The sequence below is a fragment of the Dama dama genome, chromosome 22 (genome assembly GCF_033118175.1).
Source record: "Dama dama isolate Ldn47 chromosome 22, ASM3311817v1, whole genome shotgun sequence".
NCBI lineage: Eukaryota > Metazoa > Chordata > Mammalia > Artiodactyla > Cervidae > Dama > Dama dama.
Genome location: NC_083702.1, coordinates 43,536,229 through 43,607,786, shown reverse-complemented (window position 1 = coordinate 43,607,786; position 71,558 = coordinate 43,536,229). Strand labels below are relative to the sequence as shown.

Sequence of the window (71,558 nt, the reverse complement as noted above, 5' to 3'; positions counted from 1 at the left end):
ATTACATTTCATTGGCCAAGGCTAGTCATGTGGCCCCATGTGACAGAAGGCTGTTCTCAGGAAGAGGGAATTCCTTAAACCTTTCCCCTCTCCCAGCAGGTGCTCATGCCTCATGGACAAGATGGTCAACAGCTCTACCACTAGATTAGCCCTGGTATAGTGAAAAAGATACTACTCCATGCATCTCATTTTACAGAGAGAAAATCAAGACTAATAAGCAAAGTGACTTCCTTAGACCTCCAAGATTGATCAATTTTTGTTTAAAAGATTTAATATATATGAGATAATGCTAGTCTAGCAAAATGGTAAGAGTAATTCTCTGCAGTGGGGACATGGTGTTCAGTAGAATTCCTTCAATTTTTCTGTACATTTGACATTTTCTATAATGCTGGAAATTTAAATTTACTTTTAAAATAGTTAACATTAATACATTTACATTATTCAAAATTCAGAAAGTATCAAAAGTTAAATATTATCAAGTCTTCCTTCTACCCTGTCCCAGGTTCCCAGGTTCTTTCCCAAAGGCAACCAATGTTATCAGCTTCTTATGATTCCTTCAAGAGATAATCTGTGTCTGGGCAACCACAATTACAAACAGATGCAGGCTTCTCCATTTTTTTTTTTTTTTTATCATTAGGTAGCAGAGTTTTGCCAAAAGAACACACTGGTCATAGCAAACACTCTCTTCCAACAACACAAGAGATGACTCTACCCATGGACATCACCAGATGGTCAATACCAATATCAGACAGATTATAGTCTTTGCAGCCGAAGATGGAAAACCTCTATACAGTCAGCAAAAACAAAACCGGGAGCTGACTGTGGCTCAGATCATGAATTCCTTATTGCCAAATTCAGACTTAAATTGAAGAAAGTAGGGAAAACCACTAGACCATTCAGGTATGACCTAAATTAAATCCCTTATGATTATACAGTGAAAGTGACAAATAGATTCAAGGGATTAGATCTGATAGACAGAGTACCTGAAGAACTATGGACAGAAGTTCATGACGTTGTACAGGAAGTGGTGATCAAGGCCATCCCCAAGAAAAAGAAATGCATATGACCCAGCAATCCCATTTCTGGGCATACACACCAAGGAAACCAGATCTGAAAGAGACACGTGTATCCCAATGTTCCTTGCAGCACTGTTTATAATAGCCAGGACATGGAAGCTACCTAAGTGCCCATCAGCAGACGAATGGATGAGGAAACTGTGGTACCTATGCACCATGGACTATTACTCAGCCATTAAAAAGAATTCATTTGAATCAGTTCTAATCAGATGGATGAAACTGGAGCCCATTATACAGAGTGAAGTAAGCCAGAAAGACAGACCAATACAGTATACTAACACATATATATGGAACTTAGAAAGATGGTAACAACAACCCTATATGCAAAACAGAAAAAGAGACACAGATGTACAGAACAGACTTTTGGACTCTGTGGGAGAAGGCGAGGGTGGGATGTTTCGAGAGAACAGCATCGAAACATGTATATTATCAAGGGTGAAACAGATCACCAACCCAGGTTGGATGCATGAGACAAGTGCTCGGGGCTGGTGCACCGGGAAGACCCAGAGGGATGGGGTGCAGAGGGAGGTGGGAGGGCAGATCGGGATGGGGAATACATGTAAATCCATGGCTGATTCATGTCAATGTATGGCAAAAACCACTACAATATTGTAAATTAATTAGCCTCCAACTAATAAAAATACATGGGAAAAAAAAGAAAAGAAAAAAAAGAAATGCAAAAAGGCAAAATGGTTGTCTGAGGAGGCCTTACAAATAGCTAAGAAAAGAAGAGAAGCTAAAGACAAAGAAGAAAAGGAAAGATATATCCATCTGAATGCAGAGTTCCAAAGAATAGCAAAGAGAGATAAGAAAGCCTTACTAAGTGATCAGCGTAAAGAAACAGAGGAAAACAATACAGTGGGAGACTAGAGATCTCTTCAAAAAAATTAGAGATACCAAGGGAACATTTCATGCAAAGATGGGCACAATAAAGGACAGAAATGGTATGGACCTAACAGAAGCAGAAGATATTAAGAAGAGGTGGTAAGAATACACAGCAGAACTATACAAAGAAGATCTTCATGACCCAGATAACCACGATGGTGTGATCCCTCACCTTGAGCCAGACATCCTGGAATGCAAAGTCAAGTGGGCCTTAGGAAGCATCACTATGAATAAAGCTAGTGGAGGTGATAGAATTCTAGCTGAGCTATTTCATGTCCTAAAAGATGATGCTGTGAAAGTGCTGCACTCATTATGCCAACAAATTTGGAAAACTCAGCAGTGGCCACAGGACTGGAAAAGGTCAGTTTTCATTCCAATCCCAATGAAAGGCAATGCCAAAGAATGCTCAAACTACCACACAATTACACTCACCTCACAAGCCAGCAAAGTAATGCTCAAAATTCTGCAAGTGAATCTTCAACAGTATGTGAACTATGAGCTTCCAGATGTTCAAGCTGGATTTAAAAAAGGCAGAGGAACCAGAAATAAAATTTCCAACATCTGTTGGATCATTGAAATAGCAAGAGAGTTCCAGAAAAATATCTACTTCTGCTTTATTGAATATGCCAAAGCCTTTGACTGTGTGGATCACAGCAAACTGGAAAATTCTTAAAGAGGTGGGAATATCAGACCACCTGACCTGCCTCCTGAGAAATCTGTATGAAGGTCAGGATGCAACAGTTAGAACCAGACATGGAACAATGGACTGGTTCCAAATTGGGAAAGGAGTACGTCAAGGCTGTATATTGTCATGCTGCTTATTTAACTTATATGCAGAGTACATCATGAGAAATGCTGGGCTGGATGAAGCACAAGATGGAATCAAGATTGCTGGGAGAAATATCAATAACCTCAGATATGCAGATGGTACCACTCTTATGGCAGAAAGTGAAGAGGAACTGAAGAGTCTCTTGATGCAAGTGAAAGAGGAGAGTGCAAAAAGTGGCTTAAAACTCAACATTCAAAAAGTGAAGATCACGACATCTGGTTCCATTACTTCATAGCAAATAGATGGGGAAACAATGGAAACAGTGAGGGATTTTATTTTGTTGGGCTCCAGAATCACTGCAGATGGTGACTGTAACCATGAAGTTAAAAAACAGTTGCTCCTTGGAAGAAAAGTTATGACCATATTAGAAAGCAGAGACATTACTTTGCTGACGAAGTTCTGTCTAGTCAAAGCTATGGTTTTTCCAGTAGTCGTGTACGGATGTTAGAGTTGGACCATAAAGAAAGCTGAGTGCTGAGGAATCGATGCTTTTGAACTGTGATGTTAAAGAAAACTCTTGTGAGTCTCTTGGACTGCAAGGAGATCAAACCAGTCAATCCCAAAGGAAATCAGTCCTGAATATTCATTGGAAGGACTGATGTTGAAACTGAAACTCCAATACTTTGGCCACCTCATGCGAAGAGCTGACTCATTGGAAAAGACCCTGATGCTGGGAAAGACTGAGGGCAGGAGTAGAAGGGGATGACAGAGGATGAGATGGTTGGATGGCATCACTGACTCGATGGACATGAGTTTGAGCAGGCTCCAGGAATTGGTGATGGACAGGGAAACCTGGTGTGCTGCAGTCCATGGGGTCGCAGAGTTGGACATAACTGAGTGACTGAACTGAACCCTCTACACACACAGCTATGCATTGAGAATGTCCCTTGCACTAGCTAAATGATTTGTACCCAGTATCTCTTTAATCCTCATAGCAACTCTGTGAGGGAATCTTGATGTTCCCATTTCATGGGTGAGAAAACTGAACTACAGAGAGATTAAGTGCATTGTTCTAGATCCCATGAATAATAAGTGGCAGTATTAAGATGTTAATCTAGGTTTTCTGCCACCTTGCAGCACAGGCATGGAGGATCAGGGGGACTTTCTGGTGTTTTGAACACAGGGATGGCATTGAAACACACTCCTGATGGGACTCAAACCCAGCCATACCCCAGACTGGGACTTGAACCACAGTTCTTGGCTTAGAGGGGAAGCAAACCCACTGTCTTTTAATTGAAACATCTCATCTGGTCTCAGGACTTACTGGAGCTCAGGTTCTTTTGTCTTGATGCAGAAAGGATTCAGCGTGAGGCAAAGTGATGGGCAGAGAGTGAATGTATCAGCGTAAGATGCTTGTGAGAGATACAAGTAGGCAGGCAAGGAAGTGTAGCCCTGAGGACAAAGAGGGCTGCATTTTTATAATTAAAGAAAAAGTGGGGAGTGAAGAAGACCATCTTCTTTCCCCAAAGAGTAGACATCAAGGCTTACATCATTAGTTTCTCCTTTGATCCTGTATGGTCTAACTGGGGCTGTTGTGGTGCTATTTAAATAACTAGTATGTTGGCGCAGGGTGGTAACATATGCTAACATATGGTGATTCAACTCAGGTTTCAATGCAATATCCTTCTTCCCCTAGTTTTTTCACCTTTCACCTATATTCCTGTATTAACTACATGCAGAAATGCTACTCTTCAAGGCTCATTAACACTTTGACTTCATGTAACAAGATTGAGACTCCATAGCTATTGTCTTGTGTTTTAACAATCAGGATTGGTGGCTTGAGTGTGCCTGGTGCTTGAATATGCCTGGTCTTCCTTCAAGGCAAAGTAGATTGTTGCCAGGTTACTGGATTCTTCTCTTCCATGGTCATTAGCTTACAATAGTCTCCCTAGCATGGTATGTGGCTGCTGCTGCTAAGTCGCTTCAGCCGTGTCCGACTCTGTGCGACCCTATAGACGGCAGCCCACCAGGCTCCCCCGTCCCTGGGATTCTCCAGGCAAGAACACTGGGGTGGGTTGCCATTGCCTTCTCCGCTAACATGCCATAGGATTTTCTAAATGAAGCTAGAAATGAGAACAGGTACATCACTGTGTGAACTAAGTCCCATTCAAGTGTTAATGAGGCTCCGGTGCATCCTGCTAACTTTCACCAGTGTCTCCTGGGATGGAAATAGATTTACAACTGTCACAGTGACTAAGCAGGTATAACCAGAAGCAATTTTGTCTCTTCTGTCCCACTCCAGTGCTATGGGGCTGGTTCCTGCTCTGATTCTGTAAGCAATTATCTCACTCTTTAGGTAATTAAAAGTGCTTTCATGCTGGTAGACACCCCAGGTATATCAGTTCAGTAACTAGCATGTCAAGTTTTATTTAATGGTTGTAATTCCAAATTTTATTCAGAGATAAAGCTTCACCCCTCCTCTGGCTGCCAGAGAAGGAGCCTGCAATGGGAAAAGGGGATGGGCCCAGATTTCTTGATTCTCTGTATTTCACTCTAACAGATCCAACCAGTCCATCCTAAAGGAGAGCTGTCCTGGGTGTTCATTGGAAGGACTGATGTTGAAGCTGAAACTCCAATACTTTGACCACCTGATGCAAAGAGCTGACTCATTTGAAAAGACCTTGATGCTGGGAAAGATTGAAGGCAGGAGGAGAAGGGGACGACAGAGGATGAGATGGTTGGATGGCATCACCGACTCAATGGACATGGGTTTGGGTGGACTCTGGGAGTTGGTGATGGACAGGGAGGTCTGGCATGCTGCAGTTCATGGGATTGCAAAGAGTTGGACATGACTGACCAACTGAACTGAACTGCACTCATCCTCTAGCTTGCTAAGAATTGATGTTAAGAGGCAAGGGAGGTTCTTGCCTCTGTGGCACTCTTGGGAAGGGGTATAGGCTCTTTCTGGGTTTGAAAGTGAAAGTGTTAGTCACTTTGTCATGTCCCACTCTCTGCAACCCCAGAGAAGCCCACCAGGCTTCTCTGTCCATAGAATTCTCCAGGCAAGATTACTGGAGTGAGTGACCATATCCTTCTCCAGGGGATCTTTCCAACCCAGGAATCGAACCTGGGTCTCCCATATTGCAGGCAGATTATTTACCGTCTGAGCCACCAGGGATCAGATCTTTAAAGTTGAGTGTTTTAGGAGGCCACTTATGTGGATTCTTTGGAGATTCTCATTGCTAAGAACTTTTCCTTCTTTTGTGGGTGACATTTCTCAGAAAGGACACTGAAGACTCCTCTCTTGGTCCCTGGGCATCCACCTCCAGCCCTCCAGCAGTTTTCTACTGAGGTCTCTTCATTCCTCTAGGCAGCGGTCAAGGGCAGGATCTGAGACCATCTTTTGCTAGCTTGTTCTCTTCTGTGATCATGTTTACAGAAGACTGTTAGGAAAAACGCCGCGGGAGGAAAAAAGCCGCCTCTAAGGACCGGTGGTAAAGGCCTTTTATTAAGCGTCGCTCTCGGGCAGAACTCCCGGGGGCTGGTGAGTGAGGAGACAAAGGGAGTCTGCAAAGTATGAGGGGTGGGGAGGGGTTTTATAGTCCGTGCAGGCATCCAGGCCAGGTCTTTTCATATAAGGAAGAAAGCGCGGGCTACAGCGGTGGTCAGTGTCCGAGGGCTTTATGTTGGTACCTGATTGGGCCAGGCTGCAGGGGGCCAGCCCCTGGAAGTTTAGCCAGCCTCCGGAATTTGCCTTGCAGCACTTTCCCGGGGCATGCTCCGACCTTTCAAAGACAAGCTCCCCACACAGTATTAGACTCTCTGTAGCTAGGAGTTCTGTCACTTGTCAATCAGAGTTATGTACTCTACTGCCCCTGACGACTTCATCAGACAATAATCTATGAGGCCTTAAGTATCCAGAATACCTGAGTCAGCCTTTTGCACTGGCCTGCTTGGAGCTTCTCAAGCACTCCCTGGTGGATTAATCTGCAAAGATGGCCACCAACAATTCCTCTCATCTGTATGCACACTCCACTGATCTCAGCAAGAGGTAGTCTTTCCTCCTGTCTTTTGATGGGTGGAGATGACCTCATGACGTATTTGACCAACTGAAAAGGTACAAGTGATTTGTGCAAGTTCTGAAATCTGGACTTCAAGATACTGTGTAGCTTCCACTTTTGCTCTTTTGGGATCCAACTGGCATGTAGAGAAGCTCAGGTTAGACTTCTGAATGATGAGAAACCAGATGAAAAGAGACAGACCTGGCCAGTCCTCCACCATTCCAGCTAGTCCAGCTTTCAGCTAAATGCAGTCACATGAGTGAGCCCAACTTACATCATGTGGAAGAAGAGCTGCCCACCAAAACCCAGTTGACCTACAGAATCATTAGACACAATGCATTGTTGCTTTAAACCACTTATCATGACAATAGAAAATTGAAATTAAATTTGGTACCTAGAAGTTGGTGCTGCTGGAGCCTAGAAGACATGGCATTGCCTTTGGGACTTCATGGCAGGTGGAGTAGAAGGGTATGGAGGAGATTGTTAGTGAGGTTGCAAGAGCACTGAGAAAATTTTTCCTAGAGGCTGTAGAAAGGTGGGCTCCTTTATATAGTATCAGAACTTTTAACAACACTGTTATCTCCAATAATGCACATGATAGAAAACTACTTCATGAGTTTATGGATATTCTAGGAAGATTTTTCAGGCCAAATGTTGAAATGACAGTTAACTTGTTTTACTGATATGTAATAGGTATTTCAAAAGAAAATTAAATTGAAGAAGGAAATTTACAGGTAGAATTTTGAGACAACAGAAGACCTGGGACAATTTCTCTAGTCAGCAAAAAAATTCTCAAAATAAGAAATAGTCTCAGGGCAAAGATAGAACATAGGGGCCAGTAAAATATGGCCTCAGGATAAAGATCATATCAAAGCTGTAAGACGTCTTTTAAAGACTGTTAACATTTAAGGTTTTTCTTTATAGACCCTCTCAGATAGACAAAGATTTCAAAAATCTTAAGGGAGTGTTCCCACACAGCCTGCCATGCTCAAAGGAGAAAGAAACCTATCTTGGATAGAATTATGGGTGGGTCTTTTGGGACACAGAGTAAACGCCAGTAAGATTTATGGGAAACCTACACATTTTTAAGGAAAATGATTGGTGAAAGGATCATTAGGCTGGACTCAAAGAGAGACAATTCAAACTGAAAAGAGGTCTTTGGGATCCCAACTTTCTACAGTTAGGAAGCAAGTTGAGAAAGCTATTCTGCTGCAGAAGAGAGGCCATTTCTTATGGAAAAGATGACTCAGAAGGTGGAGCCAAGAGCCAAGAATAGTGGATTAAGGAATTACTCCCTAGTGAAGTAACTTTTCCTGCCCTAGAGTAGGGGACAATGGTAACACGTACTCAGCTGGATTTCTGGATTTTCTATGGACCAGTGCCTGCTATGTGCTCCCCTTTCCTCTTCTTTTTGTATAGGCTTCACCACTGTATGCTAGGTACATAGGGGCAGAAAACTTATCTTTTGGTTCACAAATCTCTGAATCAAGAGGAAACTGAACTTGAGGAGCTGCATCTGAGGAGCCTCATTTGTGCCTGGATGATGGAAATGATGAGATCCTGGATCTTAATTTTACTGTCAAACTGAGAAGAGACTTTGGGGATCTTGGGACAGCAAAGTGAGTCTTATATGTTTGGTATCTGTGGCCGAAGGGCAGACTGGAGAGAATTAACGATCATTTTGAGTTCTTTGCATTTTCTCTCATCAAAAAGTGCAGTGTCTGTCACCCTCTTTGAATCTGGGCTGCTCTGTGACTTGCTTTGACTGATACAATGTAGCAGAAAGCCAGCTACCACATAAAGACATCTGATCACCCTGCCAGAGAGAGAAGTCCTGGAGGATAAACAACAAAGGGTAAGAGAGAGCCCAGCCATTCCACTAATCCCCAGTGGTGCCAGGGGTTGATAGAAAAGCCATTTTTGATCCTTTAACTTGTTGAAGAAGCTTAGCCAACACTCCATGGAGCAGAGGTGGGCTGTTCCCACTAAGGTTTGCCTAGTTGCAGAATCATGAGCCAACAAATAGTCGTTATTTTAAGACACTAAATGTTGGGCTTAACATTAACTCAGTGATAGAAAACTGATACAAGAGTTGTTACCAGAAGTGGGATTTGAACCTACACAAATGTTGAATCCACTGGCAACATGTGCCTCGCTGGATATCATATTTCTATGGCCTATTGATGCCTAATACCTTCTGTTTTCTCTCTTCTTGTTTTTTAATGGAAGCATCTATTACAGTTATCTCATGCTTGCGTGGGCATGCATGGGCATGCCACTCTTCCGATCAAAATGCAGAATCTATTTCTCCAACCTCTTGACTGTGGGATGTCCTTCTGACTTGTTTTGACCAACAGCATGGGTAGAAATTACACTATGTCAGTTTCTGAGCCTAGGTTTCAAGATGCCTTGTAGGGTCCACCTTTGCTTTTCTTAGGATCCAACCATCCTCTTGCAGAGGTTGAGCTAAACCTCTGAATGATGAGCGCCTCCACAGCGAGACAGAGTCTCAGCTAGTCTCTAGTCCCTCCAGTTTACCCCACCTGATGTGCCAGACTTGTGGTGAAGCCTCCTTGGTTTCCCAGTTACACCTAAATCCCAGGTGAGTGTAGCCATGTGACTAATCCTGAAATGACACCACATGGAGCAAAATACCACCCAACCCAAAGAATCGTCAGAAATAGTGTATCATTGAAGATTAAGTTTTGAGATTTTTTTCCCCACAGTAATAGGTAATTGAAGCATACGCCCAATAATTACCTCTCAGGGTTGGGGTACATTCTCCAACGCATCCCTCTAAAGAAAAGTTTTCAACCTTCAGCTTCTCTGCCTCTCCAACTTTAACCCTCTTGTAGCTCCCAGTAGATGAGAGACCAAGGGTTACACAACTGTTTTTTTTTTTTTTTTTTACCTTTTCATTTTTGTAAAACCAGCATAAGGAATCTAGTAAAGGGCTTGGCAAACCATAGTCCAAATCCAGCCAACCACCTCCCCCCTCCAGTTTTACTGAATTATAGTTTGTTTAATGGCTCATAAGTTATGGCCAACAAAGCCTAAAGTATTTAGTATCTGGCTCTTTAAGAGAACATTTCCAATCTAGAATCTCTCTTTGGTATGTGGGAACAGTTGGCAACTCTTGTCTTGGTCCCTGAGCTAAAAATTAGATGACAATACTTCAGTTTCAGCATACTGTTTCAGATGTTTGGCAAATAGAGCATTCAATGGCCAAATAAACTTGAGAAATGCACAGTGGAAAAAGCAACATGTAAATAAGATTCTTTAATTGCAGCCTTCTCTCCAAAGGGGCAAAAAGAGGCCTTTCATATACTGTTATGCTCTTTTTCTAAATATCCTGGAACCTTTTCCACTGGAGGATCTTATATGATTTGTGTCCCATGTGACACAGTTTGGGAACTCCTGCTTTCTGATTCAAAAGATGGTGAACATTCAGAGAAGTGCCAAGAAGCCAGTCTGAATTCTTGATCCTGTGCCTTCATCTTAACCATTTTGCCCTCTTTCCTCCCTAGGGTTTTATCTGGCTGTCTGCCCTTCTTGGTCAGAGGCAAGTCTAATTCACACTAGGGTATGAGAGACTTAATGGTCTCTAGTGGAGGGGAAGGGAGGGGTTGAAGATCTCACTTTTGAAGGATGACAGGAAAGGACAAAGTTGAATCCAGGGGTGCACACTTTTTCTCTTTTTTGTCACCATCAAAGTTGTGATTTGTCAGCCAGCACCTCTCCTGTAACAGTTCTGTAGCTTGCCAGAGTTACTTCTGAACAAGTTTCTTTATGATCAGAAGGAATATTTTATGCCAGGAGGAAATTAATCGGCTCAGACGTGCTGCATATCCCCCTGACATGATGGGCTCCTCTGTCAAAGGATGTTTTAACTTCCAGCTTCTTCCTTTGATTGCATTCAAAAGGACCCGACAATGCTGAGCCATCATTTCAGCTCCTAAGAGCTTTTCTCTGCATTTGCCATCATCCCAGGAACTCAAAAAGAATTAACTTGCAGTGGAGACGGTGGAGAGAGGGATACTCTTTTCTCTTTGCAAAGCTAATTTTGGTCTGGAGGAAGATTTATGCAGGAAGATTAGAGAATATGTTAAAAAAGAAGCCATGGTTGTGTTTATTTTCAGCCGCATTTGCACATATGACATTTGTGGATGCTCCAATAGTAGGGCCTCAACACATAAAGCTTTGATGAATTATCCTCAAACAACAATCTTTTCTTTGATTGGCATAAAATTTCTATTTCTGATATACTGAAATGCTGAACAACCAAGAGGCATTTTGAGTGATATACACTGCTCTGTCTGTTCAAATTCAGTGAGGCTTATCCATAGTTACATGTATGCAGAACTTTGTGGTGTAAGTAGAATTTAATTGTGGAATTTGGGCTTAACAATGGAGTCATGGGGGTGATTCTTGGGCCTGGGGACCTTCATTCTGCAAAAATGGATGACAGAGGACTTCCCTGGCTGTCAGTGGTTTAAACTTTGCCTTCTAATGTAGGAGGTATGGATTTGATCCCTGGTTGGGGAGCTAAGACCACACATGCCTCAAGGTCAAAATAACCAAAACAGAAAAAATACCAGATGCAATACTGTAACAAATTCAATAAAGACTTTCAAAATGGCCCACGTTAAAAAACTAATTTTTTAATGGATTATGGGACAGAACTAAATCTGTGTGTGTGTGTGTGGTTGGGCTCCTCCTGGGCTGGTCCTGACATTCCTGTCTCAGATACCCACCGGAGGTGTTTGTGTGTCTCACCTGCCAAGATTAGAGAAGAAGCCAGGAAAGCCTTGCTGTCCACCAGGTGTGCTATGGTCCTTTATAATCGCTCCTCCTGTGAACTTAAGCTGGTACAGGGCGCCCATTTGACTCAGCTCCGAGTACACTGGCCAATTCAACTCTGGAGCCTTCAACACCGAGGACTGACCCAGTCTGTGGTGTCTGCACAGGACAGTCGCCCCCTTTCACTCCAGCCCGATCCTCAGAGGTCAGGTGGAGCAGCTGGTACCTGGCACTGGGATGCAGGATCACAGCTGGCCCACGCACAAACCTTGCTGGGCCTGAGTTTCCAATGATGGAGGGGCCTCCTCCCTCCAGGGAAGATGGATGCTCCTTTGGCCAGGAGGACCTCACTGCCTATGTCGCTGCCCAGAGCAGTAAGGGCCTCATGCACACCCCCAAGATGGCACAGGAGTGGTGATGGTCCTGGAAACACAGGCGTTTGAGCTCACCTGTAGCTACCAGGCAGGCTTCCCTTCATGGGAATCCATGTCAGGCCTTTCCATCGTGTAGGCTGCCATAGGGGGGAAATGTAAACCAAACCCAGAGAGAATGGAAATTAGATTCCTTTATTCCCAATTCTCAACCCTCCCATGACCACTATCATATGTGGGAAGAAATCCCAACTCCTCCCCAGGACCCAGGACCTAGACGATCTGGTTCTCCACCTGTCCCACCTCTGACCTCACCTCCCACCTTGCCCTTCCTCCTTGACTGTGTGCTCCGGGGAACCTCAGGAACCCGGCTGGTCCTAGGAAGTGAAGCCTTGTGTGTTCTTACTGCCAGGCCTCCAGCTCCTCCCTCAATCTGGAATCTTCTTCCGCTAGATAGTCTACATTCATAGCACTCTCTAGAGCTTCATCAGGGTCTCTGCACAACTGTTGCCTCATGGGAGAAGCCATCTCCAGTGGCTACATCTTGGGAGGTATCCGATCCTCCCCTCTGCTTCTCTCTCTCCTCACTTTTTTTTTGTTTCTTTAAGGCTCTTCTGCTGCTTGCCTAGGAATTGCCTATTCATATCTCCATCATTTGTCTCCCCCACTGGAAAGAAAACCTCAGCGTTTTCCCCACCCCTAGAACCGGTGCCTAGCAAAACAAACGGCTCAATAAATAGTTACTGAATGAATGGATGGATCCTTGAACAAGAGGAGGTAACTCAGAATACTTGGTGTCCTGGCTGCAAGACAATGGCGTTTCTGAGTGTGGGGAGATGCCCGGAGGGAAAAGCAGGGCTTTGACCCCCAGCCCTCAGGACAGACAGGGAGTGGCTACTCCCACCACTCCTCACTGGGGTGCATCTGATACACTGTGTTCGCAACTCCAAAGTTTAATTTAGCTGATGCCTTGGCTGCAAGCAAGAGCTGGTAAATTTAGTTGGAGGATTAAGGAACGTATAAGATGCATAGCTCCTTAAAAGGTTCTGGATGTCAGGGGAGAAGCAAAGCCGACGCATCTCAAAGTTGGCCGTGAAACTGGAGGCAGGAGGCCTTCCAGAGCAGAGCAGGCCAAGGGGCCCTGTTTGCTGGATCTTTTGAGGGGGACAATGTTTCTGAGTGGGGGTGGCGGGGGCAGTCACCCAGTCACTGAGAAACCCAGAACAAACTGCTTACAAGGAGAGGGAGAGCTCTAAAGCCACCAGGCAGCCCAGAAACCATAAATAAATGGATGGACAAATGTGACTGGAGGAAGATGCAAAAAAAAAAAAAAAAAAAGCAATCAACAAGATGGACAAAAAAATATTTACAACTCACATGATAAAACAGGGGCTGATGGATGCTGATTTACAGAGTTCATAACCAATGAGAAAATGATGAACAATTTGATAGGGAAAAGAAGGGTCCAGGGCCTAAACAGAAGGGTAAAAGGAAAGAAATACAGATGGATAATAAATGTATAAAAATCTGCTCAAAAAAAAAAATCTGCTCAGACTCATCAACCATCAAGAAAACAAAAATCAAAATGAAATGGTTTTTTCTTTTTATTGGATTGGCAAGAATTTTAAAGTATGATCCTATCCAGCAATAGCAAGATGGCAATGAGGAAAGGAAATGTAAATTTTCCCTGTGGGAGGGAAATTTGATGATTTCTATCCAAATTAGAAATGCACAAGCCCTTTGACCCAGAAATTCCACAATTAGGTAACTACCCTATGGATACTTATGATGGTTCTCTCAACAAAATGTTTGTTTCTGAAGGTTTTTGGCAAAAATAAACTATAAGCAATTTAAATTTTCATTAATGGAAGATACCTATGGGTTAGCCATACCTATGGGTTAGCCATGCCTGTGGGTTAGTCATACCTATGGGAGATACCTATGGGTTAATAATGAAATATACTATGGAGGTTTGTTTTTGTTTTTACCATGTACATCATTTTTATTAAAAAAAAAAATCATTGGGAATAATCTGAATCCAGGGGTGATGAACCCATTTTTGTTTTCTGACTTAAAAAAAAAACCCTATTATGTGTAATATAAGACGAAATAGAAAAACCTGCAACTGGTTTTCAGCAAGATGGACTCCAGACATGCAGTCTGAAAACTGCATCTGAATGACTTTGCCATTTGTTAGGCTATAGGATGACTCTGGGTAAGTTGTTTCATTTTCTTTTTTTTTGAACCTCACTGGTTTTGTTAAAGGGGAAGAATAATCCCTATTTTGTATTGTGACTTTGGGCAAGTGATTTTACTTCCTAGGGACTGAGCTCTTTGTCTATAAAATATAGATAATAATAGGTACTCTTAGGATGATTGTGAGGAGCAAATAAAATAACTCATGTCAACGTTTAATGCTGATGATGACTGATGATGATAATGATGATGATGGTAGAGAGGAGGAGGGACCAAGATGAGGTGGGTAAAATGGACCGGGGGAAAAAAGAAGGCCAGTTGGAGGCTCCTGAGGGCAGGCACTTTACATGCCTCAGCTCAGCAGTCCTCAGCCTTTTTGGCACCAGAGACCAGTTTTATGGAAGATGATTTTTGCATGAATGGAGGGTTGGTAAGGGGTGGGGAGAGGGTGGTTTCGGTAAGATTCTCAAAAGGAGCATGCAAACTAGATCCCCTGCATGCACAGTTTCACGGTAGGGTTCTCATTCTTATGAGAATCTAATGCCACTGCTGATCTGATAGAAGGCAGAGCTCAGGTGGTAATGCGAGTGATGGGGAGCACCTGTAAATACGATGAAGCTTCAGTCGGTCACCTGCTGCTCACCTCCTACTGTGCAGACTGGTACCAGTCCGTGGTCCGAGGTTTGGGGACTCCTGTCTTAGCTAATGCAATTCTTCTAATTATGCCATGAAGTCTATATGTTGTAGATGAGGTAGATGACCACCTCATCTGCCTTGGATGATCAAGGAAATAAAGGTCAATGTTGTGACCAATCTGAGGTCACCCAGAAGCTCCCAGTAGAGCCAGCATTTGAACATTCAACCCTGAAGATGTTTTTGGTTCCAAGCCTTGCCATAGGACCCAGCACCATGCTTGGCACATAGTAGGTGATTAATAAATGTATGATAAATCAGAATTTATTTCTAAGAGAGTTTTTAATCCCTCTAAATGATGCTTTGGGAGTTGCTCTAAGACCTGTGGCCCATTTCTTTGCAAGTCCCCAGTGGTAAGGTAGTCTAATTATTAAGCTATCAACTCAGCCCCAGACCCACACTTTTCTACATCCCACCTCTGTGGTGCTGGAGCTGAGGTTTTGCAAACCCATTTCTGTGCTGCCAGCTGGCTTTTGTAGGGCTCTCCCACTCATGGGTGCAGAGGGAGGCCTCAGGCTTGTGGGGGAAGGAGGGCCTTGGGTTTTCCCTCCTCCTTGCCTGTCCGCTGAGCATCACCCAGCCTCATGTCTGCACCCTAGCAATGGCCCTTCATCTTCGTGGCAGCACTTGTTACCATCTCCAGTTTTTCCCAGCTCCCCAAACCAGCCCTATTGCATTCCTTCAGATTCCAGAGCCAGCTGGGTATTATCCCCTCCTCAGCAGTCCAGATCTCAGCTCTCCAGGGTCCCTCATCTGAACTGCTAGGTTCTCAGACCTGTCAAAACAATTCCCTCTAGTAAATTCTCTCTGTTAAAATAACTTGTGTGCTTTCTCATTTTCGACTGGACTCTGGTTGAGGGCTCCAGCCAAAGGTATATACTTTTATTTTTGTTTTGGTGGTGCAGGCTCTTTCTTGTGGTGTGCAGGCTTCTCTAGTTGTGGGGTGCAGGCTTAGTTGCCCCATGACATGACGTGTGGGATCTTAGTTCCCTGACCAAGGATTGAACCTGCGTACTTTGCACTGGCAGGCAGATTCTTTACCACTGGACCACCAAGGAAATCCCTGTAATGTACAAGGTAGATTTTATTTGGGGAAGTAACTATTCTTTAGACCACAGTCTTGGGGGAAAAAAAGAAGAAGAAGGAAGAGGAGGAGGAAAAGGATCAGGCTGTCTTTTTTGCATTTTTGTCCATTTTGCATCAGAAGTAAATCTTGACCATGAAGAAATGAGATACATCTTCTCATATGACTTACTGAGCTATCTCCTTCCTCCTGCTTTTGGATTTCTACCTTTACAACCCTGACAGGAAGGGTGTGAATACAAGGAGATGAAAGTGGAGCAGTTTCCTGTTCAGTTTCCTCGTGGGCAATGAATAGCACCTTCCCTGGGGTCTGGATCTGTCATCACCTTCACTGTGTCCTAAGGGGTTGGGAAGCAGGTGTTATGATCCTTTGAATGTTCTGACCCAACCAGGCCCACCAACTCCTTCCTACATTTATCCTTGGAATTCAGGCAGAATCAGTTTGAAACTGTCAAAAGACCTCACTAAACCCTAAGGGAGGGCAGCTGAGAAGTAAACACAAAGAGGACATGAATTTAGGCACATCTTGCTCAGCTCATCACCTGGTGTTTGGAACCTGCCTGCAGCCTGTCACTCAAAAGAGTCCACAGAAAGTTTGCTTTTCCTGGGTCCCTCACTAACTACCCTGGTAGCTCAGAGGGTAAAGAATTCCACCCGCAATGCAGGAGACATGGATTTGATCCCTGGGTCAGGGAAGATTCCCTGGAGAAGGAAATAGAACCCACTCCAGTACTCTTGCCTGGAAAATTCCATGGACAGAGGAACCTGGCAGGCTACAGTCCATGGTGTTGCAAAAAGTTGACACAACCAAGCAACTTACACACAACAAACACTGCAGCCTGTCACTCAAGAGAATCCAGAGAAAGTTTGCTTTACTTGGCCCCTCACTAACTAGCCCTTGGCCTACTTCCCTGGGCCCAGTACCTTTGCCATCCCCCACCCTGGGGTGTTGATCCCAAGCAAGGGCTCTTGTGTCCAAGATGCAGAAAACCAAACACTGTCAGTGGATGTTTGCAGCAAAGGAAGGGTTTATTTCAGGCCTCCAAGCAAGGGAGTAGGAGACAAAAATCAGATCCACTCCAACTTGATTTTTGAGTTGGGGGTGTTTTTAAAGGAGAAGAACAAAGAAACTGGGAGGAATCATCTTCTTGTGACATTTCTTAATCTTAGTTTTGGGCATCAAGGTGTCTTCAGGTTATGATTCTCTGGCCAGGTGATCCATGGCTTGGGGATCTGTTAGCCCTTCTTGCCTGGACAAACAACCTGAGTTTGTATGTTAATAATGAAACCTACAAACAACAATTTTATACCTCAAAGACAACTTCATCAACAACAGCAATTTTTGTCATTGAGCATCTTCATAATTCAACAGCAGTTTGAATTATCTGACTCTGATTGATCAATTTTCAGTTAGCATAAGATTGAGGTCAGAGGGAATAAGAAAGGGTTTGGAGAGAAAGAGTAATCATGAACTTGAAAAGGGAACTTGGTTTTAAGGGGACAGTTCCAGGTGATGGGGGTGCTGATAATGGTGAGTTAATTCATGCATTAACTCAACCACCCCATGAGACACTATTCTTAGCCCCATTCCATAGATAACAAAACTGAGTCACAATGAGGTTACTTAACTTTCTAAAGTCACTCAGCTGAAAGGTGGCATGCTAGGATTTGAACCCAATCCATCTGGATCCATAACCCCTTCTAAGGATGTCACCCTACAGGGGCCCCACCTCACTAGCATACTGCCATTGATAGAAAATTCTTTGTATTGACCTGGCATTTCCTTCTAACCCTATACCTGGAATTTCCTTTTAAAGACACACAGAGTGAATCTATATTTCTTCAAAGCCAGCATGAGTCTCTTTCTGAGTTTTCTCCCCTTCTCATACTGCTGGAATTCATACTGCCTCCTAGCAGTATGACCTTGAACCAGTTACCCACTCTTTGCCTCAGTTTCCTCATCTGTAAAATGGGAACATTGGAATAGTTATCTTATTGGGTACTTTACACATAGAGTCCCTGGAGCAGTGCTGAACACAGAGTAAGCCCTTGATGTAGATAAGACTGTTCTTATTGTTCTGCAGCCTCAACTTTCCCACTTCAAATGGGGATGGTATTTGATCTTGCTCCGTACAGTGTGACTATATGGAGTCAGCAAGGGATTTTGTGATCTTGCCTTCTATCTGTCCCTCTCTTCAGACCCTCCCTTGGATGCACAGTCAGCCTCCTACCTGATATTCCAGCTTTGGTCTTGTCCTGCTCACACCCATCTTCCCCTTGGCTTTCTTGATGCTCGAGGTAAAACATAAATCTCATTCAGTCCTGCCTACCTGCTTAGATCCCTCTCCAGCTGTTCCTGGGCTTCCAGATAAAGTTCAGTGTCCTTCATTTGACTTCTAAAGCCTCCTTGGTCTGTCCCCTGCTGACATCTCCATCTTGCCTCTCCTCTCTCTGCCCTCTTGTTCCATTTTCAGCCAAATGACCCAGCTCCCAGGTCTCTGAGCCTCACCTGACTTTGAACTGCTCCTGCATCCTGCCTGATCCCCCAGGGCCCAGGGCAGGGCCTGGTGCATGGCAGAGGCTCTCGGTCTACAGAGGTGCCCATGGGCTAACACAGAGTGAATGCTCTAAGCCAGTGTGACATTCGTGTCAGTTAATGTCATTATTTTTGGGGGAGTCCCATTCAAGATCTGTCATCACAATTGTTTGGTCCACAGCAGTGTCCTGGAGGCTGCCCAATGTACCGGGCATTAACCCTTTAGTCGCTGGATTATGAAGAGGCTCCGGAGGTCCATGGGGAGAGCTGGGGGTGGGGGTGGCATTACACAGGCACCAAACTGGGTTAGAGGTGCCAAAGAATTGATGTGATGCTGTGGTGCTGGAGAAGACTCTTAAGAGTCTCTTAGACAGCAAGGGGATCCCACCAGTCAATCCTAAAGGAAATCAGTCCTGAATATTCATTGGAAGGACTGATGCTGAAGCTGAAGCTCTACTACTTTGACCACCTGATGCAAAGAACCAAGTCTTTGGAAAAGACCCTGATGCTGGGAAAGATTGAGGGCAGGAGAAGGGGATGACAGAGGACGAGATGGTTGGATGACATGAGTCAATATCCATGAATCAGTGGACATGAGTTTGAACCAACTCCAGAAGGCAGTGAAGGTCAGGGAAGCCTGGTGTGCTGCAGTCCATGGGGTCACAAGGAGTCGGACACAGCTGAGCGACTGAACAACAAAAGAAGCGTATCGATATTTTGATAATGGCCCAGCTGTGCCTGCTTCTCTGGAAAGCTCCTCCCCCCTCGCTGGCGCCTGCCCCCTCCCCTCTCCCCAGCTGCCCATCCCTGTTGCTCTGTGGACACCTCCAGCCCCTTACTGTCTGGAGACTTTTATTTTGAAGACTGCATGGCACTAGGGTGACCCACTTTTTTCTTCCCCAGAGTTTGTCCACAGGGCTTGGAAATCCTCCCTCACCACATGGCACTGTGGACACCCATCTGGCCTGGTTTCTTTAGCCTACAAGTCCCTCAGCCCTGAGGTCACACACCCAGGATGGGGGCCAGGGAGCTCCTAGCCTACCTGCTCCCCTCCCCCTTCCCCAGCCCACACTACACAGACAGCAGGGGGGCATGCAAGCTCATGATTCACCACCCGAGACCTCCATCCAAATAGGTCTGCAAGCTGGATTAGCCTTTGAGACACAGTTTAGTCACCTCATTTAAGAATGGAGGATGTGAATTGAGACGTCCTTGATTGATGGGAGCCTGTGACCTTGGACCAGGTACTTGGCCTCTCCAGGTGTCTGGGTCCACTTGGGCCAGGGTAGATGGGCCTCCCAAAGGAAACTCCCCTTCCATGGGTCTGTTGCTTCATGGTCTCCATGGTGCCGGGTGCTTATTGGCTGCTCAAGTTGGGTCCGTCGGAAAAACATCTTTGAATTTGTGAGAGTTAGAAATGTCTGCAAGAGAATAAAAAAAAAAAAAAGAAAGAAATGTCTGCAAGAGAATCATCAGGAGATGGTTGAAGTCAGCCCTTTGTGGACGGGGAATTGTCCCTTGAGAACATGGAGTGTGTCACTCTGGTGGCGGTAGTGGTTTCGTCGCTCAGTTGTGTCTGACTCTTGTGACCCCATAGACTGTAGCCCGCCAGGCTCCTCTGTCCATGGAATTTTCCAGGCAAGAATACTGGTGTGGGTTGCCATTTCCTTCTCCAGGGGATGTTCCCGACCCAGGGATCGAACCCATGTCTCCCAGATTCTTTACCACTGAGCCACCAGGGAAGCCGGCACGTCAATCTGGGGAGTCTTAGTTGCCTTGTATAAAATGGGGGTTGTTGCGGCCAGCAGTGCTGAAGGAGCCAGATAAAGCACCTGGCCACCTCATGGCCCGTGCACCTGTGTTCTTCATCGGAGGGCACTCTGAGCCCCAGACCGGGTGATGGAGAAGCCACAGGCACTCTGAAATGAGAAGAATGGAACTCCAGTCCCAGCTCAGCTCTGTGACTGGGGGCAGTTTCATCCCCCTCTCCAAGCTGGAGTTTCCTCATCTATGAAATGAAAGGAATACTGCAAAGGAAAGAAAAAAAAAATATGTATCCCAAATTTTTATAAAGTGGCTGTTATGCTTCATTCCTGGAGGAGTTAGTAGCAGGTGACCTCTTAGTTTAGGGAAATACTTTGATTAATTTTTGTGTTGTTGCTAGAAAGAAGAAGTCCTCCAGGCATAGTCTGTGTGAAAGATGCTTATACACACAAAAAGCAATAAACCACTTGGTAGGAAAAAAAAGGTAGCAGCATTGGATTCTCCTCCCTCCTGAGCACAAGCTGTCATTATAGAGAAAAAATATAAACAGTATAATCCCACAAGGACAAAGGGACTAGAAAGGGGGCATCAAGAGTCGAGAGATTGCAACACACTTTAGAAGAGGGATTTGTTTGGAATGATGGTAACATATTTAGAAGGCAGCAGAAACCACAGTACACAGAAGGGAACTCCAGTGAGAAGAAAATGAGTGAGCCCCAACAAAGTCCAGGACTTAAGGGGTGCAGGTGGAGGGGATGATGGGGTGAGTTAAAAGCCAGTAGGCAAGGGCTTACCCTTGAGCCTTGTGAAAGATGTTTATTCTCTGGAGGCCATGAAGGGGAGATTTTTGGGGCGCCAAGACCACCAGCATGACACAGGCCAGGGACAAAACCTGGGACTGAAAATGGTATTAATTGGAAATTTGCTTTCCAAATGGTCAGAACATCCTCTTGATCCTACCACCCCCAATCCACCCTTGCCCACTCCCACATTCCAAACATAGAAGGTCAGCTGCAAGGATGTTACTGGAAAATTTACTAGAGAAAAAGACTTAGGCATGCTATCTTTATGAGTATTCCCAACAAGATAGTTGCCTCCCTGTCCCAGCACCCAAATAGACACCTGTCAGTCCACATGCAATTGCCCACCCTTGCAGAGCTCCTGATCAACCTTATCGGTGTGTTTGTCTTAAATGTTAATGAACAACCAAAGAGCATCAGGCAATTGAGGAAAGCCATCCACGTGAAAAAGAGACATCAAACTAAAATGATAAAAGAAATGGAAAGAAATGTTGTCCCACTAGATTGGATTCCAGAATGAATCATTGGGGAATCCCTGGCATTCCAATAGTTAGGATTCTGCACTTTCACAGGCAAGGACTGGTATTTGATCTTTGATTGGAGAACTAAGATCCCACAAGCTGCGTGGTGCTGCCAAAAAAAAAGAAAGAAAGAAAGAAAGAAAAGAATCATTGTATCAGAATGACTCCAGTCAAGCCACAGGGCACCAGCAAAAATATATTGTTCAACTTCACTGATGGTTCAGTGGCTAATTGTCCACGCTTTCAAAGCAGGGGACCAGGGTTCAATCCCTGGTCAGGAAACTAAATCCCATATGCCACAGTGAAGATCCCATGTATCACGAGTAAGACCAGAAGCAGTCAAATAAATACATAGCTTACTGTTGTGGGCCACTGTGATTTTTGTGGTTGTTACACAGCAAAAGCTGACAGATAGACAACTCATAAAACCAGAATAGGAAGCAGTGACCACTGAACAATCAGAGCACAAAAGAGAAAACTTGAAATTTAACCAAAGGTAGCCAAAATAAGAATTTCAGTAGTAGTTTTGGAAAACAAGTCACAGAAATATCTTTAGGGTATAATAGGAAAAATTGGAGATGGAACATATGAGAGGGAAAAACAGACTTAGAAAAACAATCCAGGAGGTATAACATTTGACTTAGAGAAATTAAAGAGAGAGAGCAGAGAACATTATCAAATAAATAATTAAAGAAAGTTTCCACAAACCAAAGATTGTGAGTCTCCAGATTGAGTTGGTTTGTGTGGAACTAGTAAAGTGAGCAATAAATAATCCATACCACAAACATCATCATATAGCCTCAGAAGACCAGCGACAAAGAGAAGGTCCCCAAAGCTTCCAAACTTAAAAAAAGTTTTAATACATTGAAAATCCTTGTTGACTATCTATTTTATATATAGTGGTATGTTAATCCAAACCTCCTAATTTCTCCCTCCCCCTTGCCTTTCCCCTTTGGTTACCGTAAGTTTGTTTTCTAAGTCTGGAGTCTATTTCTGTTTTACAAATAAGTTCATTTGTATCATTTTTTTAAGATTCCACATATAAGTGATATCATATGATATTTGTCTTTCTCTGGCTTCCTTCACTTAGAATAATAATCTCTAGGTCCATCAAAAATAGAAATATAAGCTTTTTATTTAGAAATATAGAGACACTTAAAGGAAATAATGAAAAGGGTTTAAGTAGTTCCTTTGGGGATGAGAAAGACGGGGCAAGGGCTTCATAATTTTCTTTTTTGTTGTGAAATAAATGTCTACATCTTTTGTTCACATGGTGACAGAGGGATGAGAAGAAGTAACAGGTGCAGTCAGAGTCACTAAATAGGGAGGAGAGTTGGAAAAGAGGGGTCACATATGGGAGAAGATTCCTGCAGGGGGCCGTGCGTCCGGCCCAGGACAGAGAGCTGGCAAGCAGCCCCCTACCCCCTCCAGTCATGCCCGTGCCTTCCAACCTTCCTGGAAGACTGTCACTGCAGTCTGAGGGCGATGAGGGCAGAAACTGCCCCATATGGGACACCGCAGGGCCCTGGGGTCGGGGTGGAAAGGTGTGGCTGCAGAAGACTAGAGGAGACACTGCTCATCCTTGCAGCACCTTTCCGCGGGTGGCACAGAGTCAGTAGAAACAGGAGCTGGTCAAGCAGAGAAGCTGTAGACAAGATCGGGGACCAACCTGCAACGTAAACTGGAATTAGGCGAGGACGGGAGTGAGGCCTGAGTTGGGCTGGATGGAGCCTGGCTTGAATGGAAGCGATCTGGGCTCAGTGTCCTGAGAGCCAGAAGGATTGGAAGACTGAGAGTCAGATATATTTAGGGAAGGCCTCCCTGGAGCCAGTGTGGATGATAAACTGCAGGGCTGAGATGGAGGAAGACCAGTTAGGCAGCTGTTGAAATAACTCAGGCCAGACAGGAGGGAAGTCTGAATTAAGACCAGACTGGGGACTTCCCTGATGGTCCAGTGGTTAAGAATCTGCCCGCCAATGCAGGGGACATAGGTTCAGTCCCTGGTCTGGGAAGATTCCACATGCCCCAGGGACAACTAAGCAGGTGTACCACAACTACAGGGCCTGTGCTCTAGAGACCAGGAGCTGCAACTACGGAAGCCGGAATGCCCACGAGCCCCACGCACCACAACTAGAGAGTAGCCTCTGCTCTCTGCAACTAGAGAAAGCCTGCATGCAGCAATGAAGACCCAGCACTGTCAAAAATAAATAAAATTTTAAAACTATAGTAAGGTCCAGGCTGTAGAGATAGAGAGGTGGGGGAAGTTGGAGGGAACTTGGCCAGTAAAATACATTCCCACCCAGTAAGATATAGCAGCTAGAGGGGGATGAGAAGGCCACAGTGACTCCCAAGTTTCTGGCTTTGGTGAATTCGGAGACAGAATGTGTGAGGAGGATCCACTGTGAAGAGAGAGGGAGGCCACCTTTGAGGAGCTGGGGGCACCTAGATGGAATGTCCAGGAGGCACTGGGACTCACAGGCCTGAAACTGAGGAGAGTCGGGGGAACCACCAGCATGCACAGGTCCTGGAGGCAGGGAGTAGATGAACCCACAGCCAGAGAGAGCACGGACGGTGAGAAGGGGGCTGAGGAAGCAGATGGCAAAGAGCCTGGGATGGAGCCCCCAGACTCATAGGAGGAGATGCCAGAGAGGTGGTGCCCGGGCACAAAGGCAACTTCGTGGGCATCAGAAGAGGCCAAGGCTGGAGAACGGGTGCCACAGAAGGCATGGAGTGGACGCACCAACGGTACCACTGGTCACCGTGGTAGGAGGTTCCATCAGGGATGGGAGTAGGTCACCAAAGAGTAAGAGGATGGAAGGGCGGTTATGGAATTTCTCAGACCTCATGTTGCAAAGCTGTCCAGTTCCTGGGTTGCGTGTCCGGGAGGTGGGGTGCTCTGGGAAGCTCTTGCACATTGTGGCCTGGGAGAGAGGAAGAGCTTCCTTTAGCACAGAAGGTGGAGCCTTGAGGTGGAGGAGACATATTACCTCAGTCACCAGGGTCCCAGCCTGGCCCAGGGAGTGGGGAGTTCCTGGGACCGGATGCCCAGCCCCAGTGGTCTCCTTGGCCTGCATCTGATTGCCCCCTTCCTCACATCCTCCCTCCCATGACTCCTGTTGGTCCTGCTTTGGACATTGGACTTTGGAGACTCATAGATGAGTATGACACAGTCCTTGACCTAAATGTGTTCATGGTACATAATCCTCAGCAGGAAGAGATGGAAGTCTAGAAGGTGCTCTCACAGAGACCGGCAACTCCCAGGAGCTGGGAGAGAGGCTGCCCAGTCTTTGACCAGCTTAGGTGATGCAAAGAATTACGAGAATGAGGAAAAGCCACAGAATCACAGCGGTGGGAGGGATGTGGGAAGAAGGCAAGGAGAGAGGCCAAGGTGATCTGTAGGAAGCATGAAGAAAACATGCCATGGGTGCTCGGGCTGGAGGGAGAGCCTGGGTGAGGGAGGCTCCCCTTTTGGTGCCTTCAAGAAAGTCAAGTTCAAGGGGAGGAGGAGGAGCAAGATAGAGGTAGGGTATGAAGAGTACAAAATACTATAAAGAATCTGCTGCCAATGCTAGAGACTTGGGTTCAATCTCTGGGTCAGGAAGATCCCCTGGAGAAGGAAATGGCAACCCACTCCAGTATTCTTGCCTGGAAAATCCCATGGACAGACGAGACTGGCAGACAGTCCATGGGGGTCGCAAGGGTTGGACACGAATTAGTGACTAAACAACAATATATTGTACAACACAGGTAATATAGCCCATAACTTAAAATAACTATAAGTGGAGGATAACTTTTAAAAATCGTGAATCACTATGTTGTACACCTGAAACTTATATAATGTCATAAATCAATTCTACCTCAATAAAAAAAATGTGAAAAGAAATGGAATCATTAAAAAGAAATGTGAATTTCCAACATGGCCAGGCTGTGCAAACCACCATCAGAGGAGGCCTTCCTTCCGGGGCAGAGTTCCATTAGAGGCAGTGAGACGATGGTGGCGACAAGAAAGAGCAGTAGCCTGCCCAGGGAGGAGGGGGTTTGGGTCGGGGAGGCCACGCACTCGGGCAGCTGCTCAGCCTCATCTCCACCTGAGCGCTCCTTGGCTCTCCCTCTGTGAACTGTTAGCATGGACACTCTTGGCTCCTAAGTCTGGTGCAGGGATCTGCAAGTACGGGCCGAGGGCCACGTCTGCGACCTATTTTTGTAAATAAAGTTGTATTGGAAGTCAGCCACACCCATTCAATTATTTATTGTTTATGACTGCTTTCATGCTGTGACAGCAGAATCCAGTAGTTGTGACCGCTGGACACCGGCGCCCTGCAAAGCTTAAAATATTTACTATCTGGCCCTTCACTAAACACGTTTGCTAACACTGCCCTAGAACACAGACTTCGTTGCTGCAACGAAGGTCAAAATCTCAGTGGCTTGAACACAACAGAGGTTTCTTTCTTTCCCATGAACAATCTGAATGTAAGCTGTGCAGTCTGGTGACAGACCCAAGTGCCCTCACCCGTTCGTTCTCCACCCCGGGCCTATTCAGCTAGCAGGAAGGGGAGGAGCAAGGCGAAGGACGCGCCTTCTTCCTTTGAGGGTACAGCCTGGAAGTTGTGCCCGTAGCTTCCCCTCCCATCCCGCTGACGGGCTGTTGGTCACATGGTCACGTGTAGCTGCAAGATAGATTGGGAAATGGTACCTTTACCTGAGGGCCATGAGTCCAGTCCAACTTCTTATGGACTTCGTTACCAAAGGAAGAAGAGGAAAATGGATTCTAGAGCATTCTCTAGTCAAGAACAGAGTGAGGAGGGAGAGGAATTTGTATTCCCTGGAGGGTCTTGGAATAAAATCTGTAACATGCCCAACTTGAGCAGGTGTTTGTGATATAAAATGTCTCCTTCTCCCATTTTCTTCCTCAAATATTTATTGAACCCTTGATTAGATCAGGCTCCAGCTGGGTGTTGTTTTTTTTTTTAACAGATAAGCTGATGGTAAGAGTGGTTAGGTGAGTTGTCTGAGGGACTGTCTTTTGCTCCAGGTGTGAGCCTCCTTCTGCCTGACCATCCTGCTTCCCTGGAGACAATCTAGCTGGGAGCTAGACTTGTGGCCTGTGAGGCTGCCTGAGTATTGCGGGAAGAGCAGACAAATTATTTTAACAGTCAGAATTTAATATAGGGGATTGGTTGAACGGATCTCAGAAGACTGAAAAGGCAAAAGGAGACACTGAGGTAACCAGATAGTAACTGCTTCCTATAGCCGTGGGAATAGGAGGAAGAGGGTGGGGTTGTCCTGACTTAGAAGCCTGCAAGAGGGAGCTGGTGGAGGGAGTGTTGGTGCCCAGCTGGGGCTGGTGTCTTAGAAGCTTGGAGAAGGGTTCTCAGGGAGCTGGGACTCAGAACTTCAGACCTCTGAGGAGTGGGGAACCTCATTCTGGGAATGTGGAAAGAACTAGAAACTAGAGTCAGTGGTTACTGGGACCAACTATGGCTTCCAGGGCAGCAAGACTGCTGGGAACAGTAAAGACATATGAAGGGTTGAATGCCTTCCTCCTCTCCCTCTAGTAGCCCCTATTGGCAGAAGCTATTGGGAATCAGCTGGCAAAGCAGAAAAGTGGTTTGGAGACCCAACTCCCCAGCTCCAAAAAGCTGAGCATAGAAGGGTAGATTAGTTTGTTTTGTTTTTTGGCTGTGCCCCATGCAAGATCTTGGTTCCCTGACCAGGGGTCAAACCTGTGTCCCCTGCAGTGGAAGTGTGGAGTCTTAACCTCTGGACCACCAGGGAAATCCTCAGAAGGGTAAGTTTGGAGCTGAGAGGAGATAATAACTAACCCAGAGGCTATAGCTGCACTTAGACCCCTGGTCTTTACAGATGGAGCCCCCATCTCTGAGCCAGCGTAGACCTGGAACCTTGAACATCTGCCACTTAATACACTGGCTGCCAGGAATGCAAAATGATGCAACCACTTTGGAGGTGTTCTTATAAAGTTAAATATGTAAGTACTAAAAGACCCAGCGTCCCCCTCTTAAATATTTACCCAAGAGAAATGAAAACTCATGTCCTCACAAGCACTTGTGCTTGAATGTTTGTAGCAACTTTGTTTTAATAACCCCAGGCTTGGAAACAGCCCTGATGTCCATCAGCTTGTGAATAGAGGCCAAATTATGGTATGCTCCTACTATAGACTGCTACTTAGTGATAAGAAGAATAATTACTGATGTACACATCAACACTGATGACTTATACCCTGTGAAAGGAGCCAGGCACAGAAGACTGCATACTCTGTAGTTAATCCCATTCATATGAAATTTGAGAAATGGCAAAGTGGAATGATAGCACACAGATCAGTGGTTGCCAGGGCCTGGGGTGGGGAACGGAGGAGATTGATGGCAACAGGGCATGATCCTTTGGGAGTTTTTCAGGGATAATGGAAATCTCCTGTATTGTGATGCAGTGATTACATAATTGTCAAAACTTGTTGAATTATACACTCGAACTTGGCGAGTGTTTTGTTTGTTCGTTAGGTTGTGCTGGGTCTTCGCTGTAGCTCAGGGGCCCTCTAGTTGAAGCACATAGGTTTAGTTGCTGCTCAGCATGTGTAATCTTAGTTCCCTGACCAGGGATCAAACCTGTGTCCCTTGCATTATAAGGCAGATTCTAAACTACTGGACCACCAGGCAAGTCCCTAAGTTGGTGAGTTTTATCATATGTAAATTATACCTCAATAAAGCCAATTCTTAAAATGCTATTAGAATGGGGCACATAGTCTATTTACTCCTAATACCACCTCCTGGGAGCCTCCGTTTGAGCAGCAGACAAAGGGATCTTTTTAAAACATTAATCAGATTACATCACTCTTTATTTAAACACTCTCATGGATTCTCTTTCCTTTTTGAATGACATCCAGAGGATTACTGGGACCTACAAGTCCCTATGCCTTGCTTACTGACACCAGCACTACGGGGACTGGAGCAGTAGGACAAATGGAGGCCCATGTACTGTGTGTTTAAGTTCTTATGACTGCAGAGCGAGCCAGCAAACTGCTAACAAGACAGTTCTGTTCTTCTGCCTTGACCAGTAGAACTTCATGGCGAGCTGGAAGGCCAGGTTCACATTTAGAATGCTTAGAGTCTTTGCAGTCCTGTGCCAGAGGTGATGGCGTGGAAGGCAGACCCTAAGCCACAGTTTGCCCCACCCCCTTGAGCTTTCCATCCAGGCTCCAGCCGCCACTGAAGATACCTGCCAGGCCCCTGGAGACATCTGTGTTTGAAATCCCCTGGAGGCTGAAGACAGCATTGGGCGCAGAATCAGGGAAGCTGGATTCTTAACATGTATCTCCTGATTTCTCCCCAACCTGTGCTTTGCTCTGAATGCATATGTATATATGTGGGCATGCACGCATGTGTGTGCGTGTCTCCATGCGTGTGTGGGTGCACCGTCTGTGTATGTTCACTTGTGTGCAGGTGCATATGCATGCATGTGTGTGCTTGTGTGTATGCACACATGCATACGTGTGTACTTCAACAATGGTGTGAATTCCCTGAAGGCAACCACTGGGCCAGATTCATCTCCATATCCTTTCCACCTATATAGAAGAGATGCTAAATGCTTGTGAAGTGAATATATGAATGAATGAGCCAGTCCAGCACATTTATTGACAGTGTGGGTTTGAAATCAGCCAGATTTAAGGTCAAAATCTTACTTCATCACTCATCCACTAAGTCACTTTGGTTCAGTCTCCTAATCCCATACAGCCTCAGTTTCCTTATCTCAAGAGCAGAGGGAAAATAATGATATAGGGGTTGGAATGAGGATTAAGTAACAATAATCAGAGCCAACATACATTGAGATGGACTTTGAGCCAAGCACTGTAGTTAGGCATTGAAAGTGCTAACTCATACTCGCAATTTTGTGGTGGATGGTTGGTTAGACAGTAAACTCTGAGTATCTTAGCCATTATCATATTTGTGATCAAAGGGGAGAAGATTCCAGATCCTTAAGCCTCAGGGGGCTTCTTCTCATGCATCCTGCTCAGATTCTGGCTGATGAGGCCGTGTAGAGATTTGGCTGTGGAGTTCAGCAAGCAGCCCTTTGCCAAGCTGGCTCTCACTGTCTGACCCTCTTTTTGGACCGGTCCTTTAGCTTGTGACTTATTATATTTCCTCCTCCAGGTGGCGCTGCAGAGTGGGGACTGGGCTTCTGGGTCGCAGCGTCCCCTGGTGGTCAATTTCCATCAATGGTTTTGATTAGGTACAGAGCAGTTTCCACAACTCAAGTGCAGTGACAGTGGATGATATACATGGGGGAAAAATAGAATTTGATGTAATAAGTTTTAAGTCAGAGGAGAGTGAAGTGTGCAGGGGGGAGATAGACCAAGAAGGGACCAAACCGTATCAAGGAAATTATCATCAATAATAACATTAACATCAATAATTTACTGTCCATCTTCCACGTGGCAGGCATTATACTGAGTACTTGGCATTCACCAACTTATTTAACCCATCTACAGAAGGTTTCATGAGAACAATGGCTTTCATTGAAGCTGGGCACAGAGTAGGTGTCTGGGACATAGTAAGTGCTCACTACATTTTGAGAAATGAATAAGGCAATAATCCTATGAAACAGGTATAATCATCTCCATTTAGAAAAATGAACAAGGAAACTGATGGTCAGAGAGGTTACATAACTCAGGTGTGTCAGAGCCAGTGTACCTAAGTTCCAGACCCAGCTCTGCTGAGTGCTGAGACATCCCAGAGGCGGGCAGGACCCTTCTGCCTTCAGGGAGCTTGCTGTCTAGTTGGCTTCATCCACACCCTTCTTGTCTTCAAATGCTGCTTTCTGGGGCCTGCCAGGGTGGCTATTTATGGCTCAGAGAGGAGGTCAGTGAGGTTCCCCTCATAAATTACAAAGAGAGACACATGTGGGTCAGGATTGGGGAATTCAGTACGTGAGGGATCCCCAGGAACCTTGCTCAGTCTAATCTGGGATTTTCCTTCTCTTCCTTAGGAGAGTCATTATTCCAGGCGGTGGGCACTTGCTGACTTCCTGTAAGATGGGCTCCAGGGCCATCTCCCAGTCCTGCCCCAGCCTCTGATCATCATCATGCTCCTGTTTCTGCCACTGGAGCTCTTAGTCCTGATAAACAGCTCCTCAGAGGTGGGCTTCTTCATTTTATCTTGCAGACCTGCAGCACTTGAGTGAGAAAGGTTTGAAAACTGCTGTGCATTTTGTGACATTAAGATCTAGTCTTCATTCAGGACTGGCAGCCCTCAGGTATGTTCTGAGAGTATTGAACCTTTCCTTGGAGACATGGTTATAAATGGATATTAGTGCATACACGCGTGCTGAGTCACTTCAGTCCTGTCTGACTCTTTGTGACCTTAGGGACTGTAGCCCGCCAAGGCTCCTTTGTCCATGGAATTCTTCAGGCAAGAATACTGGAGTGGGTTGCCATTTCCTCCTCCAGGGGATCTTCCTGAGCGGAAGAGCCAAACTTCCTCTCCCGAATTGCAGGCAGATTCTTTACCACTGAGCCTCCGGGGAAGCCTATTGAATGGATCTTAGTATACCTTCATAATGCAGCGATGCCCCTTCTCTGGGTGGCCCCTGGTGTTTTTATTTTGTTTTTTTTTTTTTTTTTAATATATAGCTTCAGTGTCTTCCATTTTTTTCTTCTTTCTTTGTTTACTGCTGTGCTGGGTCTGCATTGCTGTGCAAGGGCTTTGTCCAGTTGCAGCGAAGAGGGGCTGCTCTTCCTCTTGGTGCTTGGGCTGCTCACTGCGGCGGCTTCTCCCGTGGCGGAGCGCGGGCTCTGGGGGTGGGGGCTGCAGTAACTGAGGATCTAGGATGCAGGCTCAGTAGTGGCCGCACCCAGGCTTACTTGCCTCACACTATGTGGGATCTTCCTGGACCAGGGCTCGAACCTGTGTCCCCTGCATTGGCAGCTGGATTCCTAACCACTAGACCACCAGAAAAGACCCTAGCATTTGTTTTTGAGTCCTTGAGCCTCTTTATTTTTCAGCATTCTCTTTGGCACTTTACTATCAGAATGTCACTTTACTGTCATTTGCTTCCTACTGACCCTCGCAGTTTTCTTCCTCCTGACCTCTTGGCCTCAAACCCCTGAGCTGTTAGGTTTGGGTGTACATTCAAAGTAACCTGGTGGGAAGGGAGGGCCTGCAGACTTGCTTCTGTGAGTAAAACATGTGAGCGTTACTGCCTGGACCAAGAGCTACCAACTCGGACAGTTGAATAGCTTGTGCGTGAGTTTTTCCCACAGGCTGTGGAGAGGGGAGGTTATCGTAAGTCAGCTCACAAGATGCAAGAGGTCACTTCAGGCATTTCTTTGTACCTACTCAGAAAGACTCAATACAAATTTGCCGCCTGCAACATGTGAAGGGTTTGGCTTCTCTTCCTGGCAATTCCTCGGCCTCATTCTCTCACCACAGTAGCAGCAGGAACCAGTGGGGGTGCTGAGGGACACAGGAATCACAGCAGCAGCAGGACCAGGGCCTGCTGCTGACAGAGTGTCTGGCCTCAAATTACACTGTTTCAGAGCTCGGGCATAAAATTAGCAGCAGGGTTCTGTGTATGAGGAGCCAGAGAAAATAGCCAGATTCAGCAGAATTATGGGCAGAAGAAAGGGAGAGAAGGAGTTGGGGAGGGGAAGAGCTGGCCCACTGCAGCCCCCCTGGACAACCCTGGACCGCTGCCCCGAGGCACAGGCAGCTGCCCAGTGGCTGAGTCAGGTCCCCAGGAGGCTTTTTGGGGTGGAGGGGGCTGGGGATGGGAAAGGAAGATCTTGAGAAACCCGGGAAGGTGAAATTGAGGGCTTATCCTACCCTGCACACACACACACACACAACACACAACACACACACAAACACACTGAAAACTTGGCACAAGATTTAGATATTCCCGTATCTAGGCACTTTTCATGCATTTTTTCTCATTAAGTTTTACTACAACCCTATTTGGTAAGCCTATTTCACAGATAAAAGGATGAAAAAGGACATATTCACTTGCTCAAGTTCATGTGCCATGGATATATTCATGTTTATGCTCGGTTTGTGCCCACTCAGATTCCAGCATTTCAATATAGCCTCTCTGCAGCCACTGTGGAGAAAAGGATGGAGGTTCCTTAAATGGCTAAAAATGGAGTTACCATATGATCCAGCAACACCACTCCTGGGCATATATCCGGAAAAGAGGAAAACTCTAACTTGAAAAGATACAATCACCCAAGTGTTCATAGTAACAGTATTTACAGTAGCTAGACATGAAAGCAACCTAAATGTCCATTGACAAATGAATGGATAAAGATGTGAGATCACACACCCACACACCCCCAATGGAATATTGCGTGCATGCTCAGTTGCTCAGTTGTGTCTGACTCTTTGCAACCCTATGGACTGTAGTCTCCCAGGCTCCTCGGTCCACGAGATTCTCCAAACAAGAATGCTGGAGTGGGTTGCCATTTCCTTCTCCAGAGGATCTTCCTGACCCGGAGATCAAAGATGATCTTTGATCAGAGATCATCAGAGATGATCAGAGATCAAAGATGTCTTCTACATCTCCTTCATTGGCAGGTGGATTCTTTACCACTGAGCCGCCTGGGGGAACACAATGGAATATTATTGCTCAGTGATAAAAAATAATGAAAAAAAATGCGATTTTCAGCAAGATGGATGGACCTAGAGATTGTTATACTAAGTGAAGTAAGTTAGACAGAGAAAGACAAATACCACGTGGTATGGCTTATGTGTGGAATCTAAAATAATGATACAATGACCTTATTTACAAAACAAAAACAGACTCACAGACACAGCAAACAAATTTATGGTTACCAAAGGGGGAAAGGGGTGTAAATTAGGAGACTAGGGTTAACAGATATACGTGCATGTGTGCCAAATCCCTTCAGTCATGTCTGACTCTTTGAGACCCTGTGGACTGTATGCTGCCAGGCTCCTCTGCCTGGGGATTCTCCAGGAAAGAATACTAGAGTGGGTTTCCTTGCCCTCCTCCAGGGGATCTTCCCGACTCAGGGATCAAGAGTCTTATGTCTCCTGTATTGGCAGGTGGGTTCTTTACCACTAGTACCACCTGGGAAGCCCAACAGATACACACTACTGTATATAAGTCAGATCAAGAACAAGAACCTACTGTATAACGCATGAAACTGTATTCAAAACCTTGCAATAATCTATAGTGGAAAAAGCCTGAAAAAGAATACATATATATGGATATTTACATATATATATATAATATATCTGGATCACTTTCTATACCAGAAACTAGCACAATATTGCAAATAAATTATGCTTCAATAATAAATAAATATGTCTTCTCAAACTTACAATGTCACTTCTGTACACATTGCATGTTCTTAATATATACAATATAAATACCCTCACACTTGTCTACACAGACTCATATATGTTTATAAACATGTTTATATATGTTTTCAACTAAGTGCATGTGATGATACACTCGTATGCCAGTGCTAGGTCATACTTTGTTGCTAAAATCATTGTCACTTCTGTTTTTCCTGACCAGCTGCAAGCCAGTGTCCTCCTGGTCCCCAGCCCCAGCTAGGTGCTTATACCTCTTGGAACTCACAGACATCTGCCACCCGCGACCCTGTCCTGTTACTGCTCATTTGGTTTCATCCTCCAGATGGGGAACCCTGAGTCACTATGACTGGAACAGAGTCATCATTTATATTATTTCTAGTTCTTTGGGTGTGAATTCTTTGGTATGCTGAGTCTATAAGCTATTTTTCATAGTGGAGAGGTTCTTTCCACAATTTGCAATTTTGGTCTATGAGTCTATAGGGAAGTTTTGTTATTGCCTTGCAAGCTCATGGCATCCAAAGTATTTTGATGTTAATTCTTCATCTTGGAATGTCTATACTGCATGGGTAGCTTAGATCTGGGTCTGACACCAGCGCATATTTTATGCTTGAGGCTCTGATCTTGTATATGTATCTCTCATTCTGCCCATGTCCTGGGAGAGTATCTCAGCTCCTGCAGTGAGCCCAGGCTGATAGCGGAGATGTTCTATTGCTTTAATCAGTTCTGACACCCAGCTTCACACTGGGAGTACAGATTTGATTTCCTGCCAGCAGAACAGGACTTAGAGCCTGAACCTAGTCCCAGACTGGTGGCTAGTCCCTGATGCCTCAGACAGTAAAGAATCTGCCTGCAATGCAGGAGAAATGGGTTTGATGCCTGAGTCGGGAAAAACTCCTGGAGAAGGTAATGGCAACCCACTCCAGTAATTTTGCTTGGAGAATTTCATGGACAGAGGAGCCTGGCAGGCTACAGTCCATGGGGTCACAAAGAGTTGGACAGGACTGGGTGACTAACACTTTCACACTTTCAGTCCCCGATTACGCATTAAGATCTTACCCCTATGAGCCTATTTCTACCCTTGGTTTTCCCACTGGGTGTGGGGTGCCTCTCACTGGTATAGGTTCCCTTCTTTTAGAATCTGAAGATTACACTTTCTTGCTTTTGAGCTGGACTCTATATGTTTAAAATACTTAAAGATATATTATCTTGCAGCTTTTATATGCCTGGAGTAGGGTGGGAAATTTTGACTTGGGTTCACCCTGCCATGTTTATTTCTGTATTCCAAATGCCCTGTTTGATAAATAGCTGATTGGGTATATCCCTCCATTTTTCTCCTTTCTTCTCTTCTGTCCTTCAACGTTGTTCCTGCTTCCCAAGGAGTCCATAAAGAATCTTGATTTCTGAAGAGCCCTTGGCCCTGGCCAGGCTGCAGGAGGAGAGGCAGATCCTCATTGGGTCAGGGTTGTAGTGCCGGGCCCAGGGCAAACTCTATTTAGGGGAGAAGGTCCCTTGGGATGGCTGGGTAGAGTGGGGACGAGGTTCACAGGAAGGGCTTGAGGCTGCCAGCTGCCCTTCATTTGTAAGCCAGACAGCTCTTGGGATCCTAAGAATGACTCATCCCCAGTCTCTGTGTCTGGGAAACAACAGAAGAACTACAGTTGGGAGATCTTGGTTCCAGGCTCCACTGGGCTGGCTCTGTCCCCACAGAGCCTCGTCCCAGCCCTGGGAGTCTTAATTCAGCTTGGGTTTGGGACAGAGCGGGCCAGAAGGGCCCGTTCTGTGACGCCAGAAGGCATGTCTTCTCCATCATCCATATCCTCTTCCTGCTGCTTTCTACTTTGCATCTGTGATGCATGAGTGAATGTGAATGTGTGTGTGTGTGTGTGTGACAAGTAGGTGTGGCTCTCTTGGGAGCGCTCCCTTCAGAATTCTATAGCCATACATGTTAGAAGGGCCACAAAATCATATTCATTCCCTGTATGTTGGGTGAGCACTTGCAACATGCTAGGCACTGCACTACCTGGGAAGACAGTTGTCAGACATAAAAATATAGACAAATACGGAGCTATAATAGTTCTCAATGCTCTAAAGCAAAAGTACAGGGATCTGGGAGAGAATAGCAGAGAGAGGGTGACGTATTTAGAGTTCAGGTTCCTGGAAGTTCTCCCTGAAGAGGTGACTTCCCAGATGAGCCCTAAAGCAGACAGGGAAAATCATTCCAGCAGAAACAGCCTGCATGAAGGCTAAGAGCAGAAGACATCTTGGACCATTCTAGAAATGGACTAGAGGCCAGTGTGGAAAGGAAACAGCCCAGGAGAGGGGGCTGGGGAAGCCAGTAGGGTGTTCAGAACTTTGGAGGCAGACAGGACTAGAAGTTTGGACTTTCTCCTAAGTGCAAGGTAAAGCAGTTAAAGTTTAAGCAGGGAAGAGTAGGCTCATATTTGTAATGTGATGCTCACTCTGGTTGGCAGCCCTGTAGGGAGATATGGCTGTGCCAGGCCCAAGTAGGCTTGGGGATCTCGGCATGAGAGAAGGGCAGCCCAGAACTCCAGGAAAGGGGGAATCGGGAAGGGTGAACCAACCCTCACATTCCAACATGACACAAGTGCCTGCGAGCACTAACTTTGTTGGGAGTACCAGGAAGGCTTCCTGGAGGAGGTGGCATCGGAGCGGGGACTTTGGGAAGGAAGGTGAGGTGGAGGCCTGCACCCCCAGCCTAGGGAATAGGTTGGGTAAAGTCTCAACAGTGAGGGGGTGCAGGTTGGGTGTGATGAGTCAGTGGATGTGAAGTGACTCCCCAAGGATGTAAGCCCCCCTGGTGGCTGAGTCAGCACTGAGGCCCAGTCTCTGATGAACAGGTTTCTGATGCCCAGCCAAGATCTGGCACCGAGAACTGACATCGAGAAAGTCCCTGATGCCCCCCCAAATCAGTGTACCCCACACACCCAGCGTCAGAGAGTGTGTACTTCCCCAGTTGTGGTACAGCTGCAAGGTGGGGAAGAGGAAGTGTGGGCCACAGGCCAGCCCCAGAGGGCCTGGAGGAGGAGCCTCTTCTAGAGCTGAGAGAAGCTTGGCTGGGGCCTCCCCAGAGGCAGCTCCGGGGACTCCTGGGACCACAGCCGAGACACAGGGGAGCTCGAGGGAAGTGAGAGGTGACCTGGGCCTGGGCCTGGCCGTGAGACCCTCCGCCACCCCTCCCCCGGACTAACAGCCATGGCCAGGGCGCAGCAGCTTCGGGCTGAGAGGTGAGTGCAGGGGCGCTGCCCACCCGGGGCCTCCTCGCTGTTCCCGGCAGGCCTTGCAGGGCAGAGGCCCACCTTCCTGCAGCCGCTTACCAATGTCAAAAGTTGAGAGGTTGGAGTTGAGTCAGACCCCAAATACTCAGAAATACAGACTCTGAGAACTTTTTTAAGGAAACTCCTAGTCGTGGCTGACTTCCTTCAGGCACAGATGAAGATACTGAGGCTCAGAGAGGGGGAGTGACTTTCCCAGGGTCACGCAGGGGTGGGTGGTGGAGTCTGGATGGGAACTCAGGTGTCTGGGGCCCAGGCTGGACCTCGGTACTCCACACTGTTCAGTAATGGCTTTTCATCTTCTGTTCAGATGGAGGCACAGAATCTGGCTCTTTTCCAGGGCTTGGCTCAAATGTCAACTCCTCCGAGAAATCTTCCTTAACAGCCCCCTCTGAACACTTGCCCTGTTTCCTTCTTCTGTGTAGTCCCTACTTCTCTGGCATAATAGTCTATACACACCCATCTGTTTTCTTTGTCACTGGCTCTGCAGTTAGAAGGAAGTTCCATAGGGTATTTATCTCTTTTGATCATTGCTATATCCCAGGTCCATCTAGTCAAAGCTATGGTTTTTCCAGTAGTCATGTACAGATGTAAGAGTTGGACCAAAAAAAGTGCAGAGTGCCAAAGAATTGATGCTTTTTCATTGTGGTGCTGAGAAGACTCTTGGGAGTCCCTTGGACAGCAAGGAGATCAAAACAGTCAATCCTAGAGGAAATCAACCTTGAATGTTCACTGGAAGGACTGATGCTGAAGCTGAATCCACTACTTTGGGCATCTGATGCGAAGAGCCAACTGATTGGAAAAGCTCCTGATGCTGGGAAAGATTAAGGGCAGAAGAAGAAAGGAGTGGCAGAGGATGAGATGGTTCGATAGCATCACCAACTCAATGGACATGAACTTGAGCAAACTCTGGGAGATAGTGGAGGATAGGGAAGCCTGGTGTGCTGCAGTACATGGGTTCGCAAAGAGTCGATATGACTTAGCAACTGAACAGCAAATATCCCAGGATTTGAACAAGGCCAGTACTAAGTGCTTAGTAAATGCTGCTGAGTGAGTGAGTGAATGAATGAATAACAGACTGATGGATGGATCTTTGAGCTGGAAAGTGTCTTTAGATCATTCTGGTCCAATCTTGTCATTGTATGGATGAGAAAACTGAGCTCCAAGGAGAATAAAATATTCACTCAGGGTCACATGGAGTGGCAAGGCTGGGGCTCCCAGCATAGCCTTGCCAGGGCCTCGCCTCATTTCTCAGGAGACATTCTCTGAGTTTCCTCAGTAGGCCGGCCTGTGCTCCGAGCTGTGGGGGGATCTGAGGACATAGGGCTTGGCTCCTGCCTTTCTGGATCAGAGCTGCAGATGACATCAGAAAGAGTGTGTTAAAAGCATGGAAGTGGCTCAGAGGGTCACCGGGGATGGGTCAGGCTGGTCTGGCCGAAGTGGGCAGCAGAGGGCCCCTAGTGGACTTGGCGGCTAGAAGTGGGAGCTGGGATGGAATTCCTGAATGTCAAATATCAGAAGGAAGGTACGTGCATGCACAAACATACACATGTGTGTGTGTGTGTGTTGCAGGAGGGGTATCAAATGCAAATGCTTGGAGGGTGATTCAGGAATGCCCTTCCAGGGATTTTCCTGGAAGTTCAGTGCTTAAGACTCTGCACTTCCACTGTAGGGGGTATGGGTTTGATCTCTGCTCAGAGAGCTAAGATCCCACATGCTGTACAGTGCAGCCAAAAAAAGAAGAAGAATGGTCTTCAAGAGCCACAGAGGGGGGTGCTGGGGACTGGGGTGAGGTTCAGGAAGGCAGGAGCCAAGCCCCATGTCCTCAGGTCCCCCTACAGATTCCAGCTCCTCCAGCCCCCAAGTCCTCAATGGAGACTGGGCCTGGCATGTGAACCTGCACCCAGGAAATCGCTGCTGTTTGAGGCTGGTGGCACCTCCTGTTTCTCAGGGCACATGGGTCAGAGAGATGATGCCCAAAGCCGAACCCTCCCTCCCAGTCCTGGTCTCCTGGGAGCTGTGCTTGCCCGTCTAGGGAGGAAAGGTCCCCTTCCCCCCTCTTTCATGCGGCTATAGAGCCGGGTCTGGGGTCTCTCAGTCTCCCTGCACCTGGAAGCCTCTTTGAAAGTGAGGTCTGGATGCCTGAGGCCGAAGTGGAGGATGTAGTGGGAGGGCAGCAGATTTCAGGTAGCAGGACTTTCTAAGTCCTGAGACACCCGAAAGTGGAAAGGACTGCTGTGAGAGCCTTGAGTGCACTTCCCACAAGCATGTTTTGAGCACCTACTGTGTGTAGGAGGCAGGAATCCTGAACTAGCTGCTGCTCTAGGGTCTTTCCACCCATCACCCAGCACCTCCTGTCCAGGCCTCCCAAACAGATTTTTCATGAGCAGTATCAATCTATGGGCCCTAAGTGGGCTTCTGTTCAGAGGGGTTCTGGGTGAGGTCTTCAGGAGGCAACTCTTCTAGGGGGACTTGCTGCCCATTTTTTTGCACCCTTGCCTTTGCCCGGCGCAACACCTTCTTGGTTCAGCTCCCTGGCCCTGCCCCGCAGGCAGCCAGGCTGTCCCCACTTGGCCCACAGTGGTGGTTTTGTTGCTAAGTCGTGTCTGACTCTTTGCAACCCCAGGGACTGTAGTCCGTCAGGCTCCTCTGTCCATGGGATGTCAGGCAAGAATACTGGAGTAGGTTGCCATTTCCTCCTCCAGGGGATCTTCCTGACCCAGGGATCTAACCTACGTCTCCCTTGCCTCCTTCAAGTCTCCTACACTGCAGGTGAATTCTTTATGCCTGAGCCACACTGTCAGCCCACAGTGGACTTGCTGTGAAACAGACACAGGGAGTGGGCTTGCATCTCCTTGAGCACCTACTATGTGCCATTGCTGTTCCGGGCACTGGTGATACAGCAGTGAGCAGGGTCCCTGCTTTTGTGGGGCTTCTCCAGCTGTGCTTGTTACAGATGTGACCTCCAAACCCTCCTGGGATGTAAATACCTCCATGGGCCCTGTCTCAGAGTGGTGTAGGGGTCAGAGCTCAGAGAGGAGTCTTCCCAAGTCTGCTGACCTTGGCAGTGTCAGAGCGGGAGTTCAGGTCTTCATCTTTCACCTGTGCCCTCCCCTCTGTGACACACAGGTCTCCCAACATAACCCCCTTCCTCGCCCCACCACCCCCAGGCGGGGCACAGGCGCCCTTCGTGAGCAGGCGCTGCCGGTCTCCCTGGCCTCATCCCTCGTAACTTGCCCCTTCTTGCACAGTTGCACTCTTTCTCTTGCCTGTTGTCCTGGGTCGACTCCTCTTTACCTGGCGCCTCTTCTTCTGGGAAGCCCTCCCTGATCACCCTCAGTCTGAGCACACCTTGTCCTCCTTGCAGGTACAGCATCCTTGCTTCTCTCTCTGAAAAACGTCACCCCCATCTTAGAAGTGTTGGCTTGCCGAGCTTTCTTGCCTGCTGCACTACTGATTCTTCAAGGGAGGATAGTAATGGCTGGGTTCCTGCTGCAGCTTGAAACATTGTGGGCTTTTCCTTCACAGCTTCTATGATCACTGAAATTATGTAATTATTTATCCAGCTCCTCCAATCAACCATGAAACCCAGGAAGGCAGAGGCCACATCCTAGAATTCTTAGGACAGTGTCTGAGATACAGTAGCTGCTGACAATATTATTACTGTTGTTATTATTTCAGATGGGAGACTGATGCTGTGAGGGGCTGGCATTTACCTGAGTTTAACACACCAGGGCCAGTGTAGCAGTGACTGGGAACAAAATTCTGGTGCCAAATCCCAGTTTTTTTTTTTTTTTTTTACTTTTTTGGGACAAGTTCCTTAACCTCTGTGCCTCAGTCTGGAAAAAGGTTACACTGTCTTAGGAGGGCGCCGGTGCTCGGTGCACTTAGGACATCGTCAGCTATGGTTACCGTTACCTGTTTCCCTGCAAAGGGCCGTTGATACCTCTCTGGTTCCTTCCCGCCCCACCGGCCTCCTACTGCAGGTGAAATAGTCAGGAAATTCACCGTCTCGGGGGAGAAAGGGGAGGCGGAAGCTTCTCACAAGGGTGTTACTACAGGACCCTGCGTGGAAAGTGAGTGGGGGAGGCTGCTAGCCTGGGAGCGGTGGGGATTTCCTGTGCATGCCCACTGCCAGCCTGAGTGACCTCTTGTGCCAGCCTCCAGAGTCCTGAGCTAGATCCCAGCAGTCCAGGTCACGTGGGGCCCAGCAGGGGCTGGGACTGGTCCCTGCTGGCTCTGAGGTTCAGGCAGCCCTGCCCCCCACTCCCACCCTGTTTCCCAACTGCCGCAACAGGAACACGGTTGCTGATGGCTTCTAATTTCCTCATCTGTCCACAAGCAGCTGGACTGGGTGACCCCTAGCTGCTCCTCCTCCCTCGCCTTGGTGTTCCGTTTTCTCTTCCTCCATCCATCCCTCTCAGTCTCCTCCTCCGCTCACTGATTGCTCTTCCCTGGGGATTTTAACCACTAGTCACAGGGCAGAAGGTTCTTACCACTCCCACTCCAGCTGGGACCCCCTTCAACTCCACTCCCTGCCACACACCAGCTTTTGCAGGACCATGACCTGGGTGCCCCAGGAGCCTCTCAGATTAGCACGTCCCAAAATGAGTCCATCAACCCTCCTCCCCTTCCACCCATCCTGGTCACAATACGGGTAATATGTGGGAGTCACTCTTGACGCTGCCCTTTCTTTCACCTCTATATCCTAACAGTCCCCAAACCCTGCTGGTCATAACCCTGAATGACTCACAAATTAGCAGTGTATCTGTTGGACATGCAGAAGGCTGCAGAGAACAGAGGAACTGATAAGTGGCTGAGACAAACAGAGGTTTATGCTTTCACATAATGAGAAGTTCAGAGGTAGGCCACAGCTGGTTCTGCTGTTCAGTGACTTCAGGACCAGAGTCCCAGAGATTTCTGGGACTTGTTTCTCAAAAACGTGATTGTTCTCACGTTTTTGCCTCATGAATGCAAAGTGGCTGCTGCAAGTCCAGATGTCACATCTGCTTTCCAGGCAGGCAGTTGGGGAAAGAGGAGGAGACCCGACTAGCTTTGTCCATCTCTCTGGATGTTGAAGCAAACTCTCTCCCAGAGGCTCCTACAGCAGATTTCCTCTTAGTCTCAGTGGCCAGAACAGGTCACATGGCTGCTCTTAGCTGCATGTGGCTGCAAGTGGGTCTGGGAAACAGCAATGGGATTATTATGTTTGGCTCAGGCCAACTGTGATCTATCACCTTGGGGCTAGGCTTTGTCACCGTGGAAAGAACTGGATCTTGATTAGCTAGGAAGAAACTGGGGGCACGAAAATGGAACAGCGTCTGCCGAGGTATCCCTTGTGTCTGTCCTCTCTTCTTGTTCCTGCTGTCTGGCTCAGGCCCCCCTCATCTCTCAGCTGGACCACTTCAGGGCCTCCCAGGGGTGCTCTGTGCCCCAGTCTTTGCCCTCCTTTTTCTCTCCACGCAGCTGCCCGAGTTGGCCTCCTATAGCCAGAGCCCTGTAGTGTTTTCACTCTCTTCTGAAGCTATCCATGGCTCTCTGTTGCTTATTAAGTTCCTCAGCTCTGCGCTGGAGACCTTCCTCAACCTGGCCTCATCTGCCTGTTCAGACTCTGATCCCACCAGACTCCAACCACAGTAGGCTTGTCCACGGAGCCTTAGCCCGTGCATTCCCTCTGCCAGGAAGGAGGGCAGGTGTTCCCCTGCCCCGGTCCTACCGTGTGGGCGCCTATGCCTCCTTCTAGACCCAGCTCAAATGTCAGCTCCTCTGTAAGGATTTTCTCAACCTGAGTATAATGAACCGTCCTCTCTGGGAAGTATGTGACCCAGTGCCTCGAACAGGATCTGATAGGCAGCGGTGCTTGATGCTCTGTTCCTGAATGAATAACGCAGCCCCAAAGCGATTTGCTAGATTCCAGTATGGTTGTTGACATGTGACTCCGACTCCAGACGCCTGGTCTGTGTCACAGCCTGGCATGTGAGGGGTGTTGAACGGAGAACGCCAGGTACATGGGTTCCCTTGGCACAGGGCCTTGCGCCTATCAGCCCCTCAACACTTCAGGATGATAACCAGCATTTCTTCTCCTCCCACCTCCCTTAGCGACTTCGAGCAGCTTCCTGATGACATTGCCATCTCAGCCAACATCGCTGACATTGAGGAGAAGAGAGGCTTCACCAGCCACTTTGTAAGAGAGACCCCTGCACCCTCACCCTCTGACCTCTGAGCCTCCAATGCTCTCCTCTCCTAAGTTCTATCCTGGTGGTTCTCACCAGAGCCATTCTACCCTCCAGGGGACACTTTGCAGTAAATATCTGGAGACAGTTTTAATGACCACAACCCGGGGTGGGGAATCTACTGCGTGGCATCCAGGGATTCTGGTTCATGTCATGCGGTGCCCACGACAGGGAAATACCTTGCCCCCAAAGTGATACTGAGGTCGAGAAATTCTGATCTAACCCTAGGACCTCTGGACCTCCACCCTCCTCTCCCTCTGGCCTGTGAGGCTTCCCCCAAACCCCTGATCTGCAAAGCCCCAGTCCCTGGCTTGCTGGCTCAGTCTGTGGCCTATGTCTTCCTTAGGTTTTCGTCATTGAGGTGAAGACGAAAGGGGGGTCCAAGTACCTCATCTACCGCCGCTACCGCCAGTTCTACGCCTTACAGAGCAAGCTGGAGGAGCGCTTCGGGCCGGAGAGCAAGACCAGCCCCTTCACCTGTATCCTCCCCACGCTCCCAGGTAAGCCGCAGCTGGCTGCCCCAGGTCGGAGCCCGCCTGCTGGCCTCTCCTCCCAGCTCTGTGGGTGCTGTTCAGTGCTTCTGTTTTAGCTAAACCGTTCTATTTTAGTGAAAACTGTTTATTTAATCCATGGCCCCCTCCTGCCAGTCACAGGCTGCCGCCTCTAGCTCTCCGGCCTCGGAACCCTTGACCTCTGAGCCCTTGACCACCTGTGCTCTGTGACCTTCACAGCCGCCCTGCTTTAGCCAGCCACCACCAGGTTTGAGCGCATCAGCTCCGGCTTCTCCTCCTGGAAGCAGGAATCCCTGTGTTCCCCATGGTAAACACAGACTCATCTTCCAGCCCTGTGACTCCTCAGTACCCCATGGGTGCGCCTCCTTCCCTGCTCGGCTGGGACACTGTGGGGGTGCACCCATTGCTGCTTTTGGACGGGCCTCTCACCCCCTGCCTCCTGGCCTTCCACCCCTACTCGGTCCTGACATGCACCTTGGAAAGGTGCAAACCTCTCGGCTTCTCAAGGCCAGCCTTCGCGAGCCCAGCAGGAGAGAACCCTGACGGAGTCGGGTGTAGGGGTCACGGGGTAGTCTTGGCTGTGCCTGCCACACCCCACAGGCTGTATCCAAGCACCCTTTCCCCAGACAGCAAAATCCTCTCTGATCTTCCCTTCTTCAAGCTCCAAACCCTGCCTCCAGCTGGAGTTCCTGTCTGCCTCAGCCAGTGCCCAAGTTTCCAAGCCAGCAGCCAGCCCCAGGGAGGAAACGCATGCATTTCCTCACCCCACCCCTTCCCCATCTCTGGGCGGCAGGGAGGAGGCGTCCTCCCTGATCGCTTGTCTCTCGCGGCCCCTGTAGATTCACCTTCTCCTTCATCTACTTACTGTCTGCGAAGCTTCACCACGGGCGGGCTTGGTTCTCTTTCATCTTTAAGCAAAAATGTATCCTAAGTGAGCATTCTGACCAGAAGCCTCCGTGAGCCCCAAGGGCCCTCAAAGATCTTGCCTTCCTTCCACGATAAATCTTGACTTACTGTCTGACTTTCTCATCTTCCATCCTCTGCTCAACCCACAAGCTGGGTTTCAGCTCTTCCTGCTCTGTGAGTTCCTCTGGGGACAGTGGCCCATGACCTAATCCATGGGTACAACTCAGGCCTCATCTTCCTCATCCCACTTCTTCCTGTGGGATGCTCTCTCCAAACTTCTGTGGTGCCAGCCTCTCCCAATTCCCTTCCTATCTCCCATGACTCCTCCATCTCCTTACAGAGTCGCCCCCTCTGGTGCTCCTGGGAAGGTGGGCACCCATCGTCCTCACTTTTGTCTTCTCACTCCCCTCCCTTCCTCCTCTCTGGCGCCCCGCACAGGCATTTGACCTGCATGCCTATGACTTTAGTTGCCCTTTACTTGCTACTAATCCCCCAGTTTCTCACTACCCCAGGCCTCAGATGTTACTCTCCTGCCATTCCCAGACACCAGTGTGCCTCATGGGCAGTGACCAGCAGGAGCCAGACCTATCTCACATTTGCCTTCTGGAGGGCTCTCTGAGTGGGTGATTCAGAGCCCCCTGAAATTCCCAAAGAGGACATTTGTCTTTGATCAGCATCATCAATTTCCCGTTCCACACAAACACCCTGTCTTGCTTTCAAGGAAGGATTCACCCATCCACTCCTCAAATATTTACTGGTTTGGCCCTTATTCTACACCATGGCTCTTAACCTGGGTGGCATATTGGAAGTACCTTGAGGTTAAAAGATTCTTGATGCCCGTGTTCCAACCCCAGAGATTCTGATTTAAATTCTTCTGGGGTGAGTCCTACGCAATGAGATTTTACACACTCCTTGAGTGACATGAATGCACAGCCAGACTTGAGGACCACTGTTCTAGGTGATGAGACTGTAGTTGTGAGCAAAGCAAAGATCCTGTTCTCTTTCTAAGAATCGTGTGTGTGTGTATGTGTGTGTGTGTGTGTGTGTGTGTAGGCAATAGATAAACAGTTAAAACAAGAAAAGAATCAGCTGATGATAGTACAACAGAGAATGCACATTGGATGGCGGCCCCCAGAGTGCCATGGGCCGTTGAGCGGGAGGAGCGCTGCGCTAGTGGGAAGGGTTCCTGCCTCCAGTGGGCAGCTCCGGGCCCAGAGACAATGCTCTTGGGCCAGATTCCCAGGACAGCTCTTTGTGTTTCCTCAGCCAAAGTCTACGTGGGTGTGAAACAGGAGATCGCTGAGATGCGAATACCTGCCCTCAACGCCTACATGAAGGTAAGGTGGGGCTAGGCCACGTGGCCCCTGGAGGGCACAGGGTGCTGAGCGCTGAACCTGGGAGAGGCCCAGGTGCCGTCCCTGAGAGTGGCTTTGGGAACTGGGGCTGGCTCTCCTGCTCTGATGGCCCTCATCTTCCATCCTTAAAGGCCAGACCTGGGGAGAGAAACAGGACATGTTCTCAGGGTCCTGGGGGATGGGGCAGGAGCAGTTGAGGACTCAGGAAGCCACACCTTCAACTGACTAATGGCTGTGCTGAGCCTCCTGGTACAGAGGAGAGTAAGATCCAATGCCTTCCCCAAGGTCCCCACTGTCCCATGGGAATACAGACAGATGAGTCATGAAACCATGAAGAACAGGCTGTATAACAGGGGCATGGCAGACCAGGGCCCCAGCTTTCTCACAGAGCACCTGCATATGAACAGGACACAGGCTGGATTTTAGTGGCATCCATGGGCCTTGGACGGATGCCCTTATGTATTCCCCAACCTGTAAACTGTCTGCATCCTCAGGAGATGGGAGCACAGAGGAAGGAGCATCTTACAGACTGACACAAGGCTGGTTAGGAAAGCCTTACACCAGTTAAAGCTGTGCAAGAAACGGATAGTGTTCCTGGGGGTAGTGAGCACCCCGTCACTAGAGGTATGCAAGACATGTCTTGATGGCAACCTTAGGAAACTGGAGAAGGCAGCCCTCTTCAGAGCCAAGAGGCATCCTCAGAGACAGTGAGATCACCACTTCCTCTCCAACTCTTATGGGAAAAGAGCACTGAGCTAGGAGTCTCTTTGGCCTTTGCTCTGTCATTCCCTGGGTGATTTAGGGTTAATTGCTCATCCTGTCTAGGCCTCGGTTTTCTTGCCCCCAGCTTTCTGGTTTCACGGGAGGGGACTGATGTTGAGAAAAGGACAGAAAAGTGCTTTGTAAACTGTGAACCTACTTCCAGAATGTGAGACAGCATGACCCCTAACGGAGTGAGGAGGCAGGAGGAGTGCGGAGGGGGAAGGGGAAGGGAGCAGGAGGCTGGCTTGCCCTCCCCAGCGGCTGCAGGAATCCCAGGCTCTGGGTGGAGAACAGGTAGGGTAGGGAGGCACCTGGGCTCCAGCACTGGCAGCGTCTCCCCTCCAGGGGGCGCTGTGACAGCTGCTTCTTCATGGGGGCTGGCTCCTGCAGTCTCCTGCAGTCTCCTCCAGCAGGGCTGGAAGGAGCCAGAGGGAGGAGGGGTTTGGAGCTGGAGCTCTTCACTCTTCACCTGGTCTTGGCAACCAGCAGCCTGGAGGATTTCATCTCTACCTGTCTGTGTCTGAGTGGGTTCCTTGAAGCCAAGAGGTCAATCAGTGCTATGGTAACCCCACCCTGGGCTTGGAACATTCAGAGACGGGGAGCTCATTACCATTCTCCCTGACCCAGGCTGCTCATCCATTGTTGGACAGCTATTAGAAAAGCCCGGCTTCCTGTGACTTCTACTCACTGGTCTTACCTCTGTCCTCATTAAGAACAGGGTTCATGTGATAACGACAATTGCCTGGAACCAGGTGGAGCACAACGAGGAGGCTCTTGATATATCCATGCATTTGTTGGATAACTGGCTTGTTTAATTCTCTCAATAACCCGTGAGCTCAGTACTCTTATCCCTATTTTAAAGTGAGGAAATGGAGGCACATAGAGGTAGAGTCATTCCCTTGGTGTCACAGAGCATTTAGTAAGTAGGATGGGGGTGAACACATATCTCTGGGACTCCAGGATTTTGCTCTTATCCACTGTACTGTGTTCGAATAAAAGTAATAGCAACAGTGATAACATTGAGCTTGGATGGGGCCCCTGCTAGATGCCTATTCTAAGTGTTTTGCACGAATTCACTTATTTAGTCCTTCCACAGTCCTACAAGGGAGGTATCCTCACCTGCATTGTATTAATGAACACACAGAGGCATCCTTGCCCAAGGTCACCTGGATGAGCGGCAGATTCTGTCCCAGGCACAGCCTGGCTCTGTCTGTGCCCTTGAGCTCATCTCTGGGCAGCCCTCTCCCATCCTTCCCCTAGAACAACCATGCCTTTTCTAGGCTCTGAGTTTGCAATTCCTCTGGGATGGAGTTCCAGGCCTCCCCCCATCCTGCTGTCCCCATGGGGTTTTCTGGGGGGGCGGGCTCTGGATGCCTCTGGAGCTGGAGCACCCAAAGCCAATCGCAGTGCTCCTGGGGACCTGTGCAGTGGACAGCTTGGAGGGATGACCCTGCCAGGTTCTGGGTGCTCTGCACCTTCGCAGCTTGAGGGTCATTGCATCGTGGTGGGTGTTGCAACCAGCATCAGATAATCAGTCTCAACCCTACCACTTCCTAGCTCTGCCCGCCCCCCTGACCTGGGCGCTTTCCCACTCTGATCCTATAATATGACATACAGAATCAGGAAGCACCATTTAGGCGGTAATACCACCAAGTGTTGTTAATATGGTTTATCTGGCAGGTACTTCCCCCACCACTGTCTCATTCTGACCTAAGGGATGAGCTTTGGTGACAGATGGCTCTGGGTGACTAGCTCTGTCGCTCACTAGGCTGTGTGGCCCTGGGCAGTTCCTTTCACCCCTCTGACCCGCTCTCCCAGATTATTGTGAGAGGGAGTGAGGTCACACGGTGTGGCAAATAGTGCAGAGGCTGAGTAGTCACCACATCAGGTCATCTGTTGTGCCTGGAGGCCTTTGGGTCTTTTCCAGACGAGTTCTTCTCAAGTTAGGTGGTCCCTCCTGACCTTGAACCTGGGGGTAGATCTTGTGACATGTTTCAATCACCCTGTTGAAATTTCAAAAATATATCTTGTTTCTTTATCACACAGAGAATGCATTAATGGCCGGGGAATAGTGTGTAGGGGGGTTGGGGATGGAGCGACGGGGCTGGGATGCCAAGACTGCTGACCCCCGACCTGTCCTGCCTCCTCCTCAAACGCAGAACCTCCTCAGCCTGCCCATCTGCGTGCTGATGGACGAGGACGTTCGCATTTTCTTCTACCAGTCGTCCTACGACGCCGAGCAGGTGCCTCAGGCGCTCCGGCGGCTCCGCCCGCGCACCCGGAGAGTGTAAGTGATGGACCCTGGGCTCCCAACGGCCCTGGGCCACCCGCTGCTGACTGGGTGGGCTGTCCTGGAGGCCCCTGCCGCGAAGGCAGTTTCTCCCGTGAAAGAGGGCAAGGGAAAGAAACTGGGTCTCTTGTCTGAGCCTTCCAGGGTGGTTTGAGTCGTTAGGTAAGCTTGGAAAATCAAGCGTAGGGCCTGGACGGACAGAAAGTGGGTGTGTTTTGATGTATGACAGGAAGGACCAGAGGACAGGGGCTGTGATAGGAAGATCTTGTTGCCATGGCAACCACTGGCGATGGCCCAAGGGCTTAGGGTGCTTGGGGCGGGCAGAGTGGGGAAGGGAGGAGGAATGGTTCTGTCTGCAAACATTCTTCCATCATCGCCTGGGACACCTTGTCCCTGGTTAGTTTTAGTTCCATGGAGCCGGCTGTGGCTACTGGTGTATCACACTGGCCACCAGGGGGCGCTGCTGCCCACTCCCTTATTCTAAACGGCCCACAGCTCCCTCCGGCCCCTTCTAAGCAGGGGGGTGGGTGGGGGCTGGGTGGGGGACTAAAAATTCAAGCCGATGAAATAGAGCTGCTGCTGCTAAGAATCCCAGGACAAGGCTCCTGAGCCCCGCCTGCCCATCCAGATCCTCCCTCTGTTCCAGCCAGCATCTCCAAGTGTCCTCTCCATTTCCCGCAGGCACCCAGGCAGGTGTGGCCTGAATTCCAGCTGTGCCTCACAGCAGCCCTGGGTCCTGGAGTGGAGTTCAGCACTTTCTGAAGCCCATTTCCTCAGCCAGAAGATTAGGGGATGAGTGAGGGGAGTAACGGGAAAGAGTTGGCAAGCTACGGCCCTAAGCAAATGTTTATCTGAGCCTCTGCTTTCTGGTCCACAGAGGGGGGTGCAGTCGCTCCTCCAGGGCGATGAGAGCTGGGGGTAGTGTGCTGGCACAGAGGAGCAGTTGTAGCCGCATCTTTAACTCCTCACGGAAGCAGGCACGGGAGCAGGAGGGATGACAAGCCCCTCTTCTCTCTCCACAGAAAGAGCGAGCCCCCGCAAGCTGCTGGCATTGACCGCATGGCAGCTCCACGAGCGGAGGTACCCTCCCACCTCACCACTGGGCAGCAGCCTGGCTCCACCTCCAGCCCCTAAGCTCGCTCTGCTGGTGCCCGCCGTGTGCCTAGGGTGGGGGTGGGTACAGGGCGGGGGGAGGGGAGGGCCCGCAGCCCCAGCCTCAGACACCCGAGAACTCCCAGCCACTGGGGCGGGGCCTGTGGCGAGCGCACCGAGGCGGGGGGTACTCCAGCCAGCCAGCATTCATTCAGCAAGCTCAGTCCCGCCCTGGGTACCAGAGCTTCAGAGGTGACTTAGACCAGGCCCTGTCCTCAAGGGGTTCACAGCTCCCCAGGGACACACTCTTAAAAATGGGCATTTCAAAACCAATGTGGTCAATGCCCTGGGGATTATGGGGGCACAGGAGTCCCCAGCGAGGCCTGGGGGATGGGGAAGTTACCCAGTCCGGGGAGTTTGAACCCTTCCCTCTCTTGCTCATGCCCCCAGGCTTGGAAAGAGCACCTGCTCTGGAGTCAGAGAGACCTGGGTTCTACTCCTGGCTTCTCCCTAACAAATAGAGTGGGGCATCAGAAAGTCACTCATCTTCCCTGAGCCTCAGGCTCCTCATCTGTTAAATGGGACACTGGAGTATGTAAGCATTGCAGTAGGAACTTGGTGAATATTTCTTCCCTCCTTCCTTACCATATTCTTCTCCCAGGCCCTGTTTGACTTCACTGGGAATAGCAAACATGAGCTGAATTTCAAAGTTGGAGATGTGATCTTCCTTCTCAGTCGGATCAATAAAGACTGGCTCGAGGTAAGTTTGGAGGTGAGCATGGAGATTTTGTTGGAGGTGAGCTTGGAGGTGAGCATGGAGGTGAGACTGAAGGTGAGGAGGAAGGGAGGTTGCAGGTAAGTTGGAGGTGAAGTCGCTTTGATTCTGTGAGGGATCAGAGAAAGAGGAGGGATCTGAGAAGGCCCCAGGGAAAAGATGCTGTCCAAAGGTGGTCCTGGAGATCTGGGCAGGTAGATTGGGGAAGCCTGAGGAAATATTGTGTATGTGACTGGAGCAGAAGATTCTGGCACCTACACTTGCCTCTGACCCCATCAGTGGTCACATTAGACAGTCAGTTAACCCTCTGAGTTTCATTTCTTGTTCTGTAACAGGATCTCTCGGCCTGTTCAATCTGACATTTGGGAGCAGGCAGTTCTCTGTTGGGAGATGCCCTGTGCACCGTGGGGTGTTTAGCGGTGACCTTGGCATCCATCTGCTAGATGCCAGGAGCACCCCTCTAGCTGCAACAATCAAGTGTGTCCCCAGACCTCTGGCCCCAGAAGGTAGAATCACACCCAGTGGAGACGTGCTGTTTGTAATCGGGTAAAGTTACTCACCGCGCAGAGTGAGTGAAAGTGAGGAGGGAGACTCACTTGAACTCCAGCGTCTGACGTCACATCCTAGCTGTTTTTAACTAGCTGTGTGACTTTGGGAAACTTACTCAACCCTGTGGTTTCCTATCCCGTAAGTGGAGATAACCCTGGCCGTTTCTTCATAGGTTTCTGGGAAGGGTTGAAGGAGACTCAGCTGTTCGGGGCCTGCCCCATGTAGGGCCTGGGTGTTGGCATCTTGGCCATGCTGGATCCCCGCCAGCGGCAAGCATGGTTCTCACAGAGGCTCAGAGCACGCCTGGAGATGGAGGGGGTATCTCCGAGTGGGAAGTCCTGGCCTCCGTGCAGCCTTTCGGATTAACTCCTCTTGTTATGAAAGATTCCCTTTTCTCGGGGCTCCTGAAGCGGTGTGTGAAGGAGCTTATGGGACAGGTCCTGAGGCAGGGCCAGCCGCCAGGGGTCCGGGGACCATTGAGGGAAGGGGAGGGCCCCTGGCGCCCAGGGGCTGGAGAGGAGTGTGGACCAACTGTTCAGCTCACAACTTGGTTTGATTTTTACCCCAGTCCCTCAGCTCTGTCTCAGGTACTCATGAGCTCTGACAGCGGAAGGATATTGCTGGGTCATTCTCCAGAAACAGGAAATGTTTGTCGACTTCTTGTTTTCTAGAAGGTTCTGGCTCAGTATGCTAGCTGACTTCTAGCTTCAGATGGATGGGAGGGTTAGGGAAGGAGCACGAGTACTACCTCAGCCTCAGTTTATATGTCTGTAAAAGGGGCTGGAAGAGTATGTCTTCCATAGGGTTATGAAGATTAAGAGAACAGGTGACAGCACCTGATGCCACACACCCAGGCCCTAGTGATGGCTAGGTCTTGGCTGGAGTTTAGGAGAGAGGCCTGGCTGGAGGGAGATTTCTGGTTGTTTGGTCTAGAGCAGGCGGTGTCCATGGATGAATGAATGAATGAATGAATGGGCCCCGCCTCTAACCCTCTCCCCCCGCTATCCTGTTTTCCTCCTGACACCTACCACCATATGACTGCCCGTAAAGTTCTCCTGTTTATCTGGGCCTTGTCTGGAGCACAGTGGAAGCTCCAGGGGGGAGGGCATGGATTTCCATCCCTTCTGAGTGCTCAGAGCCTACCCCTTAGCTGGCACTCAAGAAGTAGTCGAATGACTGAGTGACTGAATAAATGAATGAGATGAAAGCAGGTCTTGACTTGGTCAAAAACGGATGTCTTGGGGTGAACAGCTTGGTGACTTGCCCACTTTTTCTCTTCCCTCTGCATAAAGGGACCCAGACCTTGTCTGCCTTTCCCCATCATTATAAACAGGCAGGACTCCGAGACATGGCCCTGCTGCCTCTCTCAGCACCCACAGGGCAGTGTCTTCTTTCTTCCCTCAGGGCACTGTCCGGGGAACCACGGGCATCTTCCCAGTGTCCTTTGTGAAGATCCTCAAGGACTTCCCAGAGGAGGAAGACCCCACCAACTGGCTACGCTGCTACTACTACGAGGACACCATCAGCACCATCAAGTTGGTGGCCCGCTGGGAGGGAGGGATCTGTCCAGCCTCCCTGCCCCTCCCCAACCCTACCCCACCTCTGGGCTCCAAGACCCAAACCAGATCACATGTCCCCCGACCAAACACACACACTTGAAAGCCTGCAGTGGCTCCCACCATCCTCCGGATAAGCCATACCCCATCACAAGACTTCAGGGTCCAGTGTGACCCGGCCAGCCTCCTTCCTTTGCCCCCTTCCTGGCCGGCTGCCTCCTAACTCCTGCCCACTCTCTCCTTAGGGACATTGCAGTGGAGGAGGACCTCAGCAGCACCCCACTCTTTAAGGACTTGCTGGAGCTCATGAGGTGAGGGGCTAGGGTGGGAGGGTCGAGGGGCGTCAGACACCCTGCCGGAGAGAATAGAGAGAGGAACACAGCACATTCAAGGGCTGGGCCTTTTGTATCTGTTTCACCTTCTTGTTTCATCCACAGCCCAGCCCTGCAGGGTGGGTATCAGCTCACCACATTAGAGATGAGTGGGGGGCTGCAGAGAGGTAAAGGGGCTTGTGGTTTATGGGCCTGGATTTGCTGAAGTTTTTCTAAGTCAAAACCTTGGACTTGAACCCTCCTCCATCAGGGAACCACCATCTCCCGAGACCCAGTTATGAACAGTTACTTTACAGAATGGAAATGACATTGTTATATTCCTGACTGTAAAAGTAATATCTATTCATTATTTTTTAAAAAAGAATGTCAGAAGTCATGGGAAAGTATAAAGAGGTGAAATCACCTCATATTTTACTCCTCTCATTATCTGATGTGCATTCAGATTTCTTCAGCTCACACCCCACCCACACCCCACTCCCCATAATTTTATTATTTAGTTGGTTACAGAGCATTGTTCTGTGGCTGCACCATAACTAATGCAGCCATCTCCTTTTATTGGCATTTAAGTTATCTTCCACTTTTTTGTTATACTACTGTGAATAGTGCTGTGATCCGCCTATTTGATGTCTTGTCTGATTATTTCCTTAGGATGATTTTCTAGAAGTGAGGTTTGGGGATCAAGGTGTTCACAAGTCAGAGCTTCTGACCCATTTTGTCAGATTTACCTGTGGAAAGTTTGAATAGCTGTTCACCTGTCTACCTGCACCCAGATCAGACACTTCCAATCCTTCATGAGTTCTTTGTGGCCACACGCAGGGCTGGCTCAGGGGCTTTATCCTCCTCTACCTCCTCTATTCTGTGCTCAATAAAACCCACCTCTCTTCCCCATGACAGTTCTTAAGTCTTCAGCACATTATAAGACATTTCAAGCTGTTCCACGAATTTATTGTGAAAGTCCCATTTTCCCCCGGAGGTCTCAGTTTCCCCATCTGTACAATGGGAGATTGGACCACTCGGATGATGGAACCGGTGTCCTGCTCTGACCTCTTCCAATTCTTAGATCCTAGCCATAAATCTCCCCCCATCCCCTCTCCCTCCTCCCACACCTAGGCCTGGAGGCTGCTGGGCCTTTCCCGAACCCTGATCTCTCCCACCCAGGCGGGAGTTCCAGAGGGAGGACATCGCCCTCAACTACCAGGATGCTGAGGGGGACCTGGTTCGGCTGCTGTCGGATGAGGACGTGAGGCTCATGGTGAAGCGGGCCCGAGGTCTCCCTTCCCAGAAGCGTCTCTTCCCCTGGAAGCTGCACGTCACCCAGGAGGACAACTACAAGGTCTACAACACGGTCCCCTGAGCTGGTGGTGTCCCTGGGTCAGTGAGGGGACTTCTGGCAAAGAGCCCTCTGAGGGGATTAGGACCCAGAAAGCCTGGGCGTGTGGGACAGACTTCCTGGTTCTGAGTGGGACAGACCTGCTGACCTTGGCATGTACATTTGGTCTCTGAATTAAATAAACCATTTCATCTTAAAGGGGCAGGCTGAGGAAGAGAATGTCTTTGGAGGAGAGAGAGGAGAGGAAGTAAAAACCCATTCATGAGTATCACTGAGGGATCATTTATATACAGAAGAGGGCCCTGGCTTTGAGCCTCTAATCCAGCCACCTGTTCCCTCGCCTTGTCCCCTTGTGTGGGGAAACCCAGTGACACTCCTGTCCCTTCTGGTCACTCCCTTTTAAACCCTCTCCTAGGAGTAACCACTTGCCTCATGGAAGTCATCTTTCCTTGGGTACCCTCTGGGTCAGGCCAACACCAAGCCCTCTGTGTGACCAAGGTCAGGGGCTTCCTCTTCCCTCTTATTCCTGCTCTCTGCAGAAGGGCAGAGACCTGAGTTGTCGTGTTGGTGGTCTTCAATGTAAGTAAGGGGTGAAGGGAGGTCGGACTCTGGCCCCTCTGGGGAGGAAGAAGAAGCAGAATGGCAGGATCTCCCTCTGTGAGCTGAAGCCTTTTCTCTCCTAAGCAGCCAAAATGCCAATAAGTATCAACTTCAGTAAGACCTCAGGAGGAGCTTGGCAGACCCCTCTTCTCTGTGAAACAAACATTTAACTGATTAAAAAGTACTAAAAACCAACCATTCAAAGTTGAGAGGCCCTACTGCTGCAGCCCAGTGAGACCCTAGATCACACACACTCTGAAGAATCATGAGCCTAATAAGAAGCAGTGGGCTCTCCAATGATCCTCCCACACCACTACCCACTCCTGCTGAAAAAAGAAAAATCCCATGATAAGACCTGGAGTCAGAACCCACAGCCTCTGGGAGGCTGTTCTGGAAAGCAGAGGCAGTACTACTGTTAGAATGCTGAGGCCCAGGGAGGCTGTGCATAAAGAGCTTGGACCAGGGGCTCTTGTGCTAGATCAAGGCCTAGGGGTAAAGGATGAGGTGATTCTGAGAGAGTGGTATCCCTGCCTCTAAGCAGAAGAAAGGCCCCTCTGGAGTGAAGTGTTCCCAGTTAGGCTGACTGAAGCCACTTTAATTAAAATGCAACAAAATCTCCTAGTCAAAGATGACTGAATCTCTGTGAGTGACAATAGGCAGTGAGAATATAAATGATAGCTTTAGACCCCCAGGGTCTGAAGATTATTGAACTGCATGGCTAAAGTGTTCAAAGAAATAAAGGATGAAATCATAAAAATGAATGAACTAAAGTGAATGACCAGGCAGATTTGCAAAAGAAAAATGATTTATGTATAGGTGTATGTGTGTGTACATCTGTTGAGGCAGAAAAGACAGTGGATGAGTTAAATAGTATCAAAACATTACACACAGGTGATCAGAAAATTAGTGAATTGAAAGATAAATCCAGAAATTACCCAGAATATAACAGAGAGACAAGTAGTTGGAGAATATAAAGATGGAAATAAGAGGTGTAAACAATAGAATGAGATTTAAAAAAAAAAAATCAGAATCTCAGTGTGAGAAAATACAGAGAATGGCAAAGAGGTGATGTTTAAATAGATGGCAGATATAGTATTTCAAAACTGATGAAAAACTTAAATCTCTGGATATAAGAAACATGTATGGATAAGCAGGATGAATAAAAAATGGTCATAACTGGCTATAGTAGATCAAAACTACAGAACATGGAAGCCCAAGAGAATATGTTAAAAACAGTCAGAGAAAGTGGAGATCACTATCAAGTAACAATTAGAATGAGAAGCAGACTTTTCAATTGCACCAATGGAAGACAAAACCATTATAATTGTACCTTCAGATTTTTAGAGAAAATAACTTTCAATCTAGAACTTTATGCTCAGTAAATTCATCTTTCAGTAATGAAGGTGAGAGGACTTCTCTGGTCATCCAGTGGTTAAGAATCAGCCTGCCAATGCAGGAGACATGGGTTCAGTCCTGGTCTGGGAACTAAGATCCTACATGCAACAGGGGTAACTAAGCCTGTGAGCCACAACTACTGAAGTCCAAGCGCTCTGGAGACTGCGCTTCACAACAGAAGCCACCACTCGCCACAACTAGAGAAAAGTCCACGCAGCAATGAAGTGCTCATGTGCTGAAACAAAGACCCACTGCAACCAAAAATACATAAAAATAATGAAGGTGTGCTCAGTCATGTCTGACTCTTTGTGACCCCATGGACTGTAGCCTGTCAAGCTCCTCTGTCCATGGAATTCTCCAGGCAAGAATACTGGAGTGGAACTGCCATATGACCCAGCAATCCCACTCCTGGGCATACACACCGAGGAAACCAGATCTGAAAGAGACATGTGCACCCCAATGTTCATCGCAGCACTGAATATAATAGCCAGGACATGGAAGCAACCTAGATGTCCATCAGCAGATGAATGGATAAGGAAGCTGTGGTACATATACACCATGGAGTATTACTCAGCCATTAAAAAGAATTCATTTGAATCAGTTCTAATGAGATGGATGAAACTGGAGCCCATTATACAGAGTGAAGTAAGCCAGAAAGATAAAGACCAATATAGTATACTAACGCATATATATGGAATTTAGAAAGATGGTAACGATAACCCTATATGCAAAACAGAAAAAGAGACACAGATGTACAGAACAGACTTTTGGACTCTGTGGGAGAAGGCAAGGGTGGGATGTTTCGAGAGAACAGCATCGAAACATGTACATTATCAAGGGTGAAACAGATCACCAGCCCAGGTTGGATGCATGAGACAAGTGCTTGGGGCTGGTGCACTGGGAAGACCCAGAGGGATGGGATGGGGAGGGAGGAGGGAGGGGGGATCGGGATGGCGAACACATGTAAATCCATGGCTGATTCATGTCAATGTATGGCAAAAACCACTACAATATTGTGAAGTAATTAGCCTCCAACTAATAAAAATAAATGAAAAAAAAAAAAAAAAGAATACTGGAGTGGGTTGCCATTCCCTCCTCCAGGGGATCTTTCTGACCTAGGGATCGAACCCAGGTCTTCTCCATGGCAGGCAGATTTTTTACTGTCTGAGTCAGCAGGGAGGCAATGAATGTGAAATGAAGTCAAGTATGGATACAAATAGAAAATCTGTCATCAAGTTACCTGAACTATGCTGTATATCAGAAATTAGCCCAACATTGTAAATCAACTATACTTCAACAAAGAAAAAAGATACCTGAACTGAAAGTATCTTTAAAATACACGCTTCAAGAATAAGGAAAATGGCCCTTGAGGGATAATCTGAGATGCAAGAGTAAATGATAAACAAAAAGGTGAACATAATCTTTGGACTTGTGTTGACTTAGCTAAACTGCAACTGTATTTCCTAGAATTTCCTTCACTGCATGAATCCAGGTTAGCATGAGCCAAAAGAGACATTTTGCAAGAGACATTTAGAAAGCGATTGTGAAGCAGCAGCTAACCTCTTTTTGGTTTAGATAAGACGTGCTGTCCACTATTGTGCAAGCCAGACAGCATGAGTAACCAGAGAAATATCATCTGACTGATTAGCAACCACTTTGTGCCCGTGGTGCATACTCAGTGCAGGCATTCTGGACGAGAAAAAAAAAACAACAAACCAGACTGGTGAGATGTTATCATCCTTCCTGGAAAACTGTTATGCACACCCCCTTCCTGAACTTCTAATGAAAAGCAGTGTTTCAGTTTTTATTTCTCCCTAGTGGGATTTATGCATTACAGTCCATAAACAAAGAATTTTCAAGCAAGGGTAAACTCATTTTTTTCCTGACTGTGCTTGCTGCAATCACAGAGCCTAAGATTCTGACACTCTTGAAAGAGTTCAGTCTTAAGGATGTCATTTACAGAACTTCCAACATTTAAGATGATGTTGATAAATCAGCGTTGACAAATGCTGATGCAGACTCTGGCCATGTTGATGTCAGTTCTTCCCCCTGATCCACAGGGATCCATGGGTTTAATGCAATTAGGAAATACACTCCAAATAATTTTTTTGTTGTTTAGAGTTTCACACACTTATTCTAGAATTGATAGAAGAGTAAAGGCCTTGGAATAGTCAGTACTCCTGAAGAGAATAAAGTGATGAGGCATGCCCTTCGGATAGCAAGACTTATTATAAAGCAATGGAAAAGAAAAAGGCGTGGTATTTGGACAGGAATTGACAGTCTGGCAATGGAGAACAGAGAGCTCAGGAACATCATGCGTAAATGGTATTTGATATATGATAGAGGTAACTTTGCAGATCTGTGGACTTCCCAGGTGGCTCAGTGGTAAAGAATCTGCCTGCCAATGCAGGAGATGCAGGTTCAATCCCTGGGTTGGGAAGATCCCCTGGAGAAGGAAATGGTAACCCACTCCAGTGTTCTTGCCTGGGAAATCCCATGGACAGAGGAGCCTGGAGGGCTACAGACCATGGGGTTGTAAAGAGTCGGGCATGGCTTAGTGACTAAACAGCAACAAAGTTTTGCAGATGTGGTCTTCCCTGATAGCTCAGTTGGTAAAGAATCCACCTGCAATGCAGGAGACCCCGGTTCGATTCCTGGGTCGGGAAGATCCCCTGGAGAAGGGATAGGCTACCCTCTCCAGTATTCTTGGGCTTCCCTTGTGGCTCAGCTGGTAAAGAATCTGTCTGCAATGTGTGAGACCTGTCTTCGATTCCTGGATTGGGAAGATCCCCTGGAGAAGGGAAAGGCTACCCACTCCAGTATTCTGGCCTAAAGAATTTCATGGACTGTATAGTCCATGGGGTTGCAGAGTCAGACAGAACTGAGTGACTTTCACTTTTACTTTCACATGGGAAAGGAGGCAGAAAATCAAAGAATGGTACTTGGGCAAATTGTTCAACCATATGGAACTCAAAACGAATGAGACTGAATCTCTAAGTCAAACAATTCCCAAAGGCAGTTTTAGATGTATTACATTGTAGGAAGGAAAAACAATACTTAGAGAAGATACACCTAATATTCCCTACCTAATCTTGGAGTAGGGAAGAAATTCTTAAACAAAACAAAAATAAATATTAATACATTTGACTACGTTAAACAAAGTTCTGTTTATCAAAAGATGCAAGAGAACAAATAAGCCAAAAGCTAAAAGATATATCTGCAAGATATATAAGTGACAAAAGATTAGTCTAGAATATATAAAGAATTCCCACATATAGAAAAGAAAAATACAAACAATTCTATTTAAAATGAACAACAAACATGAATATGTTTTCCACCAAGGAGGAGCAAATAAATGACCAATGAATAATGAAAAGATGCTCAGTAATAATAAGAAGGATGTAAATTAATTCACCCTGTTTTGAAAACCATTTTCCATTGTTTTGTAACATTGAATATTCATGTAGTTTATGATCCAACAGTGAACTCTTGCACGGGACTGGGATACGGCAGCTCTCTTTGCAGTAATCCCCAACAAGGTTATCCACCTGAGCTCTTGTCCAGAGAACTGTAGACTCATTCATTGATTTGAACACAATGGTGAAATACACATGGCAACATGAAAGAGTTTTAGAAACATAACTGATTGAAAAAAATTAAGTCTCAGAAGATAAGCTTCTATTTTTATGAAGCTCAAAGACTATGAAGAAAAAAATAGCAAACACAAAATTTTGGATAGGAGTTGCTTCCAGGAGGAAAGGAGGGAATACATAGGGGAGAAAGACAGTTGGGTAAAAATGATAGGTAATGTGCTGCAGGACTCAGGTGTGAGTGGTGGGTTCACAACTGTTATACTTTGTAGCTTACATACATGTTACACATATTCTTTTCTAAGTATCACTAAGACATTAAAGGTATCCTAGAGATTACAAATTTAGAATGGGGAGGGATAAATTAGGAGGTTGGGATTAATGTATACACACTAATATATATAAAATAGAAAACCAGCAAGGACCTACTGTATAGCGTGGGGAACAATACTCAATATTTTGTAATAACATCTAAGGGAGAAGAATATGAAAAAGAATATATAAATACATGGACTTTCCTGGTGGCTCAGATGATAAAGAATCTTCCTGCAATGTGGGAGATCTGGGTTTGATCCCTGGGTTGGGAAGATCCCCTGGAGAAGGAAGTGGCAACCCACTCCAGTATTTTTGCCTGGAGAATCCCATGGACGGAGGAGCCCAGAGGGTCACAGAGAGTCAGACACGACTGAGTGATAAGCACAACACAGCACTGCATAGAACACGGCCTCAGCAGGTTCCTCACTCAAAAGCGTTTCTCACCAGTTCCCCAAATTAGACATCTTTACACATTTTGAAGTTCTTCAAAAGTTTAAGATCTATACAATACCAGGTGTCATATTCTTCCATGTGAATAAGAGTTCTTCTAAGTCAAGAAGCTGGCCTGACTTTTTAAAACATCATGATGCTTTTACTAACATTCATTGTAATTTTTCCTGATTATAAAGATGATATTTAGTCCCTTTGGACGTTCCTGGTATCTCAGTAGTAAAGAATCCATCTGCCAACGCAGGAGACGCAAGTTCGATCAGGAAGATCCCCTGGAGAAGCAAATGGCAACCCACTCCAGTATTCTTACCAGGGAAATCCCATGGACAGACGAGCCTGGTTGGCTATGGTCCATGGGGTCACAAAAGAGTTGGACGCGACTTAGTGACTAAACAACAACAACAATATATTCCTCTTAGAAAATACAGAAAAATATGAAGTGACACTAAAAATCACCCATAACCTCACAATTCATTCCGGTCATTTGAAAATATTTCCTCCTAGTCCTTTGACCTTTGACAGATGATTACTTTAAGAGCTAGTAACATTTTCCCCCACCCTACCTATATGATGGAATCACTTTGCTGTACATCTGAAACTCACACAACATTTTAAATCAGCTTCAATTTATAAGCAGTTTAAGAGTTAGTTTCCATGGGAGGTTCACGCTCTCCGGTTTTCACAACTTCGGGTTCATTTTGTGTGAACTAATTATTCTCTCTATGATGTTATGAAAGCATTGGCTCCCTCCCTTGGGTCACTTTGGACATGCGTGGACATGAAGTGACACTGATCAAGTCTTTCTCTCCTGGCTCCAGAAGGGGCGTGGCATTATTGAGAGCAGACATTTCCCATCTCTGTGATAAACAGAGGATGCCGCTTTTCTGGGAGGGAGTGACTTCTATTCTTTGCAGTGCTCAAGGCTGAGATCTGTGAACGTGACCTGAATATGTTTCCTTGACTCTTCTGGCTGATGGATGTGATAGAAGAGGGGTTTTCCTGAAAGATAGGGCCAGATGAGGTTGTGGATTGACAAGCCTGGCTTTGGAGAAGAGAGGCCAGGGCAGGGATCCAAGTAGGCACTGTTGTGGTGAGAGACTTGGAGCCCTCTTCCCAGGCTGTAAACTTTGGGACTTTCCTCCTTTGCAATTCTGGCTCATGGCCCATTTCACCAGAAGTTGGTGCAGTAAACCCTCACAACAGTCTTGGTTTGGAGATTTGCTTTTAGGGGTACTGAGGGATGGATGAAAGGAAGGAAGTATGGGGCCAACTTTTAGAAGGCGTGGGGAGGAAAGGGAAAAGCAGTTGCCAGCTGGAGGGAGGCTGTGAATAGCATGAGAACAGGCTAGGCATCTGGGTCCATGGGTGAAAACATGGGTCCTGTCTTCATTACTTTCTAGCTGGGTAACTTGGGTTACAGACTCAGTTTCCACATGTGTAAAATGGGCTCGTGATAGTGGCGCCTTCCTTTGTCACAGAGTTTGTGAAAATAAGGACGTCTAACTTATACATTCCTTGGCATATAACATTCACCTCCAAAACACTGACTTAACAAGGAGGAGATCGCCTGGAAAGAAGTCTAAGCTTTAACAGAAACTGTGAGCATTTGAGCTGGGGCCCCTAGTCCCACGGGGAACTGGGCCGCAGTGCAGGCTGGCTGGAGTCTGGAGGGAATTGCAGACACTTTGGTCATACTTTCCTACCCTACCCTGCCCACCCCCATCTGGTCCCGTAAATACAAAACCATCCAGGGACTGTGCTGGTGACGTGGCTATTGTTGTTAAGTAGACTTTTATAAGCCACGTCCTTTTCTTCTCATGCCTGTTGAGAATTCATCAGGAGATTTCCTATAAGGCTGGTTTGATTTTTTTCACCCTTTTGATATAAATAGCATTTGGACCCATTGGGATGTTTGGTGATTTTGGACCGGGGCTTGCATCCTTCCTGTTCAGAAACTGGGATCTTTGTGAAGCAGTTCTTGCGGATGCTAAAGTCTTATAACCTCAGAAACCTGAGCAATTGGAATCCTGGAACCCCCAATGTCTGAGTCACAGAATCTCTGAAGATCAGGGTGTGTGTTTGGGAGAGTAAGCAGGGCAGAGACTTCCCAAAAAACAAACTAACGTGAGACAGATGAGATCAAAGTTGTACAAAAAGGACAAAACGTTTCTGCCACCTGAAGCCGAAAGACTCCTGGTGACGGCCCAGCAGTGGTGCTATCTGTCCCCTTGTCCCAGGGAAAGAAAGTGAAAATGTTACTCACTCAATCCTGTCTGACTCTTTGTGACCTTATGGACTGTAGCCCACCAGGCTCCTCTGTCCATGGAATTCTCCAGGTAAGAATACTAGAGTGGGTTTCCATTCTTTTTTCCAGGGGATCTTCCCTACCCAGCGATCAAACACAGGTCTCTTGCATTGCAGGCAGTTTCTTTACCTCCTGAGTCACTAGGGAAGCCCTGGTCCCAGGGAAAGTGGAGGTTATCTGGTAGGAGCCATTGCTGCCAGCCTTCTGCAAAGGGGCAGCCAGAGCAGGAAGCCAGGTGCCTGCCCACCCCACCCCCCATTTCCTCTGAATATTTTGTCAAGGCTGTTGGCACGTAATAAGTGGCTCAGACCTGTATTGGCAGGCAGGTCCTTTACCACTATTGCTACTTGGGAAGCCCCAGATACATACTTTCATTGTTGTTCAGTTGCTAAGTTATGTTCGACTCTGACTGCATGGACAGCAGCACGCCATGCTTCCCTGTCCTTCACCATCTCCCGGAGTTTGCTCAAACTCATATCCATTGAGTTGGTGATGCTATCCAACCATCTCGTCCTCTGTCATGCCCTTCTCCTCTTGCCCTCAATAGCTCCCAGCATCAGGGTCTTTTCTAATGAGTCGGCTCTTCGCATCAGGTGGCCAAAGTATTAGAGCTTCAGCTTCAGTGTCAGTCCTACTAATGAATATTCGGGATTGATATCCTTTAGGCTTGACTGGTTTGATCTCCTTGCAGTCCAAGGGGCTCTCAAGAGTCTTCTCCAACAACATAATTCAAAAGCATCAATTCTTTGGTGCTCAGCCTTTTTTATAGTCCAACTCTCACATCCATCCATGACTACTGGAAAAACCATAACTTTGACTAGAGAGACCTTTGTTGGCAAAGTAATGTTACTGCTTTTAAACACTGTCTAGATTTGTCATAGCTTTTCTTCCAAGGAGGAAACATCTTTTCATTTCATGGCTGCAGTCACCATCTGCAGTGATTTCGGAGCCCCCCAGTATAAAGTCTGTTACTGTTTCCATTGTTTCCCCATCTATTTGCCATGAAGTGATGGGACTGGATGCCATGATCTTAATTTTGTGAATGTTGAGTTTTAAGTCAACTTTTTCACTCTCCTCTTTTACGTTCATCAAGAGGCTCCTTAATTCTTCTTCACACTAATATACATAGAGTAGATGAACAATAAAGTCCTACTGTATGGCCCAGGGCACTATATTCAATACCCTGTAATAAACCACAATGGAGACCTTGCAGAGGCTGCCACCCTGGAGCCTCTCATGCTGTCAGCCACGGTCAGCCGCACTGTATTCTTCCACATCGCCGCTGATGGTGAGCCCTTGGGCTGCATCTCCTTTGAGGTAAGAGACCTGGAAACCAAGAAGTGGCAGCTCATCTAGGAAAGCTGTTAACAGATTGGAGCTGTTTGCAGACAAAGTTCCAAAGACAGCAGAAAACTTCCGTGCTCTGAGCACTGGGGAGAATAATTCCGGGATTTGTGTGCCAGGGTAGTGGCTTCACAGGTCATAAAGGCACTGGTGGCAAGTCTACGTATGGTATGAAGTCTGATGATGAGAATTTCATCCTGGAGCATATGAGTCCTGACATCTTGCCCGTGGCAAATGCTGGTCCCCATGCAAATGGTTCTCAGTTTTTATCTGCAGTGCCAAGACTGAACAGTTGGAAGGGAAGCATGTGATCTTCGGCAAGGTGAAAGAGGGCACGAGTGTTATGGAAGCCATGAGACGCTCTGGGTGCAGGAATGGCAAGACCGGCAAGACAGTCACCATAGCTGACTGTGGACAGATCTAATAAATAAATTTGATTTTTGTTTGTGTATTTATTTATCTTTAGCTGTGCTGGGTCTTTATTGCTGCGAGGGCTTTTCTTTAGTTGTAAGGTGCCAGCCTCTCACTGTGGCGGCTCTTCTTGTTGTGGAGCACGGGCTCTAGGTGATCAGGCTTCAGTAGCTATGGCACGTGGGCTCAGTTGCTCCATGGCATGTGGGATCTTCCCAGACCAGGGATCAGACCTGTGTCTTTTGCATTGGCAGGCAGATTCTTTACCACTGAGCCACTAGGGAAGCCCTTGACTTGTGTTTTATCTTGACCACCAGTCCGTTCTTTTGTAGCTCAGGAGACCACCCCTACACCTCCATCTGCTCAAAATACCCTATAATCTTTGTGCTCTCACTGCAGTTCTTTGGGTTCCACATTTTCCTAATCTCCCTCCAAGTATAGCTGGATGGCAAAGTGAAGTTTATGATTATAAAATAAAAACTAAACAAAAAACCACAAGGGAACAGAATATGAAAAAATATGTAAGTATACGGATGCTTGCTCAGTTGTGTCCATCTCTTTGTGACCCCATGGACTGTAGCCCGCTAGGCTCTTCTGTCCATGGGATTTCCTAGGCAATAATGCTGGAGTGGGTTGCCATATCCTACTCCAGGGGATCTTCTTGACCCAGGGATCGAACTCGTGTCTCTTGCATCTCCTGCACTGGCAGGAGGATTCTTTACCACTGCACGACCTGAGAAGCCCATGTGTGTATCAGTTCAGTTCAGTTGCTCAGTCGTGTCTGACTCTTTGCGACCCCGTGAATCGCAGCACACCAGGCCTCCCTGTCCATCACCAACTCCTGGAGTTTATCCAAACTCATGTCCATCGAGTTGATGATGCCATCCAGCCATCTCATCCTCTGTCGTTCCCTTCTCCTCCTGACCCCAATCCCTCCCAGCATCAGGGTCTTTTCCAATGAGTCAGCTCTTCTCATGAGGTGGCCAAAGTACTGGAGTTTCAGCTTCAGCATCAGTCCTTCCAATGAACACCCAGGACTGATCTCCTTTAGGATGGACTGGTTGGATCTCCTTGCAGTCCAAGGGACTCTCAACAGTCTTCTCCAACACCACAGTTCAAAAGCATCAATTCTTCGGCCCTCAGCTTTCTTCACAGTCCAACTCTCACATCCATACACGACCACTGGAAAAACCATAGCCTTGACTAGGCGGACCTTTATTGGCAAAGTAATGTCTCTGCTTTTCAATATGCTATCTAGGTTGGTCATAACTTTCCTTCCAGGGAGTAAACGTCTTTTAATTTCATGGCTGCAGTCACCATCTACAGTGATTTTGGAGCCCAAAAAAATAAAGTCTGACACTGTTTCCACTGTTTCCCCATCTATTTCCCATGAAGTGATGGGACCAGATGCCACATATAATATATGCAACTGAATCATTTTGCTGTACACCAGAAACTAACACAACATTGTAAATCAACTATACTAAATTTTAAAAATGATGTACTAAGATATACATTCAAAACAGCATAGACGAATCAAAATTAACTAGGGAAAATTCTAGAATGTGACCTATAGAAAGGAAGGGAAAAAAAGAGAAGCAAAAAATAAGATAAAACAAAAACATACAGGATAATGAAGCAGAAGCATATACTGAACACATACTTTGCCGGGGCAGGCTCTAAGCCCATTCCATGGATCATCCCACTGCACCTTCATAGCATCCCCAGTTTGGAAGTGAGGAAACAGAGGTATGGAGAGATTGAGTAACTTGTTTGAAGCCCTGCTAACAGTAGGATTTGAACCTAGGCAGTTCTGTCTCAGCCTTTTCAATACTTCTTATCTTACTATGAGAGCATTTGCCTTTATTTTTGAAATACAGTTGTTTGAATGCTTCAGTTCCTTCCAATATTTTTTCTTAATTTTTGAGATGACATACTTTCTCCTGTGGAACTCACGGACTACACCATTCCTGGGTTTCTTGACATCAAGATGTGGTTAGACAGAGGTTCATACTAATTCCTCTAGTCTTGAATTGTGGATGTTTGCCGTGTTTGGAACAAGTTTGAGATTTTATTTTTACTTCTGGTCTAGTGTCAGAATCTCCTTGGTTAGGCAGATGAGGCTACTGGGGTCCAATCCACACCAACCATCACCCTTGTCCATCTGCCCTTCCAAGGGCTTCTCACATCCTTCCCGATGGTACAGCTATCTTTAAGTATACTAGCAGTTTCAGTGACTAGGAAGTTTTTGCTTCTCTTTTCTTGCCTTGTTCATAAACAATACATGCTGAAAAATTAGAAACTACAGCTAAGCAAAGAAGTAACCCAAAATCACCCATAGTCCTAGCCAGAGAAAAAACTTCTGACATTTTTTAGCATAGGCTCTTCCAGTCTTTTATATTTTTATATTTAAATTTCCTTTTATATTTGCATAATTTATAATTTGGGGACAAAAATTAGATCAAATATTATTTTTCAACCAGCATTTTTACTTAGCAATACGTTGAGAACATCTTTTTATGGTTGTGTTTGTTCCATAACTTATTTAACTGACATTTTCATTTAATGTTTAGATGGTTTCCTTTTTCACTTTGTTTCTCTTTTTTGCTATAAAAAGCACTTCAAAGAACTTTCTGGGATTTCTCTGGTGATTTGGTGGTTAAAACTCCATGCTTTTCATGTAGAAGGCTCAAGTTTGACCCCTAATTGGGGAACTAAGGTCTCACATGCCACAGGCATGGGCAAAAATAAAAACAAAAAAACTTCCTGGTACAAACCCATATACTTCTCTTTAAGTATCTCCTTCAAATAAATTCCCAGAAGTGAAATATCTGGTTGAAAGGATATACATAGTTTTACTTAAAGCTACTGATACCTATTAACAAGTAGTCCCACTGAAAGTTTGCAATACTCTCACCAATAGTGTGCAAGAATTTGAGTCCCTCTTCTTTTACTAACTTTTGGCAACACTGAATGTTAGTATTTTTTCAGTCTATTATTCTTACTGAGAAAATGGTATGATGTTGCATTTTCTTGGTTAAACTTTTTTTCACACTTATGGGGCATTTACATTTCTTCCGTATTATGAATTGTTATTTGGTATGTTCATGTTTTTCTTAAGTATTTGTAATACTGTTCTTCCTATAGAGATCAGCTCTGTGTCTGGCATGTTTAGAAAAATTTTGCCCTCAGCCTGTCACTTTCTTGATGTTTTAGAAGGTCGCTTACCACATCTTAGTCCTGTGTAATTACAGTTTAGCTCTGGGAGGTGTGATCTGCTTTTTAAATTCTGGAAGAAGGTCACTCAGTGGCTCTCAGAAAAAAAAACAAAGGCGTAGATAACTAACAAAGACCTACTATATAGTACAGGGAACTCTGCTCAGCACTCTGTAATGACCTAAGTGGGAAAAGAATTTGAAAAAGAATAAATACACGCATATGTGTAACTGAATCACTTTGCTGCACACTTGAAACTAACACAATATTGTTAATGAACTCTGTTGTTGTTTAGTCACTCAGTATTGTAGACCTCTTTTGCAACCCTATGGACTGTAGCCCACCAGGCTTCTCTCTCCATGGGATTCTCCAGGCAAGAACACAAAAACATTTCCTTTGCCAGGGGGTTGTCCCGACCCAGGGATCGAACCCATGTCTCCTGCACTGGCAGGTGGATTTTTTTGTTTTTTAACCACTGAGCCACCTGGGAAGCCTATTCCAATATAAAATAAATATTTAAAAAGTAAATAAAGCAAAACAAGGGATTCTCTGATCAGCTTAGTCATAGGAATCCCGCAGGGTATTTTTTTTGGGGGGGGGGGTGTTATGGAAGATTTTTCTAAATTGTATCTCCTTCAAATGCATCATAAATATATAGGACAAAAATTGCCATTATAAGTACACAAGTATTGGCATTAATTATGAAGTTTATCTTTTTATTGGGTAACCCAGCCCCTTCCCAACTCACCCCGCCCCATTTCCTTATTTTTCTCCCACATCGATAACCCACATCTACTGGTTATTAAACTATTGTCTCTTAGCTCCTTCTGTTTTCTGCTTTGTTGCCATGTGAGTCCTGAGACTCCCCAACCACATTCCTGCTCTTTTAGTTGGTTCCCTCTTCGTGTCTGTTAGTGGGGATGCAAGAGAGATGCTGTGAGGCTGGAGGAGGCAGAAAGGACTTGCTCCTTCCTGCCTCCTCGCTGTTCTAATGAGCCTCACTCTGGGAACTCCACCTCACCTCACCAGTGGCAATTCTTTCCTATCTATTTGCCATTTTTCCAGCCCTGGCTGTACCAGTTTCACTGGGCAATTCTGCCCCCACCTCCCGAGACAGCAGCACCTGCTGAGCAATGCTGTGTCTTCGGACGTCTGAGCTTGGCCTTACTGGGGTCCCTTCTCCCAGTTTCTAAGTTTTTATAATGCCAAACTCTCCCCTTTGTTCTCCCAGGCCTCAGGCTGGTAACCGCATCCTACAGTTGCTACCTCCGTGACACCTTAAATTCTCTGTCTCTCTTTTTAACCTTTTAGTCACCAACTTCATATTAAACAATTATTCATGTCAAATTCTCTCTGGTTAAATAAATCATGTAATTTTAAAAATTTCTTTTATTGAAGTAGAGTTGATTTACAGCATTGTGTTAATTTCTGCTGTATATATAGCAAAGTCAAATCACATAATTTCTGTCTCTGGATTGGACCTTGACTTATACACTGAGTTAATTCTGTTTATTGCACTGTCACTGTCTGAGACTTAGAAAGTCTATATCCCATACGTGATTCCACCATCAATATATAAACTAACCAGTATATAAAGAATATAGTATATAAAGTAATCAAGTAAACAATTTCTTGGCTTGTTCCTCTCATTCTGCTATCATCCTCTTGGGTTACAAAGTTCTACCTGCTAGACTGCTTTTATTTCCAGGATATACTAATATTTATACTAATACTAATACTAGCAATTTTAGGGGGCTGTGTGATACAGCATGTGATACCACAAAGATCCCATGGTACAAGGATCTTAGTTCCCTGACCAGGGATTGAACCTGTGCCCCCTGCATTGGAAGCGTAGAGTCTTAACCATGAGACGACCAGTGAAGTCCCAACATTAGCATTTATTATGAGTTTATTACGTGGCATATAGTTTCTTATTTGTCTCATTTGTCTTATTTCTCATTTAGTCCTCAAAACAACTTCATAAAGTAGATGCTAGTCTTATCCTCACTTTATAAGCAAAGACACTGATACACAGAGAGGTTAGATGTGCCTGAGGACTCAGCTCTAGGTGGGAGTGACAGAAGTCAACCCCAGGTAGATTAACTCCAGAATCCAGATGCTTCACCTGTCGTTTGTGGGATTGTAGAAGGAAACAGATTCTGAACCCCAGCCCTGCCGCTCATCTGATGAGTGGTCGAGGGGCCGAGGTACTGGAAGGATCAATCTTGGAAATGATGTGAGGGGAAGAAGACAGCAAGCCAGGTTCTCAAGCCATCAGTGATTGACAGGGGTCGTTTGGGATGTTGGCAGATGCCAGGAACATGGAAGGGAGCCAGGTAGAATCTGATGCTGTGAACTTCAAATGAGTAGGGGATGGATTGGGAGAAAAAAATCCTCCACCAGAGAGAGCTGCGGAGGAGGCAAGTGTCCTCCAGGGCGGGCAAGTTTGAGTCAGAGCTAGACGGGAATCACAGTTTTCTGGGGCTACCTTAACACAGTAGCATAGACTGCGTGGCTCAACCAACTAAAATTTGTCTTAACTCTGGAGGCCAAAGGCTAAAGCCAAGCTGTTGGCAGGGCTGTTTCCTTCAAGGGCCAAGAAGGAAGGGTCTGTTCCTGGCCTCTGTCCTTGGCTGTAGATGGTGTTTATATTCACAGAGTGTTCTCTCTGTACGTTTGTCTATCTCCAAGTTTCCTCTTTTTATAAGGATGTGCCTGCCTCCAAATTTCCTCTTTTATAAGGATGTGCCTGCTTCCAAATTTCCTCTTTTTATAAGGATACCAGCTATACTGCTTTAGGGGTTGATTTTGACCTCATTTGACCCATAGTGACCTCATTTTAAACTGATTACCTCTAAAAAGCCTCTGTCTCCAATTAAGGACACATTCTGAGGTCCTGGGGGTTAGGACTCCAGCATATGGATTGAGGGTAGATCAGTTCAGTTCAGACACTCAGTTGTGTCTGACCATGGACTGGAGCATGGTCTTTGTGACCCCATGGACTGCAGCATGCCAGGCCTCCCTGTCCATCACCAGCTCCCAGAATTT

General features: G+C 47.0%; 1 protein-coding gene and 1 pseudogene across 1 annotated transcript; both read left to right on the top strand.

Annotated features, from left to right (window-relative positions):
• The first annotated feature begins 36,948 nt into the window (after positions 1 to 36,948).
• NCF4 (neutrophil cytosolic factor 4) lies at positions 36,949 to 55,082 on the top strand. The gene is made up of 10 exons (XM_061125303.1): positions 36,949 to 37,144; positions 43,292 to 43,376; positions 43,772 to 43,925; positions 46,110 to 46,180; positions 49,120 to 49,247; positions 50,273 to 50,330; positions 51,004 to 51,102; positions 53,071 to 53,201; positions 53,468 to 53,533; positions 54,713 to 55,082. Exons 1-10 carry the CDS (start codon positions 37,113 to 37,115, stop codon positions 54,906 to 54,908), a joined length of 1,020 nt encoding a protein of 339 aa, XP_060981286.1. The 5' UTR covers positions 36,949 to 37,112; the 3' UTR covers positions 54,909 to 55,082.
• Positions 55,083 to 64,775: 9,693 nt separating this feature from the next.
• LOC133043334 (peptidyl-prolyl cis-trans isomerase A-like) lies at positions 64,776 to 65,307 on the top strand (annotated as a pseudogene).
• Positions 65,308 to 71,558: the final 6,251 nt, after the last annotated feature.

Excerpts from the sequence above, each read along its gene's own strand:
- NCF4 (XM_061125303.1), top strand. The coding sequence starts at position 37,113 with ATGGCCAGGGCGCAGCAGCTTCGGGCTGAGAG. Across the intron at positions 43,926-46,109 it reads TATCCTCCCCACGCTCCCAG|CCAAAGTCTACGTGGGTGTG; the intron begins GTAAGCCGCAGC and ends GTGTTTCCTCAG. Across the intron at positions 46,181-49,119 it reads CCCTCAACGCCTACATGAAG|AACCTCCTCAGCCTGCCCAT; the intron begins GTAAGGTGGGGC and ends CCTCAAACGCAG.